Source organism: Nicotiana tomentosiformis, chromosome 2 (genome assembly GCF_000390325.3).
Source record: "Nicotiana tomentosiformis chromosome 2, ASM39032v3, whole genome shotgun sequence".
Taxonomy (NCBI): domain Eukaryota; kingdom Viridiplantae; phylum Streptophyta; class Magnoliopsida; order Solanales; family Solanaceae; genus Nicotiana; species Nicotiana tomentosiformis.
Window position 1 is genome coordinate 114,385,764 of NC_090813.1, and position 72,089 is coordinate 114,457,852.

General features: G+C 36.9%; 2 protein-coding genes, 1 non-coding gene and 1 pseudogene across 4 annotated transcripts; 1 reads left to right on the forward strand and 3 right to left on the reverse strand.

The window, feature by feature from the left end:
• Positions 1-12,858: 12,858 nt before the first annotated feature.
• On the forward strand, positions 12,859-17,147 carry LOC104106712 (uncharacterized). Of its 2 annotated transcripts, XM_009615319.4 has the most exons (10): positions 12,859-13,043; positions 13,166-13,247; positions 13,542-13,646; positions 13,732-13,848; positions 14,220-15,100; positions 15,198-15,297; positions 15,384-15,443; positions 15,690-15,773; positions 15,892-16,008; positions 16,575-17,147. In XM_009615319.4, the coding sequence occupies exons 2-10, from the start codon at positions 13,188-13,190 to the stop codon at positions 16,875-16,877; spliced, it is 1,827 nt and encodes a 608-aa protein (XP_009613614.1). In that variant the 5' UTR covers positions 12,859-13,043; positions 13,166-13,187; the 3' UTR covers positions 16,878-17,147. The 2 variants fall into 2 exon arrangements, with proteins under 2 accessions (XP_009613614.1, XP_070052080.1); XM_070195979.1 differs by lacking the exon at positions 12,859-13,043 and having other exon boundaries at positions 13,050-13,247.
• A 2,195-nt stretch (positions 17,148-19,342) lies between these two features.
• LOC104106703 (uncharacterized) lies at positions 19,343-51,880 on the reverse strand. Its single transcript, XM_009615312.4, has 24 exons — positions 51,382-51,880; positions 51,037-51,146; positions 48,424-48,589; positions 46,534-46,634; positions 46,359-46,431; positions 46,125-46,260; positions 45,327-45,487; positions 44,247-44,371; positions 44,075-44,174; positions 42,842-42,938; positions 39,712-39,763; positions 29,489-29,590; positions 29,261-29,407; positions 29,002-29,164; positions 28,667-28,897; positions 28,430-28,584; positions 28,150-28,278; positions 27,919-28,036; positions 27,587-27,782; positions 25,898-26,009; positions 25,369-25,523; positions 22,306-23,728; positions 21,207-21,401; positions 19,343-20,194 (listed from the first exon to the last, which is right to left on the reverse strand). Exons 1-24 carry the CDS (start codon positions 51,512-51,514, stop codon positions 19,724-19,726), a joined length of 4,851 nt encoding a protein of 1,616 aa, XP_009613607.1. The 5' UTR covers positions 51,515-51,880; the 3' UTR covers positions 19,343-19,723.
• LOC117279327 (U6 spliceosomal RNA) lies at positions 44,788-44,897 on the reverse strand (annotated as a pseudogene).
• Positions 51,881-60,433: 8,553 nt separating the features above from the next.
• On the reverse strand, positions 60,434-60,540 carry LOC117279328 (small nucleolar RNA R71). Its single transcript, XR_004509742.1, has one exon. It is a non-coding gene; the product is annotated as a small nucleolar RNA R71 (small nucleolar RNA).
• Between the last annotated feature and the right edge of the window lie 11,549 nt (positions 60,541-72,089).

Genomic DNA, 72,089 nt, shown 5'->3' on the forward strand with positions numbered 1-72,089 from the left:
TTTTGGTACTTCACGAAGATAATACATAGATTAATTTTGTTACAAGTAGGTAGTTGAAGAAGTGGGATGAAGTGTTCGAGGTGACACGTTTGATATTCCTGCACGAGTACTGTGAGTAGTAATCTTATCGTAATTGTTCTTCCATAACCTTCATCGTTTATACATGATTTTTAAAATAAAATATTTTACCGAACATTTGAATTTTTCATGTAAGGCAAGTCCTTTACTTGATATGGTACTGAACAGTTTACTTGAGATGTTTACAATTATTTAAGATGTTCTCATTATTACTAGACATGTTTTACTATTACTTGAGATATGATTACCGTTACCGAAATTGGATTACATGATTTGATAAAAATTGAAGTACTGTTTTGATAAGGCTTGCATGTGAAGATTTACTGTTTACAAAGAAAACTATGAACGAGAGGAGACTTTGAAGGACCCCCGTAGCTAACGGCGGGTTCGTTAGACCTGGTGCACCTTGTATTTACTAATTACCGAGTACAGTTAGAACCCTCGCTAGTGAGAAGGTAGAACTAGCATACAATTACAGTTTTCGCTCGAGTAGGGACCTACAGTTATATTTGACTTCTTTTACGAAGGAGTCCACACAGTGATAAAGATTACATGATACTTTCTTGGAAACCTCCCAAACATAAAGGATTGATATGACATAGTGCTTACCGAGTTTATTACCGAATTGTTAAATTGATTTCTGGTACGGAAAACACATGATGAGAGTGATTATTGTTTATTATTTATGAAAAAGGGCATTTATTCATGATATTTTCTGATTACTACACAATCATGTTTTTAACTTGTCCCTGATAAAAATGATTGTGGTTAAGTGTTATTACTCACTGAGCTAGCGACTCACTCCCTGTTATTTTTATTTTTTTACAGAGACATTAGTTGGCACGAGTGGGGATTTCATTAATTAGAGTACACGAGTTGATAGTTCCTGGTGAGCCCCGCACTTGTTTACGTGGGTGAAGAGTTTATTTATTGTTGTCGTCTTTTCTTTTGAACTCCTAGAGTCGCTCCATAGTCATTTTTTTTTAGTTTTATAAGGATTCATTCGTTATAATGGAGTAGTTACTAGTATTGCACATTCTTTCTGTATTTTTGAGATGAGTTAGTATTATTATGTTGGTAAGGTTGATAATGTTAGTGAAAACTTATTTTTGGTTAGTTGATGAAGGTCGTGACTGATTTAGGTGAATATTGGTTGGTTGTTGTTTGTTTATAAGACAGGAAAACTTTTGGGTAGTCCTAAAATAAGGGAAACTCTGTACGATTTTCTGTAAAATACCGATGAGGCTTACTTGGGGGCAGTTGCTCCTAAGCGCCGGTCAAGATCCTAAATTGGGTCGTGACTAGGGGGCCAACAATATCCATTCCGCACTTCATGAACGGTCATGGTGACAAAATTGAATGCAGCAGCTCCCCGGGCTGATGAATCATCAGAGCGTGTCTTTGACATTCATCACATTTTCGTACGAAATCCTTCGTGTCTTTTTCCTTATCGATCCAGTAATGACCGACTCTGATTATTTTTCATACTAACGATTCGGAGCCCGAATGATTTCCGCAGGTACCTTCGTGGATTTCCCTCAAAACGTATTCAGTATCTCCTGGTCCTAGACATATTGTGAGTGGGCTATCGAATGCTCTTCTGAATAGGGTTCCGTCTTCGGACGGGCTAAACCGAGATACCTTTGTACGTAGGGCCCTCGATTCTTTTGGATCCGAGGGCAGTTTCCTGGTCCTAAGATATTCTACATATTTATTTTTCCAGTCCCGAGTTAGGCTCGTCGAGTTGAACCGGTGTAATATTACTTTCAACTTGTCCAAGTATCTTTGTATTCGTTCTTCTCTGACTTCGAATGTTCCATTAGCTTGGTTTACCACAAGGAAGGAGTTGAACTTGGCTTCGATCACTTCTGCCCCCAAGATTTTGGCTAGCTCAAGACCTATAATCATGGTCTCATATTAGGCCTTGTTGTTAGTAAAATTCGCAGTCTTAATAGATTATCTAACTATGTTGCCTGTTGGTGGCTTCAATACGATGCCAAGTCCGGACCCTTTTGCGTTTGAGGCGCCATCAGTAAAGAGAGTCCGAATTCCGAAAGAGGTCCCTGAGTTAAATAATAACTCTCTTTCGACCTCGGATATTAGGTCCACCCTAAAGTCGGCCACAAAGTGTGCCAAGATTTGAGACATAATGGCGGTCCGGGGTCGGTAATCAATATCGTACCCACTTATTTTCATGGCCCATTTGGCCAACCGGCCCGAGAGCTCGGGCTTATACATAACGTTCCTCAACATGTGAGTAGTTACGACACAAATGAGGTGATACTGGAAGTACAGTTTTAGCTTCCTAAAGGCGCTTAGCAAAGCGAGCGCCAGTTTTTCTAGGTGAGGGTATCTAGTTTTGGCCTCACCTAGGGTCCTGCTAGCATAGTAAATTGGAAATTGCATAGCTTGTTCTTCCCGGAACAGGACTCCACTTATCGCTATTTCTCGAAACTGCCAAGTACAAGTATAGTTGTTCGTCAGCCTTCGGTGTGTGAAGCAACGGTGGGCTCGATAAGTACTGTTTGAGTTCCTCCAAAGCTCGACATTCCGGGGTCCATGAGAAGTTATTCTTCTTCTTTAATAGTGCGAAGAATTGGTGGCTCTTATCGGACGACCTCAAAATGAATTGTCCACGACCGTGATATCTTCGATGGCTTTGATTTTGTCGGGGTTGATCTTGATTCTTCGGTTGGATACCATGAATTCGAGGAATTTACCCGACCCAACTCCAAACACACATTTTTTCGAGTTCAGCTTCATATTGTATTGCTTCAATATGCTGAAGGTTTCCTGCAAATGTTTTAAGTGGTCCTCTGCTCGCAGGGACTTAACCAACACGTCGTCAATGTAAACTTTCATTGATTTTCCTATTTGTTCCTCGAACATCCGGTTTACTAGGCATTGATAAGTGGCGCCAACATTTTTTAATCCGAATGGCATCACGTTATAGCAGTACGTGTCGTACTTTGTGATGAATGAGGTTTTTTCCTGATCACCCGGGTCCATCCGTATTTGGTTGTACACGGATTATGCATCGATAAAACTGATAAAATCATGGCCGGTCGTGGCATCGATCATACGATTGATGTTGGGAAGAGGAAAACTATCTTTGGGACACGACTTATTTAAATCCTTATAGTCTACACACATTCTTAATTTTTCCCTTTTTAGGGACTACCACTACATTTGCTAACTAATTCGGGTATTTAACTTCCCGAATTGACCCTATTTTAAGGAGTTTAGATACCTCATCCCTGATGAAAACATGTTTGACCTCGAACTAGGGCCTCTTCTTCATTTTGACCGGATATAATTTCGGGTCCAGGCTTAGCTTGTGAGTGGTTATCTCAGGTAAGATCCCTATCATATCAATATGGGACCAAGCAAAACAATCTTCATTAGTTATAAGAAATTGAATGAGTTTTTTCTTGAGCTCGGAGCTTAACCCCGTGCCCAGGTATACCTTTCGATCGGGAACCCTGTAATCATCATCCTCGCCTTCTTCTCGTTTGTCCGAATATACCGAGGCTGGTGTCAGTGATTGCAATTTGGCCCCGTTTTCTACCATCCGGTTCGGATCCTTCGATGTTGAGATTGTAGATGCCGGTATCACCTCCTTAACTGCGAACGTTTCCCTGGAAGTCGGTTGTTCACCATAGACTATTTTGACTCCGCTAGGTGTTGGGAATTTCAGTGTCCGGTGCAGTATCGAGGGCACTGCCCTCATGTTTTGGATCCATGGCCTTCCGAATAAAGCGTTGTACCTCATGTCTCCTTCGATCACATAAAATTTAGTTCCCTGGATGGTCCTGTTGGTGTTTACTAGTAACGTTATCTCGCCATAGTGGTTTCACAAGCCATGTTGAACCCGTTTAGAACTCGGACTGCATGCACGATTTGGTCTTGTAGACCGAGTTACTACATGACCCTCGATCGGATGATATTGGCGGAGCTACCTAGGTCAATTAACATACATTTAACTAGGGATTTATTTATGAGTACAGATATTACTAGTGCATCATTGTGGGGCTGCACGATTCCTTCCGCATCCTCGTCGTTGAAAGACAAGGTTCCTTCCGGTATGGAATATCGAGTCCGTTTCACCCTTGTGATGGATACTTTGGTGTGTTTCAACATCGGCCCCTGAGGAACATCGACCCCACCTATAATCACGTTAATGACGTGTTGAGGTTCTTCTTGCCCATCCTGCTTGTTAGAATCCATATTCCTGAAATGATTTTTTGCTCGGTCACTCAGAAATTCTCGAAGATGTCCGTTATTGAATAATCGGGCTACCTCCTCTCTCAATTGTCGGCAATCCTCCTTTCTGTGGCCGTGAGTGCCGTGATATTTACACATTTGGTTAGGATCCCTCTGGGACGGATTCGATTGTAACGGTCGAGGCCATTTTGTATCCTTGATGCGTTCGATAGCTGATACAATGGCGGCAACATTGATATTAAAGTTATATTCCGATAACCTCGGTGCTTCATTAGGCTCGATGGGCATATCGAAGTTGTTTTTGCTCATGAATCCCCATTTGATATGACCTTTGTCGCTTCTCATTTCGTTTCTCATAGAGTTCCGTTCGGGCCCGCTGCTTATTCGATCTCCATTATACGGCTGGTACCGATCCCTGTTTGGTTTCTGTTCATGATCGTGTCTCTCTTGACTCTATTGATGTTTCTGACGGGATAAACAGATCCCGAAGGGGCCCCGAGTTGATCATCTTCCACTCTGATCTTCGATTGATATTGGTTATACACATCGGCCCAAGTAATGACCGAATATTCTACCAGGTTTTGTTTCAACTATTGTTAGGCCACCGAGCTTCGGATATTGAGTCCCTGAGTGAAAGCTTAAGCAGCCCAATCATCAGCAACCAGCGGTAGGTCCATCATTTCCATCTGAAATTGGGATGCAAACTCTTTGAGATCCTCTTGATATCTTTCTGTTTTACTTTAAAAAGGTCTGACTTCCTGGTCTCGACCTTGATGGCACCAGCGTGTGCTTTCATGATAGAATCTACAAGCATAGCAAATGAGTCAATAGAATTAGGAGGCAAGTTGTGATACCATATCATAACTCCCTTAGACAAGGTCTCTCCAAATTTTTTCAGCAGAACAGACTCGATCTCATCGTCTTCCAAGTTGTTCCCTTTGATGGCACATGTATAAGAGGTTACATGCTCATTTGGGTCGGCCGTTCCGTTATACTTAAGTATCTCGGGCATACGGAATTTCTTAGGGATCGGCTTCGGAGCCGCGCTCGGAGGAAAAGGTTTTTACACTAACTTCTTTGAATCTAGGCCTTTCAATATCAGTGGTGCTCCTGGGATCTGGTCTACCCTGGAATTGCAGGTTTCCACCTTTTTATCATTAGCTTCGATTTTCTTCTCCCCTAATTCTATCTGTTTTGTCAATTCTTCGAGCATCTTTATGATCTCGGGGTTAGCCCCCGATTCATGTTCATTCGACTTTTTTGCGACCAGTTCATCCCTGCGGGTGACTTCCCGGGGTAGATCGGGTTCAACTCTGCTCGGTGCATGACTTTGGTTCTGTAATTGAGCTATCACCGCCTATTTAGCCTGCAACATTTTGAAGATCACCCGTAAACTGATCCTGTCCTTTCCAATATTTTGTGTATTTTGAGTTGCCGATCGGGCTCCATCACAGACACTATTCTCGGGGTCAGTTGGCAAGTTTGCGTCGATAGCCACATGTGAATTAACGTCAATTGGGTATGCGATCGGAATTTCGATGGGATCAACGGGTGGTACCTCATTACCGGGTTCTATATTGTTATTTTTACTGTGGGAACCGGACTCGTTATCAACATATAGGGGTGCTGATTGAGAATTCGACATTTTGTGTTTTAATCTGAAATCAGAGACACTTCAAAGATCAAGCGTAAAGTAGTGTGTGTTATGGAAATTTGTATCAAATAAACACTATTATCCTTAGCCCCACGATGGGCGACAAACTGTTTACCCTCAAAATTGGATAACAATTAGATTTATACGTGGTTTAAAGGATATGTGATCTAGCTTGATGCAAAATGATAAATCAAATTGAAATTGAAATAAACAATGGGAAAGTAAATGCAAACCACACAGGTTGAACAATGAGAAGGTTAGCCGCTCTCGAGCCAAAAAATACTTTTACCGATATCAAAACAGAATGACAAGAAAATAATAGAAACTAAAATAATAATATATTACTTTGGAATGCGAGTTACAGTGTGTTTCAAAAGTAATCAGGCCTCATTTATATAGTAGGGGAGTCCTACTTTAGGTACAATTCCATAAAAGGTAAAAATCTCCTGGTTTGCTGATTTGCCGGTTCCTTATTGATACATGCCGAGATTCCGACCGTGATATCCAACCGATTACGGATATTTCAGTCTTCCGTTATTTCGGTCTTCTGTTGGCTTTACAAGCTATGTTTCCTCGAGCTTATTCAGGGTCAAGGTCGATTCCGGGATCATGGACTCAATGTTCTCGACGACGGACATTTTGACCTCGTGTTCTGGTTCGATGATACTCGGAGTCGATCTTTAACCCCTCGCGTTCCGAGCCCGATCTGTCATGCAATAGTCGAGCCCGATTTCGATCGTATACAGAATGAAAATCATGGAAGATCAAATAGCTTAAATTCGAGAAGGAAAAAATAATAATAAATGATTTTCTTCGTATTTGTCTAAACCTTGACGAGAGTGCACACTAGTATGACTGAATACCACCTTTATATATATGAAAAAAAAGGACCAAATATCGTCTCACTTAGACAAATGTGTAGTGATGTGCGTTATGTGCACAATTTTCTGTGAGATTGGGCTCGAGCTATTTGACTGAATGGAGCAAAAAGCCCTTTTCAGGGTTGGAACCCCGTTGGTAGTGGGTACCAATGCATGCATGGTCAAGAGAAGGTGGTCCAAATGGAAGAGCTTTTTAAATAAAATCTCAATCCAGCCAAATGAAGGCGACCGGTTAGATTCCTCTCTATAGGGGACCGCTCAAACTAGCCCATTGCAAACGAAGTAATGGTTGTTAGCAGAGATGAGGAACTGTAATTGCCCAAGGGAAATACTATATCATTATTGGAAGAGTGACCAAAGAGAGCGGAGCAGACATGGCCAAGGATTTTCCAGGGAGGATTTGTCTGACTCTGAAAAGGTTTTCTTAGTTTTCTACTCAGGATTTAGTATTCGTTTTCAATCCTAGACTAATTCGAATTCGCGTCACGTAAGATTCATTAAATTAATGGAAAAATAAATAGACACCAAAGATGTCTGCTATTTAAATTTAGAGGAGAGTTTAATTAGGCGAAGTCAGGGGTAGAATGATTTTTACCATTATTTACCATTAAACAGTAAATGACACTCATTCCTATCTTTTCTTTGACAATCAACTTAGAACAAATTACCATTATTCTCTCCTCTCATTCCTTTTTTTAAATCTTAAGTACTTTCTCTTTTGTTTTATCAATCCAGAACATGCATAATAATATTTTGCAAGTGAGGGGTGGAGCCCATAGACATCCTATCATTTGTACGAAAACATTCTTTCAAACTTAAAAGTCTGTAACTCATTACATTCAATAATTGAAGATTTTCTTTAATGTCGTTGTTGCTCAATTATTAGTGCTTACCTAATAACACTTACAATAAGATTATTAGTCAATTACTACAAGTAACTAAACTCCATGCTGCCAATTAGGTAATTATCTTTCAACATTTATGAATTTGCGGACTTTTAATTTATTAGTAATGATGTCGAAATTCGATTAGGTTGTTGGCAAGTAGCTAGTAGTAGATAAACACGAACAAATACTGGGCCCTGGGAGGCAGCTATTTGTGAATTGTCATAGGTGGGCTATACCGCTTAAGGGGTCGTTTGGTGGGATAAAGGATAACAATGCCGGAATAAAATGCGAGATTATTTTATCTCGCATTTAGTATGAGTATGTATTAGTTAGTCTCGGGAATCATTTTATACCAAAATGGCGGGATTAGTTATTTTATATAGAAGGTGGAATAGTTAATTCTATAGATATCCCAACCTATGAGATATCCTTGTCTATCCCATCTCACCAACCAAACGACCCCCAATAATTTTAAGTTTTTTGGATATTCACGGCAAATTAAATACATAATTATTTTCATTGTGTTTTTCATTCTAAGATGTACTTAAACAAGCATACTTTTTTTTACTACTACAGTTATTTTTCAGCCATGCACCAGGAATTGATTATTCTACTCTGAATATTGATTCTATATATAGTTCCATACATTGGCGAGTTAATATAAAAAAGAGAAGGCTGTACCTGTAGCAAAATACCCAATCTCAAAATCGTACTTTTGAGTTCTGAAGATAGTGTGTATTGGATGCCGTATATGTCAATATTTTAGGCAAATAGAGACACATAGACCGGCTATCATTGATTAATTGTGTTGCTTTCATTAGTTGTAACCACCATAAATATATGAAGCATTATTATACTGCAGTCACAGCATGATAAATTGATATAATATTGTAGTATATAGAATTGACCAATAAAATTAAATTATTTGCTCATTACCTATAGTTATTATTACAGGGAACTAGTGGCTGCTTAGTTGGATTTTGAAGTGATATTTCTAACAGGAAAAAAAGAAGAATACTTGCGTATAACCTCAAATAGAATCACACCAAGTCTTTAATATTTCTGGAGAGGCTGATCAAAAGTTTGACAACTTTAAAAATGAAAAAAAAAAACCTATTTAGCACAGCTCACTCCAAGAAAAGTGATGATACATTATTTAACATAGGTCCTCTATTAACAAGGATACAACAGGAATGAGTCTTATTAACATGTTCAAGTTTTGGCTTTCTCTATATCTCTTTGGAAGTTTGCTACTTAAGATGAAAAGTTCTGACAACATTCTTGAGTTTCAACTGCTAATTAAAGTCCGATTAAACTGGATTAGGTAAAGCATTAATGCATGCGCGAGTATGAGAGAGAGAGAAGGACCAGGGAGAAGTTGGAGCAGGCTGGCACTATCACAATTTACCATAAAGAATTATTCTGTCACTTAATTAATCTGTTTTTATTTCATCACAATAATTTTTTTGAAGTAAAATGATTTTTGATAATAACCATGCATATGTCCATATATCATGGGCCAAGAAAATAAAATAGTTTAAGATACATTTTGAGATTTACTTATGTTTTTATCTTGTGAGATTGTTCCATCAAATTATGCCACATCAAAAAGCATTCATTAAAATATTTGGACCGATAAAAATAACTGAAATTCGATGAAATAATGGTATGATCAGGGAATGGAAATTATTGAACTGTAAAGGGCACATGTTCACAATATAATATGTTTCAAAGCTAAAAATGTTGTATGAACAAGCATGGGATATGCCTTCACGTGCTTAGCTCAATATAATATAAGTTGTTTCACCCAATTGTTACTCCACTTTTCCTTAGTTCATGTTTTGCTATTTTATTGCATCCTAAATGCCTGGAACTGAAGCATTCTTTTAAAGCAACCCTTTCCTTTAGATTATCTACTGGGGACAATATCTACTGATCCGAGTTTAAATGCTTTGCTAAAGTAGAAGCCCTTTTATAGGCTGTCAATAACATATATAATTGTAAAATTGTCCTATCTATTAAGGGCGAAGATCTCGAATGTAAACTACTATATGTTCCTTCCTTAATCTTTTAGTCCTTTATCAAGTTTTTTCCGTGTCTGCTGCTACATTGAACAAACTTTAGGAACAAACTGAAGCAATATTACTTTTACACTTAATTCATATTTTAGTACTAGTAGTAATTATTAGTACGACCTTCAAGGTGTTTGTTCCCATCTCTCATTAAAAGGGGATTGAGTACTTCTTATTTCTTGTCAATTTTTCCTTTTAATTATGAGTTTTGATTGAACAATAGAGATCAAGCTTCATTTGACACAAGAGCCGATTTTCTTGTTCAAACCTTATGAGAAATATTTTTCTTGAGCAGAAGGTCTATCATAAATAGCTTATATACATTATCCTCCCCAGATCTCACATTGTAGGAATACACTAGATATGTTGAAGTTGAATATTATGAGTTTTGATCGAGAAGGATTTTGGAATGGGTACTTAATTAGGAATTATGAATGAAGAAAAGCATAAGCCACGGGAAAAACCTTTTAAGATTTGCACATATATCCTCCATTAGAAGCAATAATCATTTATTACAGTTCTGAGATGAATTTGGTAGACTTATCACAATGCATGAGAAGTTTTGTACTTGGTACTCATTTTCTGTTATAAATCAATGATCTAAATCGAGACAGACGCATAATAATTACCCAAAAGGAATATAACCTAATTAAAGTTGTCCTTTCGCTACAGGCATTCTTGGATGAATTTGATACATGTATATCACACTGCTTCCTACTGTGGGACGCATGAAAAAGTTATTACTTTGGTAACAAATCAAATATACAAATCGATTGAAATATGTGTAATAGTTACCTAGAAAATCCCTAAATGTTAGTAGTCTTTTACTACAAGTATTCTTTATGAATTTGGTACACATATAAAGCTGCTATCTGCTGTGGAATGCACGAGAAGTGTACTTACTTTTGTACCGTAATTTTTATGACAAATGAAAAGTGCAAATTAATTAAAAAAGAGTCGGATGATTACCCGAAAAAATACTTCAAGTAATCTTGAAGGTCCTTTCTGCATTTTAGCAGTAATTGCTTCCAAACACTTCTTCTTTGCTTGTACTTGGAAGCAGTAGACGTTACTTGGCCTTTTTATTTATTTATATTTTTTAATCTTCTTACTCCTGTTTTGTCTTTTTTTTTAAAACAATTATCTTTGGATTCAAGTTTGAACTTACTTAATTTACATTTGATAAAATTGAAATGGAAAACAATTCTTAAAATTTTTCCAATTAGATACTTTGAACAAATGTTTAAGATGATTTAATGAACTATTAAAACTGAGGAGCAAGAGATATATTTGGATTATGTGTACAGCTTTATGGTAACAATTGCATTTTGAGCATCGATCAAATTTTCTTGAAGCACTATCTTCTGATACATGTTTTTTACCCTCAATATTTTGACATAGAAAGAAAAAAAAATCAAGTGAAAACATTATCCAAAGATATCCTTCGCTTTTTAATAATTAGAACATTGAATGATTATTTCGTCAAACATTCAAACGTGATAGTAAAAAAGCAAATAAGATATAATTATTCTACTTGTAAACACATATACTATATTTCATTTAAATTAAAGTAGAGCCAAAAATGATAGCTAAATTATCAGAATAAAGTAATAGCGAAAGTTTGTTGGTGCATGGCCTATCCTAGCTATGTGACGGTTGGTTAAACGGAAGACCTTAGAGAAATACAATGGTTTCGTCCTATCCATATACAGTATGCTGTTTGTATATACTAAAAGAAGAGAGCCGCCCTCCCCTCCCCTCACCCATAATGCAAAACAGCCAAAATAGGAAAAAGTAAGAAAATGAGGGGTGCAGCAGGTCCATAGTGACGAGAGCTGAATAGAAATATTAGAGTGGCATGGAATATTTAATTTTATATTTTGGCATGACTTGTACATACACTACCTATGATACTACATTAAAAGAAAACAGACAATAAATAAAATATTTTGTATTCACGTAAAATTTAAAAATAATCGTGTATCAAAAAATATGATATAGACAATTTACTCTATTGTATATATTAATAATTTCTTTTATGACACAAACTCGTAATCTATTAAACTTGATGCGTTAAAAATGATCAGGTAAATTGAGTCAAACAAGTTGAGAGGGAGTAATTTGGAGTTATCGTAAATTATAACGGGTGAGATAGATATAGCTTTCACCACCGCCCAAACCACCTGACCTATACACTCGCTCCGTCCGTATTCATTTTTACTGAAGAAAGAACCCTCTCTCCTATTCTTGAAGTCTATGCCTTCTGCCATTTACGTTACTGTCTTTTTCCGTCTTTTACTCTAATTTAGTAATGGGAGGCGCGCAGCAATAAGCCACCCTCACTCTCCTCCTCTTCTGTTAACACTCGCGCCACCCAATACGAGTATTGTTTTTTTCTTTTCTTTTCTCGCATCTATATATCAATGGTATATTCACTATGTTTCAATTTATGTGAACATGTTTGATTGATCACAGAGTTTAAAAAAAAATAAAGACTTTTTGAATTTGTGATTCTAAACAAGTCAAAAAAGATCTGCGGTATTTGTATGGTTATAAAAAAAAATTATTAAGGGTAAAATTGAAAGTTTAAGATAAATTATTTTTAAATTTAGAAAGTGATCATTATTTTTGGAATAAATAAAAAAAATAAATTCACATAAATTGAAACGGAGTAGTACATACTTTCTAAGCTATTCAAAAGATAATTATACGTAACCGTTCATTAAAAGTGAGATTAGTTATTTAAAAAATTAAGTAAATTATCTATTACAAAATATTTAATATACGTTGATAATATAAAATATTTTATATTATTGTATTTATAAGTTACAAATTTCTTATTTTTTTTCTTTGTTAAAATTTTTAAAATTTTTGCAGAATTGAACTCTCTAATTAAGAATAATTAGATAAGATTCTCTGATAGAGATATCATACTAAATTACTAATATTACTTTACTACTAACAATAAGAAACTACTTCCACTTCAATAAAATATTAATATTTAATGTTGGATCAATATGACAATATCCTTCAATTACACACTACTACAAAGATGCTTACAACTATGCTCCTCTAGTCCCCCAATCCCACTACTACCTCTATCTCTATATCTCTATCTCTACTCTCTCTCGTCTTTACTCTCTTTTCTGTTTCCTTTAACTTTCCCGCTCTCTCCTCTTTTCCTGACATCATTCTCTCAATTTTCTTTCTTTTACTCTCTCTCTCATATATGTTTGTGCTTTTTGATGTATGTTCTTTTTTCACCTGTCTGAATTTCTTATTCTTCTTTCAATTCTTTCTTCTTTTTCTTTCGAAAATCATTTGGGTTGGAAATTACCATAAAATTTGATGTTACCATTGGGTTTGCAGATTTTGACGAAAATAAGGAGAGATGAATAACAGAATCCGACCACCTATGCAACCCAAAAAAGTTCCTTTGCATCCTCAATATGTGAGTTGTGTTATTCAATTTTGGTATGCATGAGCTGATTATGCTAAATAATTGTGATTCCCCTTCTTTCCTGTCCCCTCCCTCTTTTTTCCCTGTTTCATTCTTTTTGGCCATTGTCTTGAGATAGTAAATTATTAACTGTCATCTGTAGTCTGTACTGACAAAAGTGGTCATCTTTGAATCCAATATATCTGAATTGTGTGCTTTATTCTTATCTTCAAGACTCCTTTTGCTTAAACAGCTCATTATAGTTAATTGACTCTGAAAGAATTGTTTCAATCGAATTCTTGATAGGAGAAGAAGATGGAAATACAGCAAACCAAATTCTTGTCTGCAGAGAAGTCCAGAGTCAATCGGCGTCAAGCAGCAAGAGACAGAAAATTAGTCTTACTTCAAGATGTATATTCTTATCTCTTCTTTTTATTCTTAACATTAAATTATTCATCTTTATTCTGAAATTAAGTTTCTATTTTTCATTTGGCAGGTTGATAAGCTAAAGAAGAAGCTGAGGCATGAAGAAAATGTTCACAGAGCTTTGGAGAGGGCTTTTTACAGACCTTTAGGAACTCTACCCCGCCTTCCTCCTTATCTTCCCAAATATGTTAGTAGTGTTCTTACAAATATTACTTCTTACAAACACTACTCCTATACTATTGATAAAGGAAATAACTAATATAGCTGAATTATCTATAAAATTTTGAACTTTTAATTGCTTAAGAGTTGAGGTTGATCCTAGATTTAAATTTGATGAGTTCAACCTCCAAAGTTCTCAGCACTAAAACACATTGTACTTTTGAAATTATGGGAATCTTTGTTGAAATTTTAATGACTTATATATATATATATATATATGTTCCGTGCCGAAAATATTGGATTTAGTTAAATCCATTGTGTATAAGCTGCAACCTTCTGCGAAAGTAATTCTAGTCTATGAATTGACACTGCCACTTTTGTGTGATGACAATAATGCAGACATTAGAACTTCTTGCTGAGGTAGCTGTTTTGGAAGAAGAGGTGGTCCGGCTTGAGGTACAGGTTGTTAATTATAGACAAGGTCTCTATCAAGAAGCAGTTTCCACATGCTCAATGAGAAATGCGGACGATAACTGTTTTCCTGATTCGTGCTCTCAATTGCCGGGTAAAGGTCCTAAACAAAGGCATTCAAGATCATTATCCTTGAGCGAAGTCAACCTTGGGTCATGCGTGTCCCGGCTTTCTCCTTCTCTACATAGGAGTGCTTCTAGTAGAAAGTTGCATTTAAAAGAATCAGTCTTTGATAGCTCGAGGTTTTCATCTGATAATACATCAAATAGCAGACAAGCTGTTATTAAGTATTCCAATGACTCATTGGAAGATAGCCTAGGAAAAGAGAATCACTTGTCTGATACTTCTACTAAACATAAGCCATCTCCACAAAAGCAAGTCAACACGATAAAGACCTTGTCAAAAAGGCCTCCAGTCAAACCAGAATCAATAAGTAAAATATCAGATGTTCAGTGCAGAGTTGTAGAAGAGCCACAAGAGAGCTGTTTAGCTTCTTCAGATGAGAGGACATTGGAAGCTGAAACCACAGAAAACAAAATCTCTGAAGACATATTAAAGTGCTTGTCTAGCATCTTATTAAGGTTGAGTACATCTAAAGGGAAGATAGCAAATCCAGAGTCTTTTTCCTCTTTAGGTGCAAAAGTTTTCAGTGAAAGCAATGGGGAAAGAGAGTTACAAGATCCGTACTGCATCTGTTCAGAACTCAGGAAGCAAGATATTGGCGGATACAGATATATACTTAACATAGATGCTAACTCTGTTAATCTGAACCGGAAAACGAATGCTTCGTTTCTGATTCACAGGCTTAAGTAAGTTTCCGGCCTATCTTTCATTTCTAGTAATTACGAGTAAGGAGTCTATAGATTTGCATGTCCTTATTGTGCCTTCTTCCATTTTAAACATAAGGATACTCCTCGGCAAGTTATCATCAGTGAAATTAGAGGGTTTGAGCCATCAGCAGAAACTAGCTTTCTGGATAAACACATACAATTCCTGTGTGATGAATGTAAGGGGAATCTTTTTTAACCAAAAAAAACCAAGTAATCTCTTACTCGATTTAGGAAATAATTTCTTTTGTCATGAATTTCTCAGGCATTTCTAGAGCATGGGATTCCAGAGACTGCTGAACAAGTTGTCTCACTAATGCAAAAGGCAAGTTCTGCTGTCATTCTAGTCCATTTTTCTTCAAATATTGCTGATGCTACAATTGATTCGTTAATACATGTTTCTGCTTTATAAAGTTGTAAATATTAATCTCTGAGATGCATTTATGCCTTCTTGTGTTCAAATTTTTTCTAAAACTCCTGGATCAGTTAAAACTATCCGGCTTGAAGGTTATTCTGATACTGCAGCGAATGAATTCCAGAATCTGTTAACTTTCTGAATATTCTTCATCAGGCAACAATTAATGTGGGAGGGCATTTGCTAAATGCAATCATGATTGAGCACTTCATCTTGAGGCTACCATACCACTTAAAATATGTAAGTTACCCTTTCCATGTTCCTTTACGTGTTCTCCTTAAGTGTGAGCTTAGAGCACTTGTTTTTAAATCTTTCCTTCATTCAACAAATTCTTAAGCTATTTTCCATCACTTGAAAGACCTGTTCAAAGTCAACGAAAGACAACGAGCTGAAGGTTCGCAGTGTTTTTGGCTTGGAGTGGTCTGAACCTCTCGTCACATTTGCACTCTCCTGTGGAAGTTGGTCCTCACCTGCAGTAAGTTCGTTGACCATTTTTATAAGCCTCTCAGTTTTAGCAGAATCATAGGCTTGATTAATCATTTTTCTGAACTGGAAACTTCAAAAGGTGTAGCTTGCTGATGTGTCTTGAGATTGTTTTTAGTTAAAGGTAATGTTTTTTTCAACATAATTAGAACTTTCTTCAGCAAATAAAATGGCTACAAAAAGAAATCAGGTAATTGCACTAATGAAGAAGTAAACAAGCATAATTTTTCATTGTGTAAGGTGTATAATGATTTGGTCAATCTTTCATCTTTTGAAGTCTCTCAGAGCTTCAAACTCTCTGACTGAGAAAGAAGTGCGTCTTGAGAGAGAGAGAGAGAGCGCTTTAATATTCCTATCACTAAGCTCTTCATTATAAAAAAAGGAAAATTTTATCACTAGGTTCATTCATATTCTATTGCTGCAACAAGTTGAGACCAATTGTAACTAGCTGGTGTCGATCTTTCTGTCAGCCCTATTGTACTGCTAACATAATGTCTCAAGTCTCAAATTTATGTCCAGTAATGCTAATCGTATGTTGTAATTTTTTCTATGTTGAAGGTAAGGGTGTACACTGCATCTCAAGTTGAGACTCAGTTGGAAGCAGCAAAAAGAGACTATTTACAAGCAGCAGTTGGTATTTCAGCAACAAATAAGCTCATAATCCCAAAGTTGTTGGACTGGTATCTTCTTGATTTTGCCAAAGACTTGGATGCATTGCTAGATTGGGTGTGCCTCCAGCTACCAGATGAGCTCAGAAATGAAACTATTAAATGCCTCGAAAGACGAGGAAGAGAGCCTCTTTCACAATTAGTACAAGTAATGCCTTACAATTTCAGCTTCAGGTACCTTATACACCAATAAAGTGAAAAAATTACTAGCACATACGTATATGAGAAGCATACAGTTTCAGACTGAAGTGGTTTTGGACATAGTGAATGGTCATTGATATTGTTCCAGATACTAGTATAGAATGTAGGAAATTCAAAATTACACAATTTTTTGTATCCCCTGGAGAGTAAATAAGCTCAACGAGATCATACTGTCAAGACTCAAGAGTCTAAATAAAAATATTGTGTTACTGAATCAGGACGTGGAATCAGAATATATCAAATCGACTACATCTTTTAGGCACTGCCGTTGTACATTACTGTCTCAATTCGTTTGACAGTATGAATATTTGGAGTTATTTTTTTCTTTGATTACAATTTGTCACACTTACTACAAAAATTAGTGACCTATACTCTAAGGTACTTATTTTATATTCTTGGAATATGTAAATTTTATTTCAAAAATAAAAATAAAAATAAAAATAGAGATTAGATGCATCGATGCTGTTATTCTGAATCCCTTACTTTTGACATCCAATGCGAGTTCTAGCTTGAAAAATGTTCGGAAAAGGGTCATATTTGTCCCAGTACTCCTTAAAAAGAGTTATATTTATCCTTCGTTATATTTTTTAGATATATTTATCATTATCGTTATACTTTAGGATTATATTTGCCCATTTACTCTTCAAAAGGGTTATATTTGCCCTTCGTTATACTTTTTTGACATATTTATTCTTACAATTATACTTTAGGATCATATTTGTCCCTCATTCATTAGATCGTCATGTCCCACCTTTTTTTCCTACATGGCGCCTATGTGGATTTCTTTTTCTTTCAATTTAAATATGGTCACCTATTTAAGCTAATTTAACCTGCCCACCCAATTTAAATAAGACACTAACTAAAATAAATGAAAATCCTAATCCTCCCCCCTCCCCTCGTCCATCTCTTTTCTCTGGGTCAGCTCCATATTTTTCGGAGAGCGAGAAAATTTTGGACAGTGAGTGAATGAAACTATAGTGTTATCTCTAATTGATTTATTTAATTATTTCACCTTTGTCTATGTTAATTTATTTTTCTTTAATACTTAGGAGTTAGGAGACATTAATCACTCAATGATGTTTTGAAGTGTTTGTAGAGATACAACTCTTTAAAGTCTAAACTTGGTCAATTGACCATGATTGATCCACGAAAAGCAATTTCCTTATATGACATTTACGAAGATTGTGTGAAATACAATAGCGATACAACAGTAACAACATTTTGGCAAACAATAACTTTGAACTCAAAATCACTAATCTAATACAACTCACAATTATTGCAGTAACCAAAGTAAATTACGAGAAGTTGCACAACAATGGAGTTAATGAAGTCTTATTTAAATTGGGTGGGCGAGTTAAATTATCTTAAATAGGTGACCATATTTAAATTGGAAGGAAAAGAAATCTACATAAGTGCCATGTAGGAAAACAAATGTGGGACATGACGATCTAACGGATGAGGGGCAAATATGATCCTAAAGTATAATTATAATGATAAATATGTCAAAAAAAGTATAACGAAGGGCAAATATAACCCTTTTGAAGAGTACATGGGTAAATATGATCCTAAAGTATAACGATAAGGATAAATATATCTAAACAGTATAGCGAAAGACAAATATAACACTTTTTAAAGAGTACATGGACAAATATAACCCTTAACCGAAAAATGTTTATTGTATCATACAAAGTCAGGGATCTCATCTTCAAATTCACTATGCTTAGTCAAGAAGTCATGTAATTGAAAGTATTCTACAATATAAAATCATGTTAGTGAGGTGTCAATTTTTCTGCTTCACTTACTCTTTCTCCTGTATTGCTTTGGTTTAATCAAATTTGTTAGAATTATCTAAACTAAACCCTAAATATATACTATGAAGTAGTTTTTGTTTGAGTCAACAAAAGAAACAAACAGGTAAAATGAAAGAGGACAGAAATGGGAAGATGGAATATTGGATTGCAAAACATAACGACACAGTAGTAGGGTTGTGTAGGAATGAGTTATTTTTATGTTTATAACATGTTCAACTAGTACTGTCCTTTCATGTAAACTTTTTGGACCATGTTTTAAAGAAAGATGTGCTGTTGGTGGTCCGGATTCGTTAAAAGAGACATTCACAGACAGACAAATAAAATCACGGCAAAATCGTTGAAGATGTACCAAAAAAGAAAAACAGAACTAAAGAGAGTAAATAACGACTTCTGCACTCATACAGAAAACCAACTTTTAATGTGATTAGCCGCAATGGATATTTTACATAATAGTAAAATATAGCTTTTTTTTCCTTTTCCCGTCTACGATCTATGTGAATGTGTATTTCAGTAGCCAACACCCAAATGTTGTCACGCTAGACGAAACAAATTTGGCAACAAAGGAAACTTAAGATGTCATTTGTGCAGTTCTAACAAAACTAGGCAAGGTCCATGGGGATCAGTGTTTTACAAGGGGTAACATCCGTGGGAAGATGAACATTGTTAATATCTATATCAAGATGTATTACAGGAAAGATCATACAAAAGAATACCTGCTAATAGCAGAATTATCGAAGACAACCTACGGAATCCTGATTGCTCGAACTAGTCACACAAGGCCAAACTAGACCAAGGGAAACATGAGAGGAAAAAGGAAAGAAAAGATAATTGAAGGGAATAAAAGAACACCAGATACAAAATGGAGGATTACACTATGTACAAACAATTGCACTATGCTAACACCAACACCAAACACCACCACCAATTGCAGAATTTCCAGAGGAAATTATGCTTCAAATGTTTTCATAGCGGACTCATATCGATCTTGAAAGAGATGCACTAGCTAGAATGAAATCGACCAGTAATCTTAGCCAAATGGAGAGGGAACAGGAACCACAAGTGAATCTGATCTTTTGATGCTTCCCATACCACATATAATGCAGCCAGGTGATGACAGAGCAGAGAATTTGGCTCCACATAGGTCGCAGACATCATAACCAATGGTTGATAGACGGCTAAGTGTTGCAGCACAGAACTGGGAGGGATCTTCTAATGGATCAATTGACTTGTTGGACAAGCCCCTTTGAACACATATATCAACCAAGCTCCTCAATTCGTCTTGCTTGCCTGGAGGTGCCTTAGATAGTAGAAGTTCGAGCATCTGCTTGGAATAACCGTAGTTCTGTACATCCATGTTCCTCTTGATAGCAGTTCGAATACAATTTATCCTGTGCTTAGCCAGAAGAGGCAGTGAACCCAAGTGTCGAGACAATCGCGCCATTTCATCCTTCGCACTGATTGCACTTGGGCCCTGGACTCTCTGCAGTCGGCTGATTTCCTGCAGAGAAGTGACAAAGGACTTAAAGCCACCCATCCAAACAAAGCAAGAACTCAAATGAAAACCAAGTGATATTTGCTCAATGTTGCTGTTGGCAAGTAAACAAAAGCTTTCCTTTTGTAATGGAGCTTAATTTTATACTCTCATGCTGTCTGTTTACAAAGGCTATCTGGAACTACCTCTTGCATATGTTGTAGGGACAAAACAAAACAAGCAGTGGGCTTGTTGCATTAAATTCTAGTGTGGGAAATTCTCTTGAAAAGTTGAAACCAACAGCATTTTGGAATGAAACAGAAGAATGGAGGGGAAGGGGTAGCTAGAGATTATAGGGCTAATTGCACTTTTTATCCCTTCGCAAATTCCAATTTTGGTCCTTGTGTACCTGACTAAACATATTTAACCTTCTAAAGGTATCAGTTGTGCACTTTTGAAACTTCCAGTGACAATCTCTGTAAATTTACTGAATCTTTAAATATAAAAAGAACTAAATATCTATCTTTTATATTAAAAGAAAGTAATTTTGATAGTTTTACTTGTTTTAAGTGAATTGTCAGTGGACAGGTTAAAAATGCACAATAACTAATTGAATATAAAATGTGTTTAGCAGGATATCACAAGAACCAAACTGCAATTTCCTATCAACTAAGGCACAAAGATCGTAATTTTCCCTTTTTTATTATTGCCGTTCTGTCTCTAGGATGGGAAAGAGGGACTGTAGAAAGGACTAGGTTTATACTCAAGTTGCAGAAGCTAGCAACTTGTATTAGGCGCTGAGAAGATTCCCTTTGCTAACTTTTAATGCAATATAAAGAGAACATAAGTGACATCAACTAATATGGAAAGAAGCAGGAGGATGGTAAAACAGACAGTAGAGAACTGTTACTCTCCCAGCTGTGAGCCAAGTCACCCAACGAATGCACAGGGAAATTAAAATCAGACATCATTTAGGACAAAGTTAAATAGTCCATTTGGCACGTAGAACACTGTTTCTATTTGGTAAGAGCTCAGGTACCTGAAGCAGGGTAACTGCAATTTTGTACTGTGCACATATTGTGGCTTGAGCTTTTATGTCAGCTCCACGAGATTGATCTTTAGCCAGTGCTAAGAAAGCTTCATCAAAACAGGACAATGCATCTGGCAGCTGATTTTGCTCAAGATGGGCAAGACCAGTCTTGAAGCAAACTGGAGCAGCAGCCCCACGAGGAACCTATGACAAAGAAAGATGCAAAACGTAAGAAAAGGATGAGGATTCTGCTTGGACATATTTGACCACAAGACTTTCAACCAACACCAGTGCTCAAGAACTTCCTCACTGTTTCTCTATAAATCCTTGTTGTATTTAGTTCCTTGAACCCGATAAAGGTTGATCCTAAAAATATACACCTTAACAGAACCACTATGTCTTTGTTGTTAAACTTATTTCTTTATCTTCTTAACCTTTGACTTCCAATTTCTTTTCCCTTAACAAGTTAAAAAAATTTCACCCATCACTTGTTTCCTTGTATGTTCTAATAGAAGGGATTTCCCTTCTCGAGGCCAATTCAATCATATCCAAATTGGTCAAATTAGAAGAATAAGGTAAGCTAATTGGTATGCAGCATCACATTTTCTCTTACCAGAACGCTCGATATTCAACCATGACCTAATGACAACAGATCACTGAATATTAGCAATTGAGTAAGGGTCCTATCCTGAGGCCTCGCTGTATCTCCTAACACTCCAGCGGACCAGAAATATCAGCTAAGCATTACATAACCACCTCACCAACTTAGTGAAGAATCTGATGACAAAACCAACTCCTGGATAAATAAAAATGCCAGTTGTCTGTGTTTAACATTATCAATTGTGCAAACCGAAAGGAGTTCTATAAAATTCTTCATGCTACTACCAACATATATAGCGTTCAAAAGGTTCAATTTCCTTCTCATGCGCCAGCATTTGTACAGAGAACGAAACAATGTTAATGCTTACTATCAATTTTCCCATAATTACTAATGATCCAGACAATTTCAGTATGAACAGAAATTGGTCACAGTTTGAAATTCCTTATCCAACGCAGGAATTCGGTATCCAGACAAATTTACTATTTAAGAGTGGAAAAGCATACTCACTTGTCCAGGTCGCACGGCTTTTGGAGGAGAAGGTGGACGCACAGAAGGTTGTCCTGAACCTGGAGCTTCAAGAGAACTGAGATCAAGAGGTTGGTTGGATACTGGAAGTTTTGAAATCTGAACATGAGGTTGCATGCCAGAAGGCTGAGTGAAGGACTGTGGAGGAACACCACCATCAGGAAGACCAACCACCTCAAGTGAAACAGGTGGTTGAGTAGCTTGAGGGGGAACACCACCATCTGGTAGACCAACATCAGCTACAAATGCACTACCCTGGTTAGGTTGCATTTTAGCGGCTTCAGCAACTTGAGAACTTTGATCCAGCTTGGAAAGGAAAGTCCCAGGAGGAGGCAATGATGCCGCAACCTGGAGGGATGATATAGTATTCTGGAAGAAGTCCTCTGGAATGGGCCCAGCAGTAACTCCAGCACCCGCTGCCTTAGGAGCTAGATTCGGCATAGATGCAGATTGTGTCAATGAATTTGTTCCAAAAATATCGGCAGATGTAGAAACCATTGGAGTTGTGACTGGTCCAGTGGTTGCAGAAGAAGGTTGAGGGACAAGGAGGCCAAGATCTGGGGATGAACCAGTTAATGACTTTGTTCTACTGATCGGCAGACCCAACTGTTTTGTGGCTTCTTTAATCTTGTTCACGTCCACTGTAGCAGATGTAACAGGCTTGTCTCTAATTCGTATGTGTAGTTTTTTCGTTTTTGACGTTTCTTCTTCATCACTGCTGGTACCATCAGCAGCAGATCCATACAGTGATTTCTTGAATTCTTCTTCTGCTTTTGTTTGCTCATCTACCACACTAGACCTGGCAACTTGCTTGCCAAGGCTTTCTAGTCCCATTAACATATCACCCTTGATTTCACCCTCAGCCAACCCTTTGGACTGGTTAGCTGTTGATGCAACTATAGCTTTTTGAGGTCCATTTGCCTTGTCTTCACCATTTTCAGCTTTAAATGCTTTCACCAAACTATCTTCTCTCACTTCTACAACATTACCTCTTCCTTTTATCAAACCAAGGTAAACACCTATGTGATCCGTGACAATTGATGGAATTGTACCATCATCAGTTCTCATGTATGGCATCACCTCAGCAGCAAGCTCCCACTGAGGAATGCTCTTCAGATTAGTTGGTGTCTTGATCTCCCAATTACCACCACCCCATTCTGGTCCTTTAGGGACCATACTTTCAGCTGCAAAGTTTGCAAAGATACCTTGTGTCCACCCAGTTGAGCGCACCCTAAGGATCCTTTCACAATATCGTCGTAATTCTGAATCTGCACCTTCGTCTTCCAGTTTCTGTGCTAGTCGCCGCATTGCACTTGGGTTAAGGTGGCCTATAAATAGGTCAAGCATGCTTTCGTAGTCTGATATGACTTCAAAAGTTTCTTTAGCACTGTCAAACTGAGCATATCTGCAATCTCAAAATATAATCCCATATAAGAATGAATATAGTAAAAGTTGCTGAAATAAGATAGGTGCATATCAATTTTGCATCAGTCTCCCTGAGAGTTACTAAATTAGGTTACACAAAATCTTCGCCAGAAAAGGAAAAAGTGGAATCTGGAAAAGTATTCTCTAAGGGTAATGTAATTGAGTGAAATTCATTTTGTATCGTACAAAAAAGGAATTCTATTTGTGTATGTGCTCCCAATAAACAGAAATAAGGTACTCTATTCCATTACATACATGGATCTACACATTGGACATTTGAAAGTATTGCAAATATTTTTACTTAATTGACGATGAAGATGAAAAACAAACTGCAAACATCACCAAAGTAGAAATTGTATCATTTTAATTCACAATAGACTACTATTCCAAGCATATATCAAAGCGGCACACGATGCTCGATGATAAAACTGTTCTATTTGAGCAACACTCAAAGGTAGCAATCAATTTTTTGAACCAACACGTAGCTGCTGCTGCTGTCACATGGGCACATTATTATACCCTGAAACTTAGTCTAACATTCATGTCATATTACCTGTCCTACTAAAGCAAAATCATGTCACACTACTGGTCCGTCTCAGATATTAGGAACAAGCTACCTCACGTAGTCCAAAATATAACAAAGGCAGAGAGCTTTGCTGACATAACAAAAGTAATGGGCAGGTTCCCCTAACAAGCATATGAAGCAGAACATGTTAAACCAGAGTAAATGTTGACCGGCTAAAACAAAAAAGACACTGAAGAATAAGATATCAATTTGCGTGACAGTTTATCGAGCATGTCCCACTTTGATTTGCTGGAGAGATAAACCAGTGGCCCTTTCCATTGTACAAGCAAGATTGGTTGGATTAACTCACTTTTTTGTAGGTTACATATTCACTTATGCGGCTTTCTTGATTGCCTCTGCGTCAGGCAAATTTGGTCAGTATTTTTAATGTGTGTATCCAAGATAATCTCATTTCTTTCGACGGAGAGGGGGTTCACCTTTTATTTCTACATCTAGGATTAGACTTGTACAATGGATACTAATAGGAATTCAGCCATTGTGGGGTAAGGAAAAGTTTGATTCAGAGGGAGGAGAAGAGGCAAATAGTGAAACAGAATCTCAGGAATAACACCAGAATAAATGTCATTCGGGACAAGCTACAGAAAAGAAAATTAGAAGACTTACAATAAAACTATAAACATCCAGAAATTATTCTCTACCTTTTATATACAAATTATTAATTAGTGATATCTGCTTCTTTTTTCTTACACAAAAGATCTACTCCACGTGCAAAATGGTTATATTGCTGAGATAATAATGGTTATAATAATAGGAAAAACTTGTCGGAAAGCAAGTAAAAATCTCCAAGTATATAGCTTTTAATTGGAACCACAATCTCATAGTCCAAGTGATATTTGATTATAGCTTGTCAACAAAGAGAACGCAAAGCTGTAAACAGTAGGTGAAGTCCAAGCAGGTCAAACACCAAAGCCAAGAAAAAAAGAAGAAAAAAGAATAACAAATAGCAAAGACAGGATAACATGAACTCGAGGACAGAGCACATAATTCTAGACATTTTAATCAGAAAATTATAAAATATTGCGATGATTACATACTTTATGCAAGCATAGCCCAATTGGCGAAAGCGCTGGAACAAATGTGAAGTTGGGGGGCATCTTGGATAATCTCTTGAACGCAGAAACTCGTCCTTTAAGACAGACAATGCAGTAGAAAACCGGAGCGCTTTGATTGCATAGATCCCTCTCAATACCTACTCAGTTCAGAAAATATAAATACATACACAATGCCAAGTTAGCACAACATATGGCCCTGCACACGATTGGGTGCAGGGGGGAAGGTAAAGTACTATGAGTTATCTCAAGTTTTGTAGTACATTTGGAGAATGTAAAAGTGATTCACAGCAACCTCCCCTTCCACTTTTGGAGGGCTTCAAATGCTATCATGGTGGGGTATCTAGCCCTCCACATTAACTTCCACTCCTATTTTACTTCCTAACCAGACAAGTGAAGTAACTCTTATCTGTAAATAACTTCTATCCACTTTAACTTCTCTCCTCCGGTCGCTCCTCTTTTCACCCCAAACAAACAAAACATAAAATACAAACGAATTACCTAATAATTTTACCTGAGTGAACTGTGGGCCTGACTGGGATAATGACACAGCAAGATCACCACAAACTGGCGGACCTCTAGCAAGTATGTCAAGAGATCTTGGAGTTATTCGTAGACTGTCAAACCTTCACATAACAAAAGCCCGAAAACTGTCAAATATCACAACTTTCTCATAATAATCTACTAACAAGCTTTTATGCAAACATTTCATAGTCAAATTACAACTAAGAACCGATAAGGAAACTGCCATCATGCCGAACCTTTTCTCTCCCATTTGTATTCAACTACTACGAAATCTGAAATATACACCAAGATATCCAAAATATATTCATCATCTATAAAACCTCTTTATATTAATTGCAATATCCAAGTTCCAAGCCCAAGCGGCATGGATATAAAGGATTAATACAGTCGACACTGACTAGATTGAGATTGGCATAGTTGATCGGTTGTTTGATGGATTCCAAGTTCCAAAAAGATTTATGACAGTTTTTTAGCAAAGACACACAGAATCATGTTAAAACTGGTTCTTCAAAATTGTACATGCAAAAGATCTTCCATAATCTTATTTATCAGACCTTTCACACTACACAATCGACTGAAAAGTTTCTAAATACACTTATCTAGCCTACATTCAATTATTGCATCTTTTGGCAGTTGACAAAAAAGGCCATAAAATTTAGACGTCGAAAGGACATAAATGATTATTCATTTTTTATTTTTATTTTAAAATGTGTGGCTATGATTAACTATGTAACTATGTACTAAGGTTGCAAATTGAGTAGAAAATGATGAAGAAACAAGAGTAAATCATCAAAAACTCGTCATAGTCCAGAAATTATTTGCTGTATATTATAATATAGAGGCATCTCATTCCTGATACAAGGACAGAAAACAGAAAGAAAAAAACAAAATATTAGGTACTAAGTACTTCATAGCAAACTAAATTTTACCTCAATTTCTCCTCTGTAAAAAGTACATTTCATAATGTAGCCAAAAGAAAAGGAAAAAGATTTTTTTTTTTTTACTGTAAATCCATAAGACAGCCAAAAATTGTTTAATAAGCAAACAACCAAAAGTTTCCTGAGAGAACTGGCATTTTTTAGAGCTTTGGAGACTGAAAAGATACCAGTTAAAAACTAATTAGGACTTCTAACCAATAGATTTAAAGCATTCAACTCGAGATTAGTGGTTATTCTTTAAAGCTACATATCTTCTCCATTTACAATAGATGATAATTACAACAAATAAGTGATGGTCTCTTCGATATTCCAATTACAAGAGTGATCCACTAAAATCTTAGTAGTTGGTCGTTGTTCACACAGTGCTGATTAAGGCAAAAATATGAGCAAAAACTATCCCAGAGGGTAAAAATTGACACAACAAGGAATTTGAAATGTCACAAATTACTTCATAGTTGTCTTTACGCATTTACCTAATATGACTAACTTAAGTTATCAAATATTTTAGAATCAACTTTGTTAGCTAAATCAAGGTAATTCATTCGACAAAGGATTCCAAAAACAAAAATTAGAACTACTTGAGTCAACAAACTAAATTTCGTGGTTGGCAATAAATTATGCATGCAAGCACCAAGAAAGATTTAAATAGTGCAATCAGATCAAACATTTAAGTAGTATGAAAGAAATTAAAGATGCCAAACTAAAAGTCTAAAAACATCAACATTTCGTAGAAGGAAAACCTTGAGGTTATCTGATATAGGATCTCTGAGAGGTCAAGCTTCTGTTCAAAATATTGTTGCATTGTGGCAAACCCAACAAGGAGAGGTTCAAGAAGTCCAACAAGACAGTTTTTAATTTCAACCCCTTTCTTTTGTCTAGGATTTATATCTGTAGGGTTAGCAAGCAGCAGCCGATCATTCAAAGCTCCAAGCAATACTGCAAAAGGAAGTCATGTAGGAAAAGTAGTTAAGCATCCAAGATTGCATGAAAAAAGATGTAACAAAAAAGAACAAATAGAACTGGATAGCCCCAAGCATGTACATGCAGTTTGGAGGAAGACTTAAATATCCACCTGCATTAGGCATACTAATCGAAAGTATAGTCCTCACTTTGCCATCCCACCCAAGCATACTAACAGCAGTGGCAGTTGAAAAAAGAAGTGCAGGCCCAAGCCACAGAATAGATCTATAGTATCAAAAAAGTTAAGAATCCCAGCATATATAAAACAGCCTACATAAAGATAAGTAAACTGAGGAGGCAATAAAAATAACAGGAACAATAAAAGGAATGCATTCAAGGATATTGAAGGAAGCCCTTTGTCAAACTTTGTAGAACTGCATGCCAGGATATCTAGATCTGCTGAAACAATAAGCACCCTATGTGTGGTCAATACACCAGCAACATAGCCCCTGAGAGTTTCTTGCCAGTGCACCTGCAAAAATATCATACTTGTGAAGGAAGCAGTTCTTGGGAGAAAAACCATAACAAACAGGAATGGAACATAATATGTGAAGCTGCTAATATTTGTATTGGAACTTCTTAAACAAGACTTGATAGAGAGAAACATATCCTACACCATTTACCTGGAGAGCAATCTCATTTACTTTCAATTTGATAAATTTTCTTCCTTCAGCTTTTGTTGATATGTAATGGCCATCAGCATTTGAGAGGCGGTAATTTTGAACCAGTTTTGCCAAGCCAATCTGGTCACCATGGGAAGCAAATACCAAAGTTGATTCTACAAAACCAAAATGATTGGATCAATCAGGATCGCCACAGCAGTTTACATAATATATTTCATGGAACCCCTTCAAACATACCTATTGGAGTTGAGAAGATGCGATGAACTTCAGTTTCGAACATAAACTGCATTGGTCCCTTAGTAGTACCAACATCAGTGTCAGTAGACTGGTTTTGATCAATGGCGCCATTCTTTTCTTTTGACACTTGTAGAGCAGCTCCAGGCAACATATACAAGGACAGCCCAGTCTTATCCTCATCTAGAATTGCATAGTGATTCTCATTAGGGCCAACAAAGGCAGCATCTAGACCTGGAGCAAAGGGGAGTAAACTCATTATTTTGATAATGAGTCATGACAGAACCTGTTTATATTTTAAGAAGCCAAAACTAGAAGTTCTGATAGATGGTGAAAACCTTTAGTTGTAGTTGCTTTACTATTAGCAAGTTGGTAATCTGTATTTTCCCAATAAAGAACCACTTCATTTGTGGCACCGCTGAACTCAAAAACGATGAGGAAGAGGTGCTGCTTTTTACTATAAATAATGTACTTTGGATGAAATTCTACATTTCCAGGAATCTGAAAGAACAAAAAAATTGTCAGTTTCAAAAGTGCGAAATAATGCAAATGTGTACTGCTTTAACATACTAATTGAAAATAACAATTAAGTATTACCGATGCATAAAGCTTCTTGTAAATATTTTCTACTCCAGAAGATATATTGTATGCCATAAGGTTTGAGCCTTCAACATAGAAAGCCCTGACGGGATAGTGAAGAACTCGGTTCTCTTTATTGAAAAAATTAAGATCCAGATGAAATGACTGCATAAGATAGCTATTAGAGGCTATATCAAGCAAAACTGTGTGAAGAGAGAAGAAACTTAAATAGTTGATACTGATTACCTGACAAACTGGGACATCTTTCAAATAATGTTTAGTATCCAGGATTGTGATGAGAGGTAACCGAGAAATTGGAGCACTTTTTGCATGACCTTCCATAAAATGCTGCCAAAATAAGGTCAAGGTGACTTTTCTTATATATATATTGACTTCCTTAAAAGGCAAGTTACTGTTGTTCTAACAGTACAACTAAAAAAAAAGGGCATGCGGGTGCATTAAGCTTCCGCTATGCACAAGGTCCGGTGAAGGGCCGGATCACCAGGGTCTATAGTAGGCAGCCTTACCCTGCATTTCTACGGGAGGCTGTTTCCAAGTCTTGAACCCGTGAACTCCTGGTCACATTATAACTAATAATCCCTCTATTTCAAATTCAATGTCTAGTTTTTTTCCTTATTGTCTTGCTCTTGCATAATGGTTTAAACTTAAGGTGTTTTCAAGAAGCTTAAATTGTTCTTCAATATTTTATGCAAACCATTTTCATCTAGTTATTATGCAATTTTCAAATATATTCTGCCCCCAGAGATTTGGTTCAACCATAAGGATGCAGTGCTAGATGTGTGTATTAGGCACACATCACGTTTTGAAACCTGCCACTAACATGAAACCTGGTATTTAAGTGAGAGCAGGGTAGAGGACGGTCCCGTACTCCCCCGATACAAGATCCTGTATGTGTATTAATTCCAAAATATATCTTCTTCTAATCTCACTCAATTAGAAAAGTGATGCACAAAAACTGCAAGAACATGAGGGTGGAGTATAGACTAATATTATTGTGCATCATATCACATTTGCCAGATATCCTTTTTCTTTTTTTTTTTAAAAGGTAACAATTGTGTATAATATAAATCAGTACAACATTTGTACTGGAAAACCATATTTACAAGAAGGCAAAAAGAAGAGAGACCGATCAACAATCGTAACAAGATGCAAGGATTTCTAGGATTGATGCAACATCTACTGTGTAAGTTAGCTTACACCAAAAACAAAAAAGCAGAACACAATCAAGCTTGATCTTCTGCACCGAATTACTTCTATCCTCAAAACACCTGGAATTCCTTTCTCTCCAGACTGTCCACCAAATACATGTTAGGATAGTCCATCTATCTATCTCTTGCTCCAGTTCCAGCTTCATCCCAACTAATAAGAACTTCATTAATCTAACAAGGCATTGTCCAAGATATACCTCTAAGATTAATAAAAAAAATTCCCTAACTGGTCCGTTATTATGAAATGTATAAATAGATGGCTAACTGCCTCAGCATCTTCCCCACAAAAGGAAACATCTTGACACAATGGAATCCCTCTCTTTATGAGGTTTTCTTGGGTCAGAACTGCCTCCTTTGCCAATAACCAAGTGAAGCATGCTACCTTATATGGGATCTTGATTTTCCATATATGCTTCCATGGTCAATTAGTAACTTGTAGGTTGGCGTTGTTCAAAATCTTATATCCTGCTTTCACTTTGAAAATACCTCTATTGTGTCCCTGTCACCATAATGTGTCCTCCCCAATCTGCAACCCTTTAAATACTTCTAACTGCTTGTACAAATCAGCAAGTCTAGTCATCTCCCGGTCATTCAGCATTCTCCTGAAAAACAATGTCCCAACCTTGAAGAGTCCACATTTCAGCTATTGACTTTTGTCTCTACATATCAGGGAATAAATCTTGTATTTCCAGAAAGGAAGTTTTGTTTCCATTTTACACTTTAATAAAGGTAAGGTTCTTCATGAAAGGACAGAGTGATCTTATAGATCTCCATACACTCATTCCATATGTTGTCTTAACTTCCTTTGTCATCTATTTGATCACTTTGCTCCATAAGGTTTTGGGGTTCTTGAGAATATCTCCATAACCATTTGCCTTGCTTTGATTCTTCAAATTTCTGATACCAAGTTCACCTTGAGCTTTGCCAATTAAAAGACATTTAAATTTGACCAAATGAAAAACCTTTTTTTCTTTGTTTCCTTGTCATAGAAAGAATCTTCTGAGTCTATCCAACCTCTGAATGACTGATGCAGGTATGGGAAAAAGTGTCATCATGTATGTAGGAGTGAATCCAAGACTGAGTTAATCAAAATGAGCCTTCCTCTTATTACAAATACTGTGTTTTCCACGTGGACAACTTTTTCAAACATTTTTCGATGATAGTATCCCATGTCTATTTAGATTTAGACTTTGCACCTAGAGGCATGCCAAGATATACAATAGGAATAGCACCTACTTCTCCTCCCAAAACTAGTGTCAGTTGCTCTATATCAGGTACTACATTAATGGGAAAGAGACGATTCTTACTCCAATTGATGCGCAATCCTGAGATGCCTTCAAATATAACTAAGATAACTCTCAGAAATCTCAGTTGTTCCTCTTTTGCATCACAAAAAATTAAAGTGTCATCAACATATTGAAGGTGTGTGACCTCCACATTGTTGCTTCCATTTCTGGCTACATCAAAACCTTTGATCCATTCATTGACTTTTGTTGTCTTGATCACATTGTTCAGACCTTCCATAGCTATAATGAAAAGAAAAGGAGACAATAGACCTCCATGTCTTAGCCCTCTATGAGCAGGAAAGAATGAGAACCGTTTATGAGGATGGAAAACCTGACAGTAGAGATACAAAATTTCATCTAGTTAATCCACGTCTCCCCAAACCCCATATGTCCAAGCATCTTCAACAGAAAACTCCAGTTGACATGGTCATAAGCCTTCTCAATGTCTAATTTTCAACAGAAAACTCCTGGCTTCTTTTGTTTGGTTCTTGAATCTACAACTTCATTGGCAATCAAAGCAGCATCCATTATTTGTCTTCCTCCGATGAAAGCCATTTGTTGTACATCCACCAATTTGTCTATCACCCTTTTAGTTTCTCTGTCAGAACCTTTGAAAACAGCTTTTAAATGCTGCCTATCAAGCTTATTAGCCTGAAATCCCTTAATTCATTCACTCCAGTCTTCTTAGGAATCAAGACTATATATGTCACATAAGCTCCTTTTAAGCATTTCCTGAGAGTGAAAATTGTGAAACCTTCATAATATCATGCTTTAACACATTCCAACACTTGATGAAGAAACCCATAGCGTAACCATCAGGTCAAGAGGTCTTATCAACTGCGCACATCTTCAGACATCTCAAGACCTCTTATTCCTCAAAATTTGTTTGCCGAACCTCTTTTTCTTATACAAAAATTGTTGGACACTCATTGAAGTTGGCATTAGGTCTCCATCCTTCAGACTTATAAAATTCAATGATCTCTCTTTTGATTCTCCATGGATCCTCAATTGTTTCATCCTGGACGAGAAGTTTGTGACACCGTAGGCGAATCCCACATCGACAAAGCACGGGAGAGATGCTGGGTATATAAGTAAACAGGTCTTAGACCCTAGTAACGCGTTTTAAAGTCATGCGGGCCTACACCCAAAGCGGACAATATTACTAGCAGGCTGGGGTGTTACAAAGTTGGCCAATGGTGTTACATCTCTTGTGAGCATTAGTAGATTGATGAAAGAACCTTGTATTTCCATCCCCTTCCTTTAGCCAGAGAGCCCTGGATCTCTGCCTCCATGCAACTTCTTCATTTTTAAGATGTTCCTCATGTTCCATAAGGAGAGATATTTTACTTACTAATTCCTCTTCTATCAAGGGTCTTGTAATGCCAATTGATTTAGCAGATTTGACTTTTGTAACTCTAAATTACCTCGGTTGCTTCTGCTCCATTCTTTAAATTTACCTTTGAGGGCTTTAAGCTTGCATGCTAATATTTTTTTTGATTTGCACCGGGTGTCCAAGTCTCTTTTAGCTCCAACTAATCCCGGGGGTGCACAGGCCCTCGGCAAGGAGTTTCCCGCAAGTGCACCACGGTTAATTCAGGTTTTACCCAGTCCGATGGCCCTCAGAAATTGTTTTGCACCCAGTGGGTTTCGAACTTGAGACCTTGTAAGGGAGCAAACCCCAAGGCTCAAGTCAATTGCCACCAGGCCAACCCCCGAGGGTTAAGCTGGCATGCTAATATATAGTCTAGTCTTCCAGAGAATTCAAAAGATGTCCACCAATCTCTGATTTTGTCAACAAATCCTTCACTGTTCAACTACCAATTTTCGAATTTGAAATAGGATTTGCTTTGTTCCCAAGAACCACATTGCAATGAGACAGGAACATGATCCGAAATTAATCTTTGGAAGAGACTTTGTTTTATGTTTCTAAAATTGTCATTCCATTCTTCTTGGATATGGATTCTATCGATTCTAGAAGCAATGTCATGATTGTCCCCTTTAAACAAAGTATAGGAACCCCCTTCTAGCTGAAGATAAATCAATTCCACATCTTCTATGAAGTTTGAAAATTCCACCATGGCTCTAGACCTCCTCCTACAGTTTCTTTTCTCATAAGAAAATCTGGTGACACTGAAATCACCACAGACTGCCCAGGGGCCTTCCATCGAACCTCTCACTTCACTTATTTTCCTCCAAACTTCTTTCTTTTCAATATTGCAATTAAGAGCATAGACTTATTATATGACATGCAAAGTTCTGCAGAAAGGCCTCAAATTTACATGTCAATGTGTAGGCACCAGTTTGTAACATCTCTGTTTTCCAAACTTTACAATCCCAAAGCATCATAATACCCCATCTAGTACCACTAGCTTCTAGACATGCATATCTCACACGTCTCCCACCCCAAATCTGACTAACAATGTCTTTTATTTCCCCGTCTAGCTTTGTTTCCAGAAAACATATAATGTCTGCCTTCTAGTTTGTAACTAAACTCTTTACAATCCTTCTTTTTTTCAAATTGTTCAATCCCCTTACTTTCCATGAAACTAAATTGAGCTTCATAGTTCACTAATTGTCAAGTCTTTTCCCATGTTTCCATTCCCACTACTTTTGAATTTAACATCAAAGGTAATTAGACTTTTCAACTCATGCGTACCTTTGAATCTTGATATCTTGATCTCCAATTCTGGCTCAATCGTTCTAACCTGCCTACAACTATCTATTTGCATCAATAGCTCCAAAGTTTCTTCTTCACGGCCCTGAAAATCTACCCCGTACATTTTGCTCAATTTGAGCAGATTCTTATGGGCCTAGAGTGTTGCCCCTAACTCTTTTTCAAGCAACTAGTCTTTCTATTGGAATTGAAGAGGTACCACATCTTCCACTTCCCAATCTTCAATATTGATGTCCGAGTCTAGTTGAGGCGAGAATTGTTGTCGCACAATTCCATTATTGTGCTTACCTTCCCCAAATTCCATGAGCTCCATAGTACCAACTGCATTCTCTCCCTGTATCCCTACCTCTATTTCTTCTCATCCCTCCACGTTGATCTTTGATGTCTCTGCATGTGGCATAATTCTAGAATTTTCAGGTGTATCATGAGTTCTTTGTTGCTTCTTCTGTTCCGAGCGTGAAATAGCTCCCATCTCTTCTAAGGAGAAGTCGAACCTTATAGTATCTCTAGTCTTCAACTAGAAGTCGTTAAAAATGACATGAGCCGCATTATCTGGCCCGATTTGTTTTGCATGACCAGTGTCGACCTCCTTAGAAAGACCCAAATTTGGTATGTGTTCCCCCAAAGCCTTCATTTGCGATGCACGTGCCGATCCCAAAATTTTATATTATGCACCATAGCCCCCTACGTGATCGTTGCCCATCCAATCTACAGCTATTAGGCTACTTTGCTGCGGTACTATCTCGTAGGGTAACTTTGCCCGTTGGTTTTTCGGAGGTATCAACCCTTTGTCCTCTCCGACTATCTCCATGGTGGTCGTCGTCCCCGATTCAAATCGTGTCTGCCCTTCATCCCAAATTGGTATGAAAAAATTTTCCCTATCTCTCAATGACCACCTTGTTAGGTATGTTTCGGTCATCACCGACTATCTCGATCCTAACCCACTTAAGATGATTTTTGAGCTCTGTTTTTTCCTCGGTTGCTTTCCAATCGCCACACAGGTCGCCTATTTCTTTGAACATCTTCTGTGACCACAAATGTAGAGGCACACCCATTGGCTCTGATCCATGTAGTTTTGGCAGAAGTAGAGTTTGGTACACATACGTCGATAGGGTTCCACCATTCCTGATGAAGTTAGTATTTCTTCCATCTACATTGTCCTTGAAGAGTCTGTTCAGCCATGCTTATGCTAGGAAACTCAAACAAACATAGATTCTAAGTCATCTCAATACATATTCACTCGAAAAACTTTTTTCCATGTGGCAAAGGTCCATTTCCGGATGTCTGCTAAAGTGGGTCTCTCAGTTACTTCTTTTCCAAAATATCCAACTGTGCATCTTTGCAAGAGTCCAGTACGAAGAAGCCTCTAAATGGGTAAGGTCTCCATTTATGGCATTGATAGTTGCTTCTCGAAGAATGTTTGATTGCCATTTACTCTCCTGAACAGCCTTGGCATATAGGTATTTAGCTTTAAAGGTTCAGGGAGGTTCAGAAACATATATTTGCCGGCCATATTTAATGAACCTTTGGAAGGACATAGCATTAAGATAGACAACTCTGGAATTATAATGATTAATTTACCATCTCCCTGCAATGCCAAAATGCTCATATATCTTTCATGGTCATTGTACTTCCTAGTACAAAAATACTCTGATGTTTGATCCTTGGTTTTCCATCTCCTTACCATGTTCTTCTAGTCAGTTGAGGCCTCTATAAGTACATAGCATAACCCATTCCATAATCTTTTTGCTCAATATTGATCATCCCATCATGTTGCGACTTCTCTCAACCTAGTCGAACCAGGTGTCTCTATTAGAGGTCCACCTAGTAATGTCAAAATACTTGAAGCCAGCATTGAAATAAATTTTGTTTTCCCCCATGGGATGTTATCTCCACTCCCTGCTTGAGATGTAAGATAGAAAGGTGATTTAATAGTGATCACAGTGGGTGAAAACTGAGGTTAGGTAAAATAGTGTTAAAATCCCAGCGTAGAGACACGCCGGAATTTATAGAGGTCGCCGGAATTCGAGTAAGAAGAAGGAAGAGGTATGTTTTCTGACAAAAAGATTCGGTAAAATGCTCAGTGTTTTGGAGGGGACAATGTTCGAATATGTTGGGTTGAAGAGATCGAAGTTGTTTAGAGGAGAGAGAAAGATGAAAAAGGGCTCTTGGTAATATCGGAGAAGGTGGTTTACTGGTCGGAGAAGTGGTTTATTTGCCTGGTATCTTTTCAACTAACTATTCTATCTTTTTTGCATTCAAACCATTTCAATCTCTTCTTTACCTAATTCAACCGGTAACTATTTAAATATTTAATCTTAAACACATCACAGGTTAAAATGGTCCATTTTTAGTACTACATGGCTTCAAAGCTTTTTATTGTGAAATAAGGTTATATTTTTCTATATAAAAGCTAGATATTAATTTTTTTAATATATAATGATGGATACACAAACTTCAATCCAATATTGTGTTTAGTTCCCTGAAAATGTTTAACTTTCTAGATAACATTGCGACAGGATTAAAATCACATTGTAAGCAAGCGGCTTTTCCATCATTTAAGTGTCATACACAATGAGATATTGAATTCGAATCACTTTCTTGATGGTAAAAGATAACAAAAAGCATTTAATTTATAAAAAAAGGTAAGTATATTATACCATATAGCTTATATATTAGTTATAGTCCAGTATGGCCGAGGATGTAGATTATAGTCTCTTTACATAGTTTTGGAAAATTCTAAACTTATGAGCTAGCTTTCGGGGTTAAGTTCAACGTCTATTTTTCTTGACAAGCTTTCAGAACCAGACCAATCTTTGATGTTAAGTTAGCCCATGTTGGGCCTTGTGCTATGTTATCCATGCTCCAGATATCAAGTCCTAAGAGTGCCGAGGTTAGTCTCAAATCAGTTGAAGGAATGAGTTGTAGTCTTTTTATATCGTAGGCAAAATACATAGTTTACCCATCGACCTTACAGCGAAATCCCTATTACACACCTTTCGTTCAAGAAAAACCTTTTACACACTCAACCTTTCAAAAGTGTGCCTAAGACACTACTTTTGTGCTTGACCAATTTTTCAGATAACGTGAAAGTCACGCCCTAATAGGGTCGTGACACGTGTCATCGACTTTAAGAAGGAAAAAATATATTAGAAATTACAATTAAAACCCATCTTCTTCATCTTCCCATTTTCTATCTTAAACACCATTGTTGCTGCCACCATGGTTGTTTGTGAGAAAGTTTTCAACAACACCAATATTCAACCACACAATCTAAATAACTAACCGAAAATAATCGAGCAACAAATTGAGTTAAACAACCCAATAATCAACAAGACCCAATTAAATTTTCAAGCTTTTTTCATACCCAATAATGGTGGATTCTAGATTTTTTCACCAAACCTTCAATACTACTGTTAAAGCTTTTAAATCTATCACAAATAAATGGTTTTCACAATATTTGGACAATAAACCAACAAAAACCGCTCAATTTTAGATCTAAAATTTTATGTTCTTTCAAAAATTCTATTTGGGAAAGAAGACGAGGGAGAGGGTGGTCTGAGGAAGAAGATCAAAGGGGGGGGGGGGGGTTCCTGTGGGGAGGGGAGACAAAAAAATGGAATTTTTTACAGGCTTCACGCGCTTTTTTGTGTATAAACACGCAAGTGCTATCTGGTCAAAAGTAGTGTGTCCTAGACACACTTTTGAAAGGTTAAGTGTGTAAAAGGCTTTCCGTGAAGCAGAAGTGTGTAGCAGGGATTTCGCTGCAAGGTTGATGGGTAAACTATGTAGTTTGCCTATATAATATTAAGCAATTTTTACCTCATGAACTAACTTTAATGGTTGAGTTGGGATAAGACCCATTTACTTAACAATGTCAAAATTAAGTATAGACAGGCAACCAAAAACACCTAACTATCCCAAAGAACACCTAATATGGCCCCTTATCAGCAAAACCAAACAATCCTTTAAAAGCTTCACAAGTAGCTTTTGCCTAAGAATAAGTTCCTTATAATATGCAGGTCTGAATGTGAACTACTGTCAAGATCACTGCCTATTAACGATGTCATAATTATTGAAGACATATTTAAGTAAATAGAAGTGTGCTTTTTTTAACCGCTTAAGTTTTTAGATGAGATGGTCACACACTTCAACATGGTATCAGAGCAAACAGAGGTCTTGTGTTCGAGTCTCACCGCCACCCAATATCAAAAATAATTTCCATGTGCTTGGCTCATCAAAAAGAATCAAGCCCGTTCGTGAGGGGCATGTTGAAGACATAATTAAGTAAATAGAAGTGCTCTCTCTGACAACTAAAACATTTAGATGAGATAGTCACACACTTCAATAATAACCAAACATGGGGATCCTACATTTAACACCAAGGCTTCATCTATGTCTATAATAGTACTGCTTAAACCAATGTCACTATAAGCCATTGCTTTGTCCCTTAAAGCGAGAAAGCAACATAATGTGAGGGGCTATCGCTTCACGGTCGAACTATGGTCGAACTATGTGCTGCAGAGAATGTGCATATCGAAAACTGAGGCACAAAATGATCCTGGCGAGTTGCAACAATGTCGACGTTAATTCACCTCATATGCTGAAATTGGTTATTTTAATTACAATTAGGAAATGTAAGTACTAATTGAATATTTGGTAACTTTTGAAATTCTGTAAAATATGCATTTCACTTCTTGATTTTTGCTTCAAGCCTACATATCCCTAACCTTCTATCAGCTAACAATGCAACTCCTCCACATACCTTGTGAAGAAAGTTTGCTGGTTTATTTTTCTATCGTAAAGAAGGTAGGTATAACTTTTATCATAATCGTGGTGTCCGGGCCAGCTTACGCGCACCTCGACTAATTCCACAAGTACCTCCCACCAGCACAGGTGCCGAATAACTCTGTCCACCAGGATTGGAATAAATCACCAAGTATTTTTACCTCTGCTGGGATTTGAACTGGAGACACCATGATTCTCAACTCACTTCATTGACCACTAGGCTACAATTAGGTGCAGTTAGGTAGGTATAATATTGAAACAAGCAATTAGTTTCTCATTCATTTTTTGAAAATTATGGTGTGTGCATCAACTTGCACACATCTCAAATATTTTACTAGGAGTTTATAGGGTAACTCTGTCCACCAACGTTTAGGCAGATGGGAAAAAATCATCTAAAGTTTTTGTAGCTTCCTCAAATTTTAGGAATTTGATCTATATAAGATAGGCCGTACTTCAACTGAAAAAAATTGTGAAACAAAGAGAATGGCTTACGCTATAAAGAAAAGCCTTTCGTGCAATATCCGAAATTGTGAGCTGACTTTGCCTGACACAAGAAAATTTTAAAAAAAAAACACTATTATTAGAAACCTTTTTTTTTAGATGGTAACATACTATTATTAGAAACCTTGTGGCAACTCAAATGGTCAAGTAGTAAAATCTGAAAATTAAGCTACAAGTAGATTATATGAAAAAATAGTGAACCAACAAAAATTCTCCAAGAAAACACAACCTCGTGTTTTTTCACAAAATAAAAATTACGAGAACCCAACCTCGTATTACAATTGTTATTTACCAAATAGATCAAATATAGTATTCGAAGTACTAGAGTTGGCAAAATGGATAAACATGACAAAAGGATAGGCTAAACTCTACAAATCATAAACGAGAAGTAGGTTAACAATAAATTGTTGATAAATTGAGTTACCATGTATAAGCAATAAATGGACATTTATTAAAAATCTATGATATAGAAGAAGAGTATAGAGATGAGGATCAGGCGATCTTAGACTAGAAGAAAACAAATTAAACAGACCAAGCTCTTTTAACTTCACCAAAGATCAGTCGAGCAAATATGATGGAAGAAGCATATAGCCTTGCACCACCAGGAAGACAAGAAAACCACTCTATCAATATATGGTGTCATCTCTTCTATAGTGTAGTTATTTTTTTGGAAGTCAAGCTTTAGTTTCTAATTTATCCCTAGTACTGTGGCATTCCTGTGAATCTTCCATGGTGCTTATCTATAGAGTAACTTAAGCTTAGTTTTTTGGCGAGAACTGCAATTTAATCCTTTCGGCACTACTTAAACATAATGAAAGGTACATTTTCTTTATCGCAGTATTGAAATCTTTTGAGTAAAAAAAAATATTAGCAACGACAAGCATGATTGGCTCTAACTGAATGAAAGAAAGAGAAATCATGTAAGCAGGAACTTCATACAGCTCTGCAATATTCTTTGGTTGGTTTAGGCTATGGGACACACTTTGGTTATATCCTCCCTTGACGCTTTTGAAAACCAGATTACTAAACCAAAACCACCCTCCTTCTTAGGAAGAAAAACCATTTTTTTATAACCATCATGTCAGGGCTAGCTTGTGCACACCTCAACTAGTTCCACGGGGTAGAAAGAAAAACCATGTCCCAATTACAAAGACAAATACCTCTTCCCACCCATCCAAAGAAAATCATGATGAGCACTGCAATCCAACTCACAACCACCTTTGGGATTTTGAAATATAAATAAGAAATGAACTGCCCGAAAAAGCACTTCAAGTGCAAAAATTGGGGTGTCTAAAACTTCACATGGCCTCAAAGACTTTTATAAAGCAGATGAATAATCAGCCTAAATTTTCATATATGAGGGAATGGGATATCTTAGGAACAGAGATGCTGAAAGTGTAGTTAATGCACTGAGGTAACTTTGTTAGCATAGAATTATTTAAACCTTCACGAGATCCCCTTTAACTACATCCCTACAAGTACGGACAGAAGACATGGTAACCCATCAAGACCACAAGCTTTATCCTTTGATTGTGATATGTATTTGTCGATCAACTCAAGGTGCACCTTTATTTTATTTTTTTAGTAGTTATCTATACCCCAATTAGCTAATCACAAATTGATCATAGTTGAAATTTGTCAGAGATAATAATAAATAAATAAAAAAGGAAGTTTTTCTTTCTTCCAATCCAAGTAGTTTTTATACGCCAATCACATTGATCATAGTTGAAAAATCATCAGAGATAAAACAAAATAAAGAAGTGCAAGACAAGAAAGTTCTTTCTTCCAATCCAAATAAGAAAAGAAGGAAAATACTAAAATAAGAGTTAGATAAATACTAAGAACTAGTATTAGACTTCTTCCCCATTTTCAACCTTTATCTGTCCATTTGTATGTGCTGCTACTCAACCTTTTCATAACTTCCATACAAACCCAAGGAAACTCTTTAATAATAAAAGTAGAAAGGAGAGGATATGTAACTTTTCCGACTTGCAGAAGTAAAATCCTATGTGATATATGTATGTATGTATACATACACGTGTGTATCAGTGTATGTGTATATGTGTGTGTGTAGTATATGTGTGTAGTTATGAATGCATATAAAACAAGGAATATTAACCAAGATAGTGCAAAAAGTATACCAATAAAAGAACAGAACAGAAAGCCTAGCCTATAGACACTTAAGGTTAAAGAACAGAGAATAGAAAAGCTCAACAGCTCCTCTTTTGCTAATGTGTGTGTGTGTGTAATTTTTTTCTAAAGCTGAAAGTTTATCCTGTATATCGGAGAAGATTCTCCCTCAACACATCAGTTATTTCGTTCAATCAAAAGATACCCAAATACTGAGGCTCAGGAATGAAAAAGGGGTGCATTCGAAGTTCTATAGCGTAAATATTAGCAGTGTCCAACCGATCAAAAAGAAAACATTAGCACTGTCCATATGATGCAACTCTCACTTTTATCTGATGACCCATCAAGAAACTATCTTGGGGAATAATTCTCAATATGGAGAGAGCAAAAGGGGGCAGCAGAGATGTGGAAAGGATGGACAACAACAGGCAACCAACCAAAGGCCTAGGCCAGATGCATGGAGACAGGAATTTTGTTTGAATTCATTAGAATCATTTTCACCGCTTGAAATGACTAGTCAACTACAGGTTAATGACAGGAATATATAAAAGATGAAGAATGACATTAGAGAGGATGATTTGCATTGCAAGCAAAGTGTAAGTTTGATCACAATCTAACTGAATATTCAATTTATACTTGGATATGGGCATTGAAATGTTTTCCAATGAGGTCATAGCTAGCCTATGTTGGGCTGCTAGAAGGGGTATATGCTAGACAAATTTGGACTAGGATATTGGGCAGACAGCTGCTAGACCATAAGTTTCACGCACATCAGCATTGTCATTAGACAGGTAAGCAAAAAAGTACTAACCAAACCATCCAACTTTTCCATGTCCCAATGAATTCCAATCAAATGTTCTTAAGAACAGTAATTACAAACAGAGAAAATTAGCTGCAACGAAAAATCAAGTAAAGCTTAAAATTCACAACTTGGGTTTCCTGAATGTTACTCGCTCTAATAGAAAGTGAACAATGATAAGGCCCAACTCACCCTTTCAAATAATGTTCTTGTAGCTGAGCTTTAAGTTGGTGATCAGCTAATATTCCAGATGAACCAAGGGCTGAAAGCTTTTCCTTCAAGACAGATGCTGCACGGGATCATAAAATTAGAACAGCAAGGTGAAGATATAGAACACTTGATACCATAGTTATATTAAAGTGATCGCAAGACCACCGATAACCATATTAAAGAACATTTATCCCCAAAAAATATATTTTGATTACAGATTACATTTTTTTCTTTTTGATAAAGTAACATTGATGCTCTCGGCTCACCTTGTATACATATGCTATACAACAATACAATGCTTATAAAAAAAGATAGTCCTTTACAACAAAAAAACAATCATTTTTTTTATACTAATAAGGACCTTGTGGTGCACTAAAAGTTAACCAAACTCAAAAAAATGCATACTGATTGCATATTCTAAGGGGAACAGACAATAACAGCAATTAACAAATGCATCTAACGCCTCTCCCATTATCCAAATGAAGACCAAAGAGGGGATAAAACTTAAAAGTAAAATGAATAAGAGAACACAAGGTGCACGTAAGAGCCTTCAACACACTCCTTTAACCTCCATCAACAACCCAAGATATGTTAAACACTTGGGATCACAACCAATTACAAATGTCGAATCGAAAGATAGTTGCAAATGCCACTACTTTCCAAGAACATGCACACTGACACAGTAACCACAATAGTACAGCCACATAAAAAGTTAGGTATGCTGAACACTTGGGAGCAGAACTAGAGCAATTAAATGTATCAAAAGATTGTAGCCAATTCCACTACTAATTTTCTCAGCAAGATCATCCAAATAGTAACAACAGTATAGTCACATAAACAGCCACACCATTTTGGAAACTACGATTTTTCATGATTCAATAACTCTGGTATATCATATTATAAATTGAAACCCAGGTCACAGAGAAATCAAATGAAGTGCCGAACAACATTTGTAGAAAAGAAGACCTAACTTGATAAACACGTCTGAACAAATTATACTACCACAAGAATCCAATGAAACCTTCAATGATGATATAAAGGCTCTCAGTTAAATAGGAAGGACTAACAGAACTTGAGACGTGCAAGATAAAATTTAGCATCAATATAAGATATGGTATTGAAATCTACTTATCATTTACTCAAAAAAGATATGGTATTGAAATCTAATAAATGTAGGAATTAAAGCACACAGCATGATTCTTAATTAAGAAATACCTGAAGATCCCCTTGCACCTTGCAGAACTGCAAATAATTGTTTCCTTCCATCCCTAGTAAAAGCAGCTCTATTTTTTCTATTGTCAGCACCAGTCAAACTCTGTAGGAAAACACATAAATGTCTGAGTGCCAACACAAGTCACAGGCATGTGACATAAATCGAAATGCTCACCATAAAAAGCAACGCAGCTAGGTTTAATTTCGGGTGAACTTCTAATGCCCTGATCCGAGGGAGTGGATATACTGGTTCTCCTCCTTGCTGAGATAGAATTCTAGGGATGTCAATGGATTCAATTGCTGCACCATAGCAGTTAACTTATCAACATATAGCATCAACAGAAATGAGATCAACAGATCACGAAGAAACAAGTAGAAATGGACATATGTACTCCTTCAGTCTCATTTTGTGTGATACAATTCTACTGACATGGAGATTACAGTTACTAATTTGAAATTCGTATGTTGTTGGTAGCAGTAAAAAGAAAAAAGTATATAGTAGCTATTGCACCATAATGTACTAAATTTGACTTTTCAAATGAATTTTAAATCTTCTAAGCAGTTGAAGTTATGTAAGATATTTGTTATTTCTTAATGGATCAATACTTTTGGAGGTTCTCAAACTAGAAAATATATCAAATAAAAATGAGAAGAAAAGAGTACTATTTGAGAACAGGTTCCATGATGTGCTGTGTCAGTTCTAAATTTTGATCGGTAAGAAATTGGATCATTTCATGATTCGTGCATATCATCCTAGCGTAGGGGACTTAGGGGCATACTAATCTTCTCTTATCGCTCCAATTTTTTTGGATGACCCTGAAGAGACTGTGTCAGTTCTAAATTTAGTCAGCAATAAGAATAGCAGTGCTTATAACCTGCAGGAAACACCGTAAAAGAGCCTAAACTTTAAAGTATGAACTTACTCTTCTTCTTCTTCTTCTTTTTTTTTGTGTGTGTGTGGGGGGTTGGGGGGGAGTAAAGTAAAATGAGTTTGCTCTTTGTCTTATTAGGGAAGGAATCCTTTCATCCAGCTTTGAACACCATTTATAATGTAAAAACACCACAAAATGAAAAGTTAAAGCTGATGTCAACCTATCTTTTTACCACCAAAGCTGAACGGTTCATTTAAATATCTTTACTACCTCTCAAGCCTCTTAAAACAATTAACATATATTATAAACTCCTCATTCATGTCAAACAACTACACCAAGGTGATCTCATGAAAGCTTCAGGGGATTCAAAGAATTGAGTGTACCAGCAGGCTCGAAAAAGTTTGCTTGCATGGGTGGCTTGTTGGGATTCAGTACCACCCTTGTTTTCCATACTTGAATATTTCCATCCTTGGACAAAGTGACCAGCAACCGCAACATTGGCAGCCAAGAAACTGATGTGATAGGTTGAGAACCTACTTGCGTGCTGTTATTGCAAGCAAAAATTAAAAGATTACAATCCACCTATGCCTACAGGAATAGGACTTTTTATTGCACAAAATCCCTCTTTTTGTTTTTATACAGAAGGATTCCTGATTCTTGTAGGTGTTAAGTTGCTTCAGTTCTCTATAAATATATCCTACTTAAAGTACCTTTTTAAAATAAAGTACAATCCATCTATGCAGAAGAAATGTAAAATTTCATCATTTAACATCAGAAATTGGAACTTCTATAATGATAATTGACAGAGTTGGTTTTTCCAAGTTCAATCGGCAAAATACATTATTCCAGAACTCATTCAGGTTTAGATTTTTATTCAACATTTCCTTTCAGAACTCGGGTTATTTATAATGCATGTATTTCTTTTTAAGAAAACACACTTTAAAAGGAAACTGAGATCTTAGCGAAAACAATATACTATTGCCTAAGACTGAGCTGTCAGTTAGCTTCCGGAGAAGGAAACGCAACATTAGTCAGCAAATTCAGGGAGAAAGAGCTAGCATATTGGTTGCAAAGGTCTTACATTGAGCTAGATATGTTAAGACATAAGAAATAAATCAAAACTGAAGACATTGTAAAATATGCAATATAAAGTCAGCCACAGCTGAACCGACATTACTTACATCCCAATCATCATAGGCCTTTCAGTTGATACATCCCATGCAAGAAGAGTACCGCGTCTATCTCCAATAAAAAGCCATTCCAATGTTGGATGAAATGCAAATGCACCAGCACCAACCAGCTTGATTGTATTATCCACTATATATGGCAAACATAAGGGCTTTCATGCAAGTTCCACTAAGTTCAAACAATCCAACTAAAGAGAGAATATATTAAGGGACTCGTTCAAATCTCACATTGTAAAGTGTAATGTACAGCATATGTGTGGATGTTATAAGCTCGAATCAAGCCTTCCGCGTAAGCTACATACTGGAATCAAAGGGAGGACAAAAAGGTCAGATCAAAGTGGCAGTCACAATACTTTTCCGATCAACCATGAAGCGGGAGGCTTAATTGCAGTAAGTATGTTACCAGAACAGGGAGTCGAGGATGGCAAGCAAGATTGACGATAGGTTTCTTCAGGTCAGTTTTTATTTTTGTTGGCGCCTTCCCACCTTCCACAGTTCCAACAACTTCACAAGAAGATAAATGGAGGTCAGAAACATTTTGCAATATAACAGTTATGCAAGCACTGCAAACTGCTCTAATACTAGCATTTGATTATAGAAATGTAGCAAAATGACGAGAACCTTTTTAATAACTATGGTGCAGGACGAGTTTAATTAATCAAATGTAGCAAAAAGACGAGAGCTTTTTCAATAACTATGGTGCAGGACCAGTTCAAGCACACCTCAACTATTCCATCGGGTACCTGCGACCTATGTTACTCGGACTCTTCAAAAATGTTGTTGGGTGCGTGTCGGATCCTCCAAATTTAGTGCATTTTTGAAGGATCCGACACGGGTGCGGCAACACTTTTGGAGAGTCCGAGCAACATAGCCTGCGACCTCCCACAAGCACAGGTACCGGATAACTCTATCCACCAAGGGCTACTAACATAAAGAAGAAAGAATAAGGTGGAAGGAAAGGAGGCTGCCCACCAAAACTTAGGTAAATGGGAAGAAATCACCTTGTGTTTTTTGTCTCTACTGGATTTGAACCCTAGTCTTCAAAGTTTTGCAAACGAAATGACTTCTTCACAAACTACCAAGTTATAACTAAGTTTACCTGTGTTCTTTCTCTTTCTTTAATGCTTTATGGGCATACAGAGGAAAGAATGAGGTGAAAGGAGGTTGTTCTGACATAAGACAATCTTATAAAGAGAGGGATTCAATTGTGCTCAAGATGTCACTTATGTGGAGAAGATGTTGAGACAGTTAGCCATCTATTTTACATTGCAAGATAACTGACCAGTTATGGAAGATCTTTATTAATCTCAGGGGCATAGCTTGGACAATGCCTAGTAAGATTACTGAAGTTCTTTTCAGTTGGGATGAAGCTGGAACCGGAGCAAGAGATAGAGATAGATGGAGAACTATCCCAACATGTATTTGGTGGACGATCAGGAAAGAAAGGAATTCCAGATGTTTTGAGGATAGAAGAAACTCTGTGCAGAAGATCAAGTTTAATTGTGTTTTGCTTTTTTGCTTTTGGTGTAAACAGATATACGCAGAAGATACTGTTTCAATCCTAGATGTCCTAGAATCTTGTTAGGCCTGAGGATCAAGTTTTTTTCTTTTGGCTACTCACTTGTAAATATGGTTTCAGTACAACCTATGTACTGATTTTATTATAATATACACTATGTTATCATCTCAAAAAAAAATGAGGTGAAAGGATCAAATGAAAGGAGTCTGCTGACTTGCTCTTTCAAGGATAAAATGTTTGAAAGCATGAGACTGGAATCCAGAGGGACAAAAGACCCCACCCCGAGAAACCAACAAAGAAAAAAATGAGGGGGAGAGAAATAGTAAAATGTGCAGGCACTGGGTTAAACCGCATAAATCTAGATCCTAACGCGTCTAAGAAAATATGGAGACCATGCAGTAGCACTCACAGGAAACAAGTATTGATTCAGCCATAATTGATGAATGACAAAGCACTCTTTTAAACTGCACATCAGTATAACAAGCAGAAGAAAGCACAGGATAGGTAATGCAGCTCTCAGGACTAAATTGACAAGACTGCAACCCAATGGCTGGATTACATCTCCCATGTGCATACAAACTGTCATTCAGTTGGTGAAATATCTTAGTTAAAATTATAATAACATTGGTCTTTCAGATAACGAGTAAATTTAGAACCAAGAACGCATATCCTAGGAGCAGTTATCTGCTAGCATTAGCTTTTTTAACTCTAAATGATGCAGAAAAAACTTATATATGCATACAGGCATGAGCTCCAACTCAAATTTTGACAGACCTGTTACACTCATCCTACGATGGAAACCAAAAAATACAACAGGTTGAAGAGGAGTCAGTGCAAGATGAACTTCAGTATCAGAAGAAATGCGTTCTGTCCTCTTCTCAGGTGAATGTAAAACACACGTTTGCTCTGCATCAAAATCACACGAACTCATTGTACAATCCTGCAATAAGCAGCAGGCAAAATGAGAAAACAAATTTCCCAAATGCAAGATTATAGCAGAACGAGTACTGACACAAGCAAAAGCAGAGTTGAAATGCCCAAAATGCAGTTCGAAGGAACAGGTGACATCATTGGAGCTTTAAACTCGGAGACAATAAGAAACCAGTGAAATTCTTACTGGAACAATGTGACTATTAATTATTAGCAAAAATTTATACCACAGCCAAAAGAGGCTAATAAAAAGGGTATGGCAGCTTTATCAAAGTGTTTAAGAACTCTTATTGCAAAATATGAACTCCTGCATGGGGAGAAAGAGGTGGGAAGCAAGGCAGGGAATCACAAATCAAGGCTTCACTAAGGAGATCATAATGCCTTTTCCCAAATTGAACCCGTCACTGCATTAGATAATATGTGGCAGACACTGATAGGAGACACTCACATTTACTAAATAGATGGACACTAGCACATAAATACATGCAAGGAGTTCATTTATACTAATATGTACTTTGTCCATTGTGCATGATATATATAGTTTAGTTAGAGTAAAGAGCATTTTGGCAACCTATACAACCAGCAAAAACCATGTCTTAACGTCCTTTTTAGTATGCGTACAAACAATTTGTTTCAACAACTAGCAACAACAACAAAGAAACAAACAACAACAACAAAAAACCAACAACAAAAACAATAATGATATGTCATCGTGCTTATCAAAAAAGAATTCTAGTAGTTTTGTTTATAGGGAAAAAATATTCTGTTAAGTATACCTTGGAAGCTTTTTCCTTGATTTCAAGGTATCTAATTGCAAGAGAAAATTGCAAAGAAAAGGAACCTAGAATATCAGGACAATGTGAAGAACACTGTTTGCTATGTCCACAAGGAAAATAAATTGGTTTGTTCTTACCAAAATTATATGATTGAAATAAAGCAAAAAATGATTTAAATGCACAATAACAGAAGATTACACATAGTTTGAAATTCAAAATACAAGATCTTTCAGGGTATAATAAAATAACAAAAGGAACTTATAAAAACAACAACAATAACCCAATATAATCCCACTAGTGGGGTCTGGGGAGGGTAGTGTGTACGCAGACTTTACCCCTACCCTGGGGTAGAGAGGCTGTTTCCGATAGACCCTCGGCTCCTTCCCTCCAAGAACTCCCCACCTTGCTCTTGGGATGACTCGAACTCACAACCTCTTGGTTGGAAGTGGAGGGTGCTCACCACTAGAGCAACCCACTCTTGTCAAAAGGAACTTATCAAAAAAAATAACAAATAACAAAAAGAAACAAAGCAGTGAATAACATAGAGATTCAATGTGCTGAAGACAGCCAATATATAACCGCCTCACTTCTATGATCCTTGTCAATTAAATTTCCATCATTATGTTTCTTGTAGCATATCTTCTGTAGTTTCTTATTATGCCATACAAAACTATTATGCATACGGTTTTTTTGTTGCTTTGTTGATGTCCGGAAAAAGCTACATTTGAAAGTTGTCATACTTACTCCTGTCACCTCTCCAAATTGGCATCCTAACTGTAGCCAAAAAGATAATCCTTCCACGCATAACAAACATCTTCTAGAATAAACTTGTGCAACGTTATCAAAAGCAATGCACCAGAAAAGAAAAAGGGTAAATGAATAAAATCTAATAATTCAGCAGAATGCTAGATACCAGCACCCAACTCCAATCTCAAACAAAGAAAACAAAAGGTAGTCAATTGCTCAGTGCAGATGAAAGTCTTTTGTGTTGTTGGATTTAATGAATCAGTTGCACAGTGCAAATGAAAGACGTTTTGTTGTTGGATTTAATGTACGTGGCAGGGGAAGGAATAAGAGATGGTGGAGGGCTATACCAGCATGCATATGGTGGACTGTATGGAGGGAAAGAAATGATAGGAGTTTTGAGGATAGGAGGAATTCTTTGCAGAAAATCAAGCTAAACTGTGGTTTGTCTTTTCATTTTTGGTGTAACAAATTTTGTGTAGATGAAGCTGAGACTTTACTACAGTTTTTAGAGTCCTTGTAAGAAGAATATAGGGCAGATGTAATTAGGTTTTTTGTAATTATGGTTTCCACCACAAACTTTGTGCTGACCTTTCTCAAAAAAATGATCACCCTTCCTGGACAAACAAATACTGATAAAACTTAAGCACTAAAACATTGCCAGTATATCACCATGTAAAGCATATTCTCATCTGGTTCACAAGGAATCCTAACTGAAAACCCATTAAAATACTCCCATACCGCAAAAGATAAAGTTACACGGTTAGTTGTTTTTTTGGATTCAAAGATGCACATAAACCTAATGCCATAATATTTTAGCCACACTTAAGTTCACAGCAAAGCCATTAGTGTCAAATGCGACAAGTGTTAAAACTTGCAGGCTTTAATAGAAATAAGACTCAGTATCATAATCTTAGAAGATACTTAATGAACTAACCTCAAGAATAGCAATTACACAATGTCCACTTGTTGGGCTATAAGCCATGCGAACAACAGGAGAACCAATGTCTATTGAAGCTATCTTGCGTCCAGTATACGCATCGAATTCTGCCCATGTAAAATATACTCAGCATCATCATACAGTTTATTGTAAAAGATAAATTACTAAATACCGGAATGAAACTTGTCCAAATTGAGCCAAATATATATTGAGGATTCATTCATTTAGTCATTATGCAGTTTATTAACAGAACATAAAGTACATGCGAATTCAGTTTCAGTTGAAATTGTATGCTTTCACAAAAGGTGAGATTTTGAAGGAGGAAAGGAGTGTCAAATGTACCTATGATTTGGCTTCCGACGGCGACGGCGAGAAGTGCCTGAGTTGGATGAAATGCGGCGGCGTGAGGCTGTAATGGCTTTGAACTCCGACCAACATGCCGGAGATCTAAATGCTGTAGCGTCGCCCACTCCATTGATCCCCCCCAATTCAACTAACCGTAACCAAATTTCGACGAATTAAGATTAATATAAATAATCAGACGCGGCAGATGAAAAACACAAATGATAGGTCACGGTCGTTGATTGAGCTTTCAGATCCAGATCATGAAAATGGACGGATCAAATTTCAGATCAGATCCTGGAAAAAACTTTGATGACTAATATTAGACCCATGTCTAATTTCTCGATATTATTAATCTGTAGAAAAAGTGTTGAACAGCGGATGAAGAATCTGATGCGAGATACTTGCAGGATTGTAAGAACTAGCTAAAAGAAGAAAGTAGAAAATCCTGCTTAACAGGTACAGATGCTGCCTTGCTGGGGGTTTATTGTCAAGAAAGAACTACTAGTACTTATTTTCATTTGTTTTTGTCCCTTTATCGCTTTAAAAGTTGAAATTTAAATTAAGACTTTTTTTTTTTGATAAGGTAAATTAAGACATTGTTTAAAATCATGTTATTGGATTAAGACGTAGTTAAATTATAGCTCATCCCAATTTATTTGTGATTAAGGACATAACTTACTGGTGTTGTGTTCTTCTTGAGTCAGTCTAGCGAATATATTTTAGTAAATCAAGTTGTAATCAATGTGTCACAAATAATTAGTGAGTTGGATTGAATGCTTGTTTTACAAGGTAGACTAACTTGTAAATTAAATAATTGTAGTTGGAGTATTGGAGTATTGAGTTACAGTTTTGTAATCGATACATTTGGCTCATTGTTCTTGTAAAGTTGTAGTTGAAAATCCTACGAGTAGGTCATGATTTTTGCACCTTTTGAGGCGGGTGATTTTTCACGTAAAAATTGATATGTTTACTTTACTGCTTATTTTACTTCACGTTTAAGGAGTAAGGGAAAGAACCAAGTTCTTTAGTAATGACTCGGCCGGTCGTTTTGAGTATTACAGCCTCGTTCCCCCGTTTACTGCTCAATTTATGCTTTACAATTGTTGTATGACTTGCCGGGGTAAGTGGTTCGGGTCCGGAAGGATTTCGGAGTGAAATGAGATACTTAGTCTCATAATTAAAAACTTAAGTTGGAAAAGTTGGTCGGATATTAACTTATGTGTAAACGACATCGGATTTGAATTCTGATGATTCCAGTAGCTCCGTATGGTGATTTTGGACTTGAGCGTGTCCGAAATTCTTTTTGGAGGTCCGTAGTGGAATTAGGCTTGAAATGGCAAAAGTTGAATTTCTGGAAAGTTTGACCGGGGGTTGAGTTTTTTATATCGAAGTCGGAACCCGATTCTGGAAATGGAATAGGTCTGTTATGTCATTTATGACTTGTGTGCAAAATTTGAGGTCAATCGGACTTGATTTGATAGGTTTCGACGTTGTTTATAGAATTTAAAATTTTCAAAGTTCACTAGGCTTGAATTGGAGTATGATTTGTGATTTTGACGTTGTTTGATGTAATTTAAGGTCTCGAGTAGGTCCGTATTATGTTATGGGACTTATTGGTATGTTCAAACGGGGTCCCGAGGGGCTCGGGCGTGTTTCGGATTGATTTCGGATCATTTTTCTTCATGTTGTTATTGTTGGTTGTTGTTGGTTCTGGAGTGACCGCACCTGCGGTTGAATTTGCGCAGGTGTGATGGTCGCAGAAGCGACAAAGCCCTCGCATAAGCGATGGGCGCATAAGCGGAAGGCAGGGCGCAAAAGTACGACCACCAATGCGGTTTGCGCGCCGCAGAAGCGACCACACTCGCAGGTGCGAACTTCGTCCGTATAAGCGAGGGTCGCAGATGCGACCTCTTGTCTTCATATGCGAAAGTCGCTGAACAGAAGCTTTAAATCGTGGGTTTTGGTTTCTTTCTTCATTCTCGGATTTTGGAGCTCGGTTTGGGCGATTTTAGAGAGGAAGTTTTCCATACAACCTGGGGTAAGTGTTCTTGACTCCCTTGTGATTATATTCCATGAATTAATCTTTATTTTCGGCGTTAGATTATTGATGTTTTGAGAGAAATCGGAGGAATTTTCTACAAATTCATAAAATGAGTTTTCGAGATTTGAACACCGATTCGGAGTCGGATTTGAGTGAAATTAGTATGGTTGAACTTGTAATTGGATGGGTTGTTGGATTTTGTGAGTTTCGTCAGATTCCGAGACGTTTTTTGGAGTGTAATTTCGGATTTTGTGAGAAAATATTAGTATTTTGATATGGAATTAATTCCTATAATTGTGTGAACTGAATCAAATTAATTGTGGCTAGATTCGAGCAGTTCAGAAGTTGATACACACATAATGGAATTTTTGGAGTATTATTTAGCTTGGTCGACATTGGATTCGTCTTGTTCGAGGTAAGTAACTCTTCCTATCTCGGAGCTGAGGGTATGGACCCTGAATATACGTGTTATGTGTTTGGTGTTGAGGTGACGCACATGCTAGGTGACGGGCGTGTGGGCGTGCACCGTGTGAGCTGTGACTCCATTATTTTTGTGGTACTGTGTAGTTACCTGAACTTATCTGAAATCATGAAATCTCTACGTACTAGAGTTATCAAAATATGATACATGCTATAAACTATGTTTAGACTACATGTTTATCCTGATGGGACCCACCAAGGTCATTTTTGTTGTTGAGTTATTTGTTTACATTGCAATGTCATACTCAGTCATATTTATTTATTTTATATCATATATCAGTCTCTGTTGTTATTTATTGATATATCATATCATCATTTTCGGGTTAGTTTCATGATATTGTGAGCCAGTGAGAGAGAAACTGGATAGATTGATGACTGAGTGAGGCAGAGGGCCTGATTGATTCTGACATTGATACTATAGCGCGTGAGTTGTCCGTGTGGATTATAGCGCTTGGGCTGAAAGAACCCCTCCGGAGTCTGCACACACCCCCAGTGAGCGCGGTTGATATTATTGAGGGATGGATCTTCCCTGGACATGGATCTTGTTCGAAATATTATATACCTGGAGATGGATCTTCTCCACGAGCTGGATTGGCCCTACTCAGTAGTGGGTGACTGATGGTCAGTTGATGTATATATTCCGGGATGGATCTTCCCTGGGCTGGATTGGCCACATACAGTAATGAGTGATTGAGCATGATGAGTTGAAAGTGTGAGACAATGAGATTGAGTATTCTGAGAGTGTGAATACATGAGTTCATTTCTGAGACACATTGCATTGACATGCACACATGACATACATGCATAGAGATGTATCTTCCTCATATTGTACGGTATCACGCCATTCATGACTTCTCACACTTGTTGACATATAGGCATAGTGATGCATTTGTTTTACACTAGCTATCTGCAAAGAAAAGGAAACATCTTAATTATTATTGAAAGGATTTTTGGGAAAAAATTCTGGTTTTAAACTTATTCATATTTTTGGCAAACTTCGGTAAACGATTTGGGTTTTCACTGATGTACTTGGAAGGCAGGACTATTTTTAGAAATCATGATTTTGTTGAGCATTTTATTTCTGAGTTACTTCTTGTATTACTTGCTTTACGTTGTTATGGACTGTTGTTGACTATTAGTGTTGGACTCGACCTTGGTACAAGCTCGTCACTACTTTCAACCCAAGGTTAGCTTTTTTTACTTATTAAGTACATGGGGTTGGTTGTACTCATACTACACTTCTGCACCTTACGTGCAGATGTTGCCTGCTGATGTTGATGTGTTCGTTGGGGGCTGGATCTGAAAATGTACTTGCGTTCCGGTTGTAGCTGCCTCTTGTTCATGGTAGCCTTAGATTCATAAAACTCTGTTTATGTACTTTTCAAACAGATGATGTATTTACTGCATACCAACTTTGTAAACTTTATTCTTAGAAGCTCGTGATTTGTACTACCAGTTCTTGGGAAAATGTATCAGTTTCACATATTTTCTTTTAATTAATTACCTTATTAATTTCATTGGAATTGGATAGTTGATAATTGGCTGACCTAGCGGGTTGGGTTAGGTGCCATCATGACAATTTGGATTTTGGGTCGTGACATCCACAAAGGCACTCAAACTAACATTTTGTACAAAAGTGAGGTCTCTCACACACGGATTACACCTAGAGAGATCTTGGAAGCAAAATGAGTGCTCCACCTGGAATTAATGAAGGACAATCAACTACCAGACCATGTTTAATGAAAAATATTACAGTTGGTGGAAAGCAAGAATGAAATATATCCTGACAGCTGAAAACTTGAACTATGGACTATAGTGAACCAAGGTCCATTAACTCCTACTAAACAAAATGCGCAAAATGAAATTGTTCCTAAGGACCCATCTAAATTTGTGGCAGCAGATTTCAGATTGATGGAGAAGAATGCAAAGGCTAAGAAAATCCTTATATGTGGACTTGGTCCTGATGAGTACAACAGAATATCAGCTTACTCCAATGCAAAGGAGATTTAGGATGCACTCCAAACTGCTCATGAAGGAACAAACCAAGTGAAGAGATAAAGGATAGAATTACTTATGAGAAACTATTAGCTATTCTCCATGAAGGAGTCTTAGCCCTAGGTTTACCATAATAACTAATGAACTGAAGTCACTTGGAAAGGTGTTCACCTCAGAATAGTTGGTTAGCAAAGTTATAAGGATCATTCCAACTTCATGGGAATCAAAAGTCACAGTTATTTAGGAAGCCAAGGAGATGGATAAGATCTTACTTGATGAGTTGGTTGGAAATTTAAAGACTCGTGAAATGAGAAAGATAGAACTGCATAAGGAAGAACCAAAGAGGGATACGGCCTTGGTCCTCAAGGCGTCAGAGGAAGATGAATTTGACAATGATGATCCCGACCTAGAAATATTTGCTAAGTTCAAAAAGTTCATGAATTTTTTTAAAAATGCATTTAAGAGAGAACAACGGTAAGCCTAAGTAGATCGACAAAGCTACTTATGATGGGTGCTACAAGTGTAGCAAGCTAGACTACATGTTCAAGGATTGCCCTGGAGGAAAGAACGAACTGAAAAGGAGAAACAAAAAAAATGAGAGAAAAGGTCCCAACAAAGGAAAAATCCTAGGTAAAGGATTCACTGAAGCAATAAAGCAGGCCTTTCTAGCCGCATATGAGGACAATGGAAGTGATAAAGAGAAAGAGAACGAGAATGAGGCCATAAGTCTCTATGCTGTAATTGATGGACATCAGACAGTGGAGACAAAACCTCCAGTACAACTTGGAATGCACATTTGAAGACCTCATCTATTTGATGGACATCACTATGATGAATAGAAGATGCGTATGGAAACGTTCTTTCAGGTTACTGACTTCGACCTATGGAAAATTGTCAGTTGTAGACCAATCATCCCTACCAAAATGGTGAAGGTAACAAATGTAACAAGAGAGAAGAGGAATATGATGATGAAAATCATCAGCTAACCCAGAAAAATGCTAAATCAAAAGACCTACTTTACAAAAGTTTGCCCAGAAATATTCTCTACAATGTGTTCTCTTGCATCTCTGACATGATATATGGAGGACCTTGGAAGCTTATTTTGGATATGAAAACATTAAAGTGACACTTATTGCAATTGAAAAAATCCAAATAGAAGAAGAAGTGATAGGGATGATGGTCATGAGTGATTCAGAGACTGAAGATGAAACAAATCAGATAAGTATCTCTAACTTGAAAGAAAACATTCATGCTATGTCTAAAAAATAACTAATGGCCATAATTGTGAACATGATGAGTGAAATGGACAAAATGAGTGATGGAAATGATCAATTAATAAGCAACATTTCATGTGTCAAACTTGATCTCAAAGAACTTGAATATGACAAAGATAATCTTGAAGGACAGGTCAAAGACCTTAAGAAACCAGGTTCTTGAACTCACTTCTAAAAGTGAGAAGTCACCTGATACACATGGTAAGGAAAAGATGAGTGATCTACAAGATAAGTTTGAAAAGGAACTAAAAAGGGCTAAAGATAATTTCTGTGATGTTGAATGTAGGAATAAAGTTCTGTAAGAAAATTTAGAAAAGGCTAATTATGAACTATCTAGGCTAAGCAAATAGCATAGATCCTCAGATACTTTGAACCGCTGAATGAAAATTGCAATACTAAAAAATTAGGAATTGGATATAGAAAATATGTTCCCAAATTTGATCCAAAATATGTAGGAATTTTTTATAACAAAATGTACACTCATTGTGGAAAGGTAGGACACTTTAGGGATACTTGCTCTGCCTTAATTCAAGCCCAGTTTAAGAACACATTTGGTCTTGCTAAAAATGTGAATAAGGAAGAGGAACCAAAAGCCAAACCTCTTGTCCAAACTAAATGGATTAAGGTTAACAAGAAAATAGCTATTAATCCTCCCCCTCCCCCCGGGCAATAAGAGATTTGATTCACCCTTTTCAAATAAAAGGGGACCCAAGCTTGTATGAGCTCCCGAGACTAACTTGTGATTTCTGGTGCAGGCTAAAGTGAGAGGAAATAATGTGTGATGACCCGATAGGTCATTTTGAGTTTTAACCTTTATTGGAGTACCATATTTCGAGACCTCGACTAGCTCTGTTTAGTAATCTGATGCATAAAAATTATTCATATATATTTCATAGCTGATAATATATTTCTTTCATAAAATAAATAAATATTATGCTCAAAACTCATATTTTCTAACAAGTATTGCAGGAAGAAGAATTACCATAGACGAAGACAAAATATGGAACTCTAGAGAAAAAAATAAAGGAATGAAGAAAAGGGGAGAAAATGCTCGATGCATCTGTGGAACATGGCAAAGAATCAAAAAAGAAAAAGAAGAAATGAAGCCAGGATTCATCTAGGCCTTAACTCAAGATCCATCTAGACTTACCATCCTATAAATATGCTAGCAAGGCTTAAGAGAAAAGATAAATATTAAGGAGTAGACATTGTTATCTTGGTCTCTCACTCTCTTTCATTAAATTCTCTTCTAGTCTTTTATTTTGCAAGTAAAAATAATACTCTTTCAAGAGTTCTTCTTTCTCGTCTTTGTAAAAATTAAATACTTCTTTATGGAGTAAGTTCTTTTTGTTGGGATAGTTGATGAAACTTGATAAATTATTATAATTTCAATTTCAATTTCATATGAGCTTGTCATGAATTTTTTTTATTTCAAACCTTTTATGTACTAGAATGATAGATTGTAGTTATTATCATCACATTCATCTATTTTATCACTTAATTATTCTTGTATAAATTTTGTAATTCTCATGAAGCAAAATTGATACATTATACAGTTATTTAATTAAATAGAGTGATAGTAATTTGTAACAATATGTTATTCCGAATCTTCAATCTTGCTTCTTTCAAATCTAATCCTCAAGGAGGAATTGACTCAAGCAAGGTGACTGATTCAAATGTCTTTATCTTATTTCTTTCAATTCTAATTCTCAAGAAGAAAATGACTCAATTAAGATTAATGACTCAGTGAAAATAATCTCAAGAGGTTTTCACTAATTTAGTACAATTTAGGCAAGAACATTATTTCAGTTTTAACTGTCACTAGATATCAATTAATTAATATCTATAACCTCACGAAGTGATATTAATCGATTTTGTTAGAGTGAGTAAATATAATTGTATTCGCAATAAGCAATTATTTTTGGCGAAATATATGTGAAACTGAAATAGTTTTATAATAACATTATCAAGTGAATTTAATGATTCCCAACTCTTTTTAAATATAAATCTTTCGGAAGTTGTTTGATATTGTTTAAGTAAATTTATAACTCTAAAATCCTACTCTCCTTTATAGTAGCTAAAATACCATAAATCTGTAGCATAGATCTTTCAATTTCTGTGGAACGATATCATAAACTATACTATATTTTGACAATGTACGAGCCTTGTTTTTCTATATGCCAGAAGCTCGTCAAATTTTTGGCGCCGTTGCTGGGGATTGGCATACATCTACTTCAGATTAGATATTTTGTTACTAATTTGAGCACTTAATATTACTATTCATATCTTTTATTTTTATTATTGTTATTAGTATCAACTAAACACTATAGCTATTATTGTTACACGTATTGACGTTCAATAGAAGTATTATACAAGTTTTTATCATTGTGAGTATGTTCATCACTATATCGTACTATTGTCAACTATATTCATAACCATTTCAACTTTTTGTACCACCACTACTGTTATACCATTATAAATATCAATAGTATTATAGTACTTATATTACTTCTTTTCATTATTAGTAGTGATTTACTATTTACAATTGCCGCTATTTTCTTTTGCAAACTATTTTTTATAATTAATTGTAAATAATACCATTTTCTTTGTCACCAACTACTAGTACCACTTGGGGAGCTAATTTTAATTTTCTTTATATTACATTATTTTTGATAGTTTATGACCCGCTCTTCTACAAAAGAGTTACTCAATTACGATCCTGAAGTTGAAAGATTTTTTCAGTTGCGCAGGAAAAAACAAATATCATCTTCTCAAGGCATAGCTTGTGAAGAAATGGAGAACCAGGAAGTAGAGAATATCAACCCACTGGACAGCCTACCACCAGTCCATGTAGAAGATTAGTTTGACGAAATTGCGCCAAGACCAGCAAATAGAATCCTAAGGGATTATGTTAGACCTGACTGCTTCAACTGTGAATCTAGTGTTAGAAAACCCCCTGTGGCAGCTAACAACTTTGAAATTAGGACCGGTCTGATTCAAACAATTCAACTATCATGTATCTTCACTGGAGATTCAAGTGAAGATCCACACAGTCATTTAATTGATTTCTTGGAACTTGTTAAAACTGCTAAGTATAATGAAGTACCTCCTGATGCAATCGAGTTAAGGCTATTTCCTTTTTCTTTAAAAGGATACGCCAAAACTTGGTTGCGAAGCTTGCCTCAAGGATCCATAACCACATGGGGACCAGATGGCTCAAAATTTTTTGAATAAATATTTTTTCCCTGCTAAAACCACAACGTTAAGACATGATATATCTAATTTCTTGCATACAGACACTGAGTCTGTTTATCAAACTTGGGAAAGATTAAAAGAAATGCTAAAAAAATATCCACATCATGACATTCCTGAACATATGCAGTTATACATTTTCTATCACGGGTTAAAACCCTCTTCTAAAAATGTGATTGATGCAGCTGCAGGAGGTTCCTTAATGGGAAAGATCACAGAAGAAGCATTATAGTTGTTGAATGAAATTTCTGAGAATGCCATCCAATAACCATCTGAGCGTGTGATTATCAACAAGACCGCAACGGTAAATCAGGTAGATGCTTTAAATACACTAACGCAACAGATTGTTTCTTTGGCACAAAAATTTGAATCTTTTCAGGTGAATACTCTAAAATCAAGTCAGTTTGAGACTTGTGACATGTGTGGAGGGAACTATTTGAACCATGAATGCCAAGCAATCAATCAAAATGATGAACAAGTCAATGTCATCGGTTACAAGCAGTACCCTTTTAGAAGTCCAATGACACAGAAACATCCCGGATTTTAATGGAGCAATCCAAAAGGTGCTGAGAACTCTCAAAGCTTCCAGAAACAACAGGTACAGGTTCCACCCCGATATCAATATCAAAATCGTGGACAATCAAATTTTAGACCTTATCAGCAAACATCTCCATACCATCAAAAACCTCATCAAGCTCATCCAAGTCTTGATGATCTTTTGTACAAGTACATGAAGGTCACTAATGAAAAGATGGAAAGTCAGAGTTCAGCCATAAAAAAATTGGAAGTTCAATTAAGCCAACTGGAAACTCTTATGTCAGAAAAGATTCAAGGCCCCTTACCAAGTAATACAGAGAAAAATCCAAAGGAACACCTTAAGGCCATCACCTTACGGTCAGGTAAGGAGCTTGATGAACCCCACAAAAACATACAAGAAAAAGTTCGGTTAGAAGAACAAGTAGACAAAGGTAAGAATGTTAAAACACTTTACGAACCATTAGAAGGGAAAGAAGTCAAGAAAAAAAAAGACAAGAATATTGGAAAAATGACTCCTCTACCTGTGGTAATTCCTTTTCCACAAAAATTGAAAAGAGAAAATCTTGATAGCCAATTCGCAAAGTTTTTGGAGATTTTAAAACAAATTCATATTAATTTTCCTTTTACTGATGCTTTATTGCAAATGCCTTCATATGCCAAATTTCTAAAAGAAATCTTGTAAAGCAAAAGAAAATTGGAAGAAGTTTTTGTGGTAATGCTTACTGAAAAATCCAGTGCTATACTTTAAAATAAACTACCACAAAAACTCGGTGATCCTAGTAGCTTTACAATTCCATGCACTTTGGGGGGAGTGTATTTTGCAAAAGCAGTTTGTGATTCCGGAGCTTCAATAAATTTGATTCCATTTTCTATCTTTAAAAAATTAGATCTTGGTAAAATGAAAGACACAAGTGTTTCTCTTCAGTTTGCAGATCAAAGTACTAAGAAACCTAAGGGAATAATTGAAAATGTACTTGTAAGAGTAGATACATTTATTTTCTCTATAGATTTCATAGTGCTTGAAAGAAAGAATGTCCTGATGAACCAATAATTTTGGGTAGACCATTTCTTGCTACATGTAGAGCAATCATAGATGTCCATCAAGGATAACTAATCTTGAGAGTTGATGAAGAAAGAGTCATTTTTTATATGCAAAAGATACTAAGGTTTTCAAGAGATGAAACATCATCTTCCTGCTTTTCAATTGACGTGATTCGTTATCTTGCAGATGAATTCAAAGATGATTAATTAATTTCAGAATCAATGGAAAGATATTTGGCCAAATCAGTCACCACACAAGATGATGATTCCATAATCAGGAGTGAAGCTGAAATATTGGAAATGGATTCCAAGAACATGGAGATACAACCAAAAGAAGTTTAACCGAAAATTGAACTCAAAGTTCTCCCTTCCCATTTAAAATATGTTTATATTGAGCAAGAATTATTTCTAGTGATTATTTCATCTTCTTTGACTACCGAACAAGAAGAAAAATTAATTGAAGTATTGAAAGATCACAAATGAGCTTTAGGCTGGAATGTAGCAGATATCAAAGGAATTAGTCCAACTATTTGTACGTAAAGAATCCTCATGGAGGATAGCTATAAGCCAATAGTTCAACCCCAAAGAAGGTTGAATCCAACAATGCAAGAAGTAGTAAAAAAGGAGATTGTGAAGCTGTTAGTGGCATGTATCATTTATCCCATTTCAGACAGCCCTTGGGTAAGTGTCGTCCAGGTAGTGCCAAAGAAAGAAGGTATGACAATTGTAAAAAATAAAAATAATGAGCTCATACCTACTAGGACAATCACAGGATGGTGAGTCTATATTGATTAAGGACATCTCAATGATTCTACTAGAAAAGATCATTTTTCTTTACCATTTATTGATCAAATGTTGGAAAGAATTGCAGGCTATAAATTTTACTATTTTCTTGATGGCTATTCAGGATATAACCAGATACCAATTGCACCCAAAGTTCAGGAAAAAACAACTTTCACTTATCCTCATAGAACATATGCCTACTGAAGAATATCATTTTGGTCTGTGTAACGCCCCCGCTACATTTCAGCGTTGTATGTCAGTAATTTTTTCTGATATGACTAAAAGGTTTTTGGAGATCTTTATGGATGATTTCACACTTTTTGGCAAAACATTTGAGGATTGTTTTTACCATTTGACTTTGGTTCTTAAGAGATGTGAAGAGACAAACTTAATTCTCAATTGGGAAAAATGCCATTTTATGGTTACTGAGGGAATTATTTTAAGACATAAAATCACTGCTAAAGGAATAGAAGTTGATAAGGAGAAAATTGATCTAATAGAAGGATTACCCCCTCCTACAACTGTTAAAGGCATTAGAATTTTTCTTGGTCATGCAGATCTTTACAGAAGGTTCATAAAATACTTTTCAAAGATTTCAAAACCGCTTACTAACCTTTTGATGAAAGATGTTAAGTTTATTTTTTCAAGTGATTGCATAAAAGCGAAGGAGACTCTTATGAAAAAATTATCAACTGCACTTGTAGTTGTGTCCCCAGATTGGAACCAGCCTTTTGAGGTCATGTGTGATGCGACTGATACAACAGTTGGAGCTGTTTTAGGCCAGAGAAAGGATAAGATCTTTCGTCCCATTTACTATGCCAGTAGAACATTGAATGAGGCTCAACTGAATTATGCCACTACAAAAAAGAGAGTTATTGGCAGTAGTATTTGCATTTGATAAATTTCGTTCATATTTGATTGGAACGGAGGTCACTATTTTTACGGATCATGCAGCTTTAAAATACCTTCAAAAAAGATGATAGACCTAGATTGTTAAGATAGATTTTACTTCTTCAAGAATTTTACCTTGAGATAAAAGATAAAAAAGGAACAAAAAACCAGGTAGCTAACCATTTGTCTAGATTAGAAAATCCTCCCCTTGGATCTTATGATATAAAGGAAGAGTTTCCTGATGAACACATTTTTTCAGTCAACTCACTTATGACTTAACCACCTTGGTTTGAAGATATTGCAAATTACTTAGTTAGAAAATGGATACCCCAAGATTTCTTTTACCAGCAAAGAAAAAAGCTTAGATTTGATGCTAAATATTATCTGTGGAATAAGCCTTACTTGTTTAAAATTTATGCAAATAACATTATTAAAAAATGTTTACCTGAAGAAGAAATGAACAGCATTCTATATCATTGCCATGATGGAACAGTAGTAGACCATTACGCAACAAATAGAACCACCTTTAAAGATTTAGAGGCGGGGTTCTTTTAGCCTACACTTTTCAAAGATTCTAGAACGTATGTTGCAACTTGTGACAGATGCCAAAGAATAGGTAACATCACGAGGAGAGATGAGATGCATTTGTAGTTAATACAGGTTTGTGAAGTATTCGACGTTTGGGGAATAGACTTCATGGGTCCTTTCCTTCGTCGTATTCTTATGAATACATTCTTGTGGCTGTAGATTACGTATCAAGATGGGTTGACGCCATTCCTATAAGGAAAAATGATGCTCAAACAATGTGTAAATTTCTAAGAAAAAATATTTTTACCAGATTTGGCACACCCCGAGTCATTATTAGTGATCAAGGAACCCACTTCATGAACATGCAATTTTCCTCGTTGCCGGCAAAATATGGTGTAACTTATAAAACAGGTACACCATATCACGCTCTGTCACGACCCAAAATCACACATGTCGTGATGGCGCCTATCTCAATACTAGGCAAGCCAACAACCTCAATAAACCATAATTTCTTTAAGTTTGAAAACATCATATTTACATTCAATATAAAAATCTCACAAATACTGATATAAAACACTCCCCAAACTCAATGTCACTGAGTACATGAACATCTAAATAATAACAAAGTCTAACTAATAAGAACACTATTTGAAAATATATAACACTACAATAATTGAAAGGAAAGAGAGTCAAGGTCTGCGGACGCCAAACAACTACCTTGATAGTCTCCAACAAATAAATTCTCAAATCTGGCAACCGTCGTATCCGGAAGCACCTTGATATGCACATGAGGTGCAGGGTGTAGTATGAGTACAACCAACTCAATAAGTAGCAAGACTAACCTTTGAGCTGAAAGTAGTGACGAGCTCAACAGGTACAGTCTAGTACAGAAATAACACTACAGAAATGTAGGCATGCTTTCCAATTCAACAGTTAAACTCAATACAGGTAAAAATAGATAAATTTTGCATGATATAAGGAATATGACATATCTATATCTACATGCCAAAATATATGTTGTATGTGATATACCACAATGGAAACCTCGTGTACTCACACTCTCCGAATACTCAATCACTCAGTACTCTATATGGCTAATCCAGACCAAGGAACTCCATCCCATATATATATGTATGAACTGACAATCAGTCACTTAGTACTGTACAAGGCCAATCTAGCCCAGGGAACTCCATCCCAAGTATAAGTAAAACAAATGCAACTCTATCCCTAATATAAATAATTAAGGCAACTCTATGCCTAGGGAACTTCATCCTTAATATAAATAAACTGCGCTCACTATGAGGGGTGCAGACTCCGAAGGGGCTCCTTCAGCCCAAGCACTATAATAGCCAGATCCAGACGTAAATAAATAAAATATGTTACGGCGTGCAGCCCGATCCCATAAATATCACTTAAAATCTCTAGTCTCTCGGGCTCTCAATAACATGAAAATCAACCCGACATGATGATATGATGTATCAATGAATGGCAACAGAGATAGAGATATGATATGAAAATGATGGATGTGACTAGGTACACAATTACAATTTAAACAAATAATTTAACAGCAACCCAACCCTATGGGTCCCAAAAATATCGGCACGCAACCTAAACATGATCTTCAATATGAGTCTCAACTCAATTTCTCTAACACATGGAGGATATGTGGATAATGATATTTATTTAATTGTGCAACTCCACAAAATCAATTAAATCGTAATTTCTACGGTGCACCCCCACATGCCCGTCACTTAGCGTGTGCGTCACCTCCAAATAATTGATATAACAAAAAAGTGATTCATATTCTCAGAACCATATTTAGAAATGTTACTTACCTCAAACCGTGTAATTTTCTATTCCAATATGCCCTTACCTCGCGAATCGTCCTTCGAACGCCTCGAATCTAGTCACAATTAATTCGATTCGGTCAATACAAATTATAGGAATTAATTCCATATGAAAATATAAATTTTTCAACAAAATCCAAAATTTCACTCAAAAATTTCTAGTGGAACCCATGTCTCAGAACTCGACAAAAGTTATAAGATATGAACACCAATTCAACCACGAGTCCAACTATACCAATTTTACCAAATTCCGACATCAACTCGATCCTCGAATCTTCAATTTAAACTTAAGAGTTTTTAAAATTTTCCCAACTTAAAACACCAATTAAATGCTAAAAATAGCAATATATTTGGGTAATTTGACCAAAATTGAGTTAAGAACACTTACCCCGTTGTTTTCCTTGAAAATCTTCCAAATATCGCCTCTCCCCGAGCTCCAAATTGTTAAAAATGGACAGAACTTAAATTCTTTGCCCAGTGATTTCTTCTTCGCGAATGCGGAAGCTGCCTCGCGTTCGTGAAGCACGATTTTGCACAGTTTCCAAAGCCTTCTTCGCGTTCACGAGCTATCCCATGCGAATGTGATGCACATTGAGCCAGACCTTCGCGAACGCAACCACTTCCTTGTGAACGCGATGGCCACTGACCCCAGGCCTTCGCGATCATGTAGCCTCTCATGCGGACGTGATGCATCACTTTTCAAACCTTCGCGAACGCGACTCCCTCTTCGCGAACACGAAGAACAATTCTTCACCTGCCACATGTGATCTCGTCCAAATCACACCTCAAAACAAGGATATGAAATGATCGATTGCAATAATAGTAACCTAATAAATAGTCGGGATCGAATCCACAGGGAGTTTATATGGGGGTCAGGAGTATATATCCTAGTACGTGAGTTTGAACTATCTTAATTTATACTTTCACAAATTGTTTTCGTCTCTATTTCTATTTTTAAAACTAAGATTGCAAAGTTAAGAAATAAAACTAAGATAATTATTTTTGTTGTTTTTCAAGTTTGTAAAAAGCCTAGGGCTATGGCCATCACCTAGATGTTTGCCTAATGAGATATAAACCTTAATGTTTTTTTGTTGATCGAGGTGTATTATATCTATCAACTCTTAATTACCCACTTAATGCCTCTCGGTGAGATAGTGGTTTTGCCTAATTTGGTTTTCTCAAGACCAAATTGGTATTGCACAAAACGGTTGATAAAAGCTCAAGTCGGGTTATACTATCTCTAGGTTGAACCCTTTAATTGGGTTAATCAATCTCTCAATTGACCCAATTTCTTGTTAGCCAAGTTTTCCTAGACTAAGTCTCTATTTCTCAAGTAGAGACCAAGTCAAATAGGCATAAAATAATGTTTGCAACCATTAATTACACAAATTAGAGCATGAAAAAGGCTAAATAATAAACACCCAATCATAAACAAACACTAAATTAGATACCTATAAGGTTTATACACTAGGGTTGAGTCACAGCCCTAGTAAATATCTAGCTACTCATGCTTGAAATTGAAGAAATAGAAGAAAAAATACTAATTAAACTCATATTGTAAAGTCAAAATGATAAAATCTATGTTAAAATATCCCAAAATATATAAAACTACTAAAAGAAGCAAAGAAAACGGCTACAGGACTTGCTCATGTCAAAAGTTAACCTAATTTTGTGAAACTCATCTATTTATACAAGGCTGGAAATTTTGGACAAAAATACCTCTCGGGAGGTTCTGCGACCTCACAATTTCATGCACGGTCCGTAGAAGTCTTCATCTTGTAGGAGCTGGGATTCTGCGGCCGCATAATTCTTCACTGCAGCCGCAAGACAATGTGTCCGCGGTCTGTAGATTTATTACTGCGGCCGTAATTTGGTCTTCTGCGGTCCGCATCTTTACTTCTACGGCCGCACAATTCTTGTGCTACCCGCAATATTGAGGGACTTGGACTTTGAAAATTTGCACACCCTCTGAAGTTCATCTCCAATGCTTCATATGCGGCCGCACAATTCCTGTGCGGTTCGCAGTTTACTAGGACTTCTGTTGGGATTTTCTTTATTATTTGCGGCCGCAGATGGAATTCTGCGGTCCGCACTCTGCAAGCTTTTGTTCCTTTTGTTGCCTTGTGTTTTTATTACTCCTTGTTGAGTCGGATTTCATCTTGGGAGTCCAACTTCCAACATTCCTGTAATTTTTGCACATTTCATCAGTTTCAGGAACACAATTAAACGATTTTAGACTAAAATAAAAGCTAAAATGCGCTAATAAGCTGTCAAAATCCCCATTTATCAACTCCCCCAAACTTAAGTTTTGCTTGTCCTCAAGCAAATAAAATAGTTCCCACCTCCACAAGTTAAGGGCCATTCCAACCAATCACAAGTGAGCCATTCACACATCAATTAGGACCAACAATTACCCATACTACTTATGTATTATCAACAAGGCGACAAGTTAAACTCTTTTATGCACATATAGTTCTAATGTGACATTTAAGCATCAAGAGTTGACTTTATTCATCAAGGAAGCTCGCTCTTTCATATAGGTCATTATGGATATCAAACTCCTCCTCTTCTACTCTCGATTTGCCTAGCTCACTTAAGAGTTTTAGCACTCAATCCAAAGATTTGTGAAAGGTTTACTCATATCTCGTAAGAGAATGTCGCAAGTACGGCTTCAAATACTATAGGCTTGCTCCTCATGTAGATCGCCACTAATGTAAGCTCACTCGGCTTGAAATCACGTAGGGCTTTTTCGGGATATAATGAAGGTTTTTTTGGACCAAGGATACACTATGGTTGAGTGGGTTCACTTTTCCTTTTTATTTTATTTTTTATTTTATTTTTTATTTTCTTTTATTCTCGGCTCATGCTTTGCCAATTCCTTGAAGCACTTTCTTTTCCTTGGGGAACTAAAGTGACTCAACATCACTCTTTCTTGACCATGGCATTCATTTTTTCCCTCTTTGATTTCTCCATGCTTTGTAGCATTACTTTTCTTTGAATCCCTTCAACTTTTCCACTTATTCACTTTCTTTTTGTATTTTTCTTTTTTTTTTCTTTCCTTTCCTTCTCATCATTTTTTGTGTGCCTTGATACCTCTTTCAAGTTCCTCGTCTCTCCCCCAAACTTATGTTTTAGCCAATTGTTTCACAAGAGTGTTAAGGAAAGCTCGGGTGCCAAGAGAGGGTCACAAAAAAATGGGTAAAGGCTTGTAACATGGTTATCAAATGAGAAAGGCTAGAGGCTCAAATGGGTTGACTTGGGCTAACAACATTGGTAGGCAGTGAAAAAACTCAAGCGGGTCAAGGAAATCCTACAATCACTTGTCAAGCCAAGCAAAACTTAAAATTTCGCCTTGAAACACATTTGGGGTAAGTTCTAGACCATTCGCACGGGGTACTTGGACTAGCAACCAAACATCTCACCCCTCATGCAACTGTATTGTGAAAAAGGATAGAGTCGAGGGCCCACAACGACCATATTCAAGATTGAAAATCACTATGGTTCTATTAAAACACTCGATGATTGCCCAAGTCAACCCAAGAGTCACAAAGTCACTAAGCTAGAGCTATTTCTTTCAAAACCCTTATTTCTAACCATAAGCACGTAGTTAAGCGTGTTAGTACCAAGTGAAGCCTGGTAGACTCTTCGAGCATGACTTTATTAGATCTTTTTATTCATTACTACTACTATTATTACCTAAACACTAAAAAATGGACTCAGTACCTTAAGAAGATTGTCACGCCATTCATCGTTGGGAAGAGTCACATGGTTCACACAAAAAATACCTTTGAAAAGAACCGTGACATTAAGAAAATACAAGGCTTATTTTTCACTAAAATATAAATATAAGCTACTAAATTAAACACTAACTAGTAATAGAACCAAACATAAAGAAGCTACAAACAAAAACTATCGAAAGCAATACGAATATACATAATAAGAGAATATATATACATAATAAGAGAAGAGAAGAGAAAATATATACAGAGCAAGGAAAAAGAAGAAAATACTGCCAGTTATTACAAATCAGTTGTCTCAGAATCATCAAATCTTATCAAATAAGCTCCACCCCCACGCCAAATAAAAATAAGCATTGTCCTCAATTCTTAACAAAATAAAAGTAAATGAAGGGTAAGAGTGAAGAAAACTCCATAGGGCTCCTTGGCCATCTCTGTGTCCATAGCAGCACCACCACCCTCAGTCTTTTCCAACTGGATCTCATCGTCCTCAACTCTGGGAGTGACTGGGTTGGTGAACATCTGATGCATTGCCTCAACAGTGTCATCAGCAGAGTCTGGCTCCTCAGATTGGACAACTGGTGTTGTAGGTGCTATGGGATCTGGGCCTGGATGGTGTGGGTCAGTCAACATATCAAATGGAATAACTCCGGCTGCCGCAAGCTTGGTAACCTGTCTCCGGAGCTTATCCACTGACTTCTTGGATGCCTGGGACTTGTCTTATTTTTTTCCATTTCCTTGCCCAGTTCTTCTACCACTGACCCATGCTGTGCCAATGTAGCCATAATCGTGTTCTGGTTCTCTAGGAGCTTCTTCAATGTTTCTTCCACTATTGGGGGAATCCGAGGTGTCGGAATGGAGGATTGTGCTGCAATGGTACTAGATATGTTAGACAACTTTGCAGTAGATGTCTGCATCCAGTTGTTGAGGCTCGTCAATGTCTGGGAGACTCGCAACATAGAGAGTGGGGCAATAGGCATCGGCACCGGCCTCGAAGCCAAGGTAGAACCTTTAATAGGGGTTGCTGAAGGCATTGAGGCTGGAGGTGGAGGCATAGCTGCTGCACTAGCTAAAGGCTCGGCTGAAGTGGATGGAATGTCAATTGCCTCTGCAGCTACCATCGATGGCTCATCAGGCTGGCTGTGGTGGTAGACAGCTGACCTTTTCTCTTAGGGTTGTGTGCATCCATCAATGAGTACCATGAGAAGGGCTTCTTCGCACGCACCTTCATATCAAAATCTCTCGGCTCCACCCTCACATCCGTAAGACACTTAGTAATGGTGTTGGGATACGGGTAGGATGTGTCAGCTTGCCTGACGACCACAAAGATGTTGGCCGACATCACGATACCCATATTGATAGGGTACCCGACCATGATGGAGGCGACTAGAACTGCCCGCGGGATTGGAAGATTTGTCTCATTCTGGCACGGGTCTAGTCGGCTCCATACAAAGGTCTTCCACCCCTTTACCTCAAAACTCAAAGTGTTTATGTGAATAGCCACCCCTGCTGTGATCCATGGTGGTGGTGGCCCAGGAGCTGTAAGAATTTCAGCTAGCCACGGGCGAGCTACATCCCCAAGTACCAACTTCTCCAAATACTTTGTGAGCTTGACATCATCAAACCCCAATTAGGTGTTCAATATGAGCTTGAGGTTCCTCACTTAGTTATCCTTTCTTAATATGTGCCACATTGGCGTAGAACTCCCGGACAAGGTATTCCTTTGCATCCACCATGCTCTGGGTGAACCACATCCATCCCTTACGCTCTTGGAACTGCCTCAAGACTGCAGAGTTGTACTTTTCTAGATCTTTCAATTAGAACTGTCGCTCAAGAGTGAGCGACCTCATCGGCCACCACCCAAGGAAGCTAGAGAAGGCAGCCAAACTGTCGAACCTGTCCTCCCACACCTCTTTCTTCTTTGACCGCTCAAGGCCGGCAACTGTAGTATCTCCCCCTCGACCATTATCTGGGAAGTCCTGAACTAAAGTCTCTGGTGCCTGGGGGGTAGGTGTAGTGGAAGGCTCGAAAGCCTAACTGGCACTCTCCAAACCCTCAGAGGTGCTATGTGATGAAGACGGCTCATCCCTGAGTTGATATATCCCTGGCGGCCTTGATTGTACAACTGGCTGCTCATGTACAGAGGCTGAGTTGCCCTTTGATGCTTCCCAAGATAGGGCATAAGAACTGGGCTCGGAAAGGTCTATACCTCTCCCTCTGCCCGCTGCTGTCTTCTTTCTAACTTCAAGCTGTTGGGCACTAGGCAATGGTCTCTTCCCTCATCCCTAGGAAGGGTCAC

Coding starts and splice junctions, on each gene's coding strand:
- LOC104106712 (XM_009615319.4), top strand. CDS start 13,188: ATGAATAACAGAATCCGACCACCTATGCAACCCAAAAAAGTTCCTTTG. Junction 15,101..15,197: donor TTTCTGATTCACAGGCTTAA/GTAAGTTTCCGG, acceptor TTTAAACATAAG/GATACTCCTCGGCAAGTTAT. Junction 15,444..15,689: donor TTGTCTCACTAATGCAAAAG/GCAAGTTCTGCT, acceptor ATTCTTCATCAG/GCAACAATTAATGTGGGAGG.
- LOC104106703 (XM_009615312.4), bottom strand. CDS start 51,514: ATGGAGTGGGCGACGCTACAGCATTTAGATCTCCGGCATGTTGGTCGG. Junction 51,147..51,381: donor CGTCGGAAGCCAAATCATAG/GTACATTTGACA, acceptor TTACATGGGCAG/AATTCGATGCGTATACTGGA. Junction 28,037..28,149: donor TTGACAAAGGGCTTCCTTCA/ATATCCTTGAAT, acceptor CTTTTTTGATAC/TATAGATCTATTCTGTGGCT.